This window comes from Gastrolobium bilobum, unplaced genomic scaffold (genome assembly GCF_033153095.1).
Source record: "Gastrolobium bilobum isolate Gb01-03AN ecotype WA unplaced genomic scaffold, APGP_CSIRO_Gbil_v1 utg6330, whole genome shotgun sequence".
In the NCBI taxonomy this organism is placed as follows: Eukaryota; Viridiplantae; Streptophyta; class Magnoliopsida; order Fabales; family Fabaceae; genus Gastrolobium; species Gastrolobium bilobum.
The window spans coordinates 5001-61503 of NW_026896517.1; the positions used below are offsets into that span (position 1 = coordinate 5001).

The 56503-nt window shown below is 36.5% G+C and overlaps 2 protein-coding genes across 5 annotated transcripts; one reads left to right on the forward strand and one right to left on the reverse strand.

Moving 5' to 3' along the window:
• Nucleotides 1-6211: 6211 nt before the first annotated feature.
• Nucleotides 6212-26847, forward strand: LOC133300213 (histone deacetylase 19-like). Of its 3 annotated transcripts, none has more exons than XM_061499726.1 (9): nucleotides 6212-6382; nucleotides 6780-7019; nucleotides 7116-7367; nucleotides 9291-9731; nucleotides 10251-10481; nucleotides 11707-11777; nucleotides 11860-11917; nucleotides 26193-26261; nucleotides 26384-26847. In XM_061499726.1, exons 2-9 carry the CDS (start codon nucleotides 6840-6842, stop codon nucleotides 26480-26482), a joined length of 1401 nt encoding a protein of 466 aa, XP_061355710.1. In that variant the 5' UTR covers nucleotides 6212-6382; nucleotides 6780-6839; the 3' UTR covers nucleotides 26483-26847. The 3 variants fall into 3 exon arrangements, with proteins under 3 accessions (XP_061355710.1, XP_061355711.1, XP_061355709.1); XM_061499727.1 differs by having other exon boundaries at nucleotides 7119-7367; XM_061499725.1 differs by having other exon boundaries at nucleotides 6780-7367.
• Nucleotides 26848-30926: 4079 nt separating this feature from the next.
• Nucleotides 30927-39827, reverse strand: LOC133300221 (calcium-dependent protein kinase 4). Of its 2 annotated transcripts, XM_061499737.1 has the most exons (8): nucleotides 39438-39824; nucleotides 38556-39267; nucleotides 37994-38137; nucleotides 37760-37912; nucleotides 37115-37230; nucleotides 36555-36722; nucleotides 35569-35793; nucleotides 30927-31287 (listed from the first exon to the last, which is right to left on the reverse strand). In XM_061499737.1, the coding sequence occupies exons 2-8, from the start codon at nucleotides 39088-39090 to the stop codon at nucleotides 31165-31167; spliced, it is 1464 nt and encodes a 487-aa protein (XP_061355721.1). In that variant the 5' UTR covers nucleotides 39091-39267; nucleotides 39438-39824; the 3' UTR covers nucleotides 30927-31164. The 2 variants fall into 2 exon arrangements, with proteins under 2 accessions (XP_061355721.1, XP_061355722.1); XM_061499738.1 differs by lacking the exons at nucleotides 30927-31287; nucleotides 35569-35793 and adding an exon at nucleotides 36220-36290 and having other exon boundaries at nucleotides 39438-39827.
• Between the last annotated feature and the right edge of the window lie 16676 nt (nucleotides 39828-56503).

The window sequence follows — 56503 nt, forward strand, 5'->3', positions numbered from 1 at the left end:
CCCTAAACCCTAAACCCTAAACCCTGGAACCCTGGAACCCTAAACCCTGGAACCCTAAACCCTGGAACCCTGGAACCCTGGAACCCTAAACCCTAAACCCTAAACCCTAAACCCTAAACCCTAAACCCTGGAACCCCTAAACCCTGGAACCCTGGAACCCTGGAACCCTAAACCCTGGAACCCTGGAACCCTGGAACCCTGGAACCCTGGAACCCTGGAACCCTGGAACCCTGGAAACCCTGGAACCCTGGAACCCTGGACCCTAAACCCTGGAAACCCTAAACCCTGGAACCCTGAACCCTGGAACCCTGGAAACCCTGGAACCCTGGAAACCCTAAACCTGGAATCCTGGAATCCCCTGGAACCCTGGAAACCCTGGAACCCTGGAACCCTAAACCCTAAACCCTAAACCCTAAACCCTAAACCCTAAACCCTAAACCATAAACCCTAAACCCTAAACCCTAAACCCTAAACCCTAAACCCTAAACCCTAAACCCTAAACCCTAAACCCTAAACCCTAAACCCTAAACCCTAAACCCTAAACCCTGAACCCTAAACCCTAAACCCTAAACCCTAAACCCTAAACCCTAAACCCTAAACCCTAAACCCTAAACCCTAAACCCTAAACCCTAAACCCTAAACCCTAAACCCTAAACCCTAAACCCTAAACCCTAAACCCTAAACCCTAAACCCTAAACCCTAAACCCTAAACCCTAAACCCTAAACCCTAAACCCTAAACCCTAAACCCTAAACCCTAAACCCTAAACCCTAAACCCTAAACCCTAAACCCTAAACCCTAAACCCTAAACCCTAAACCCTAAACCCTAAACCCTAAACCCTAAACCCTAAACCCTAAACCCTAAACCCTAAACCCTAAACCCTAAACCCTAAACCCTAAACCCTAAACCCTAAACCCTAAACCCTAAACCCTAAACCCTAAACCCTAAACCCTAAACCCTAAACCCTAAACCCTAAACCCTAAACCCTAAACCCTAAACCCTAAACCATAAACCCTAAACCCTAAACCCTAAACCCTAAACCCTAAACCCTAAACCCTAAACCCTAAACCCGAAACCCTAAACCCGAAACCCGAAACCCTAAACCCTAAACCCGAAACCCCAAACCCGAAACCCCAAACCCCAAACCCTAAACTCAGAAAAGGTGCTCCTTTCACACTCACAATGACCACTTACACAAGGCTCAAGTGTTTGGAGGTGAAGAAACCAAGCAAAATTGGCACTTGATCTCCAAAATGGTGAAGAAAGCTCAATAGAACAGTAGCAACTGACCAGCCTTTCCAGCATTCATGTAGCAACAGAAAACCTAGGGCTTTGTGCCCTTAACAAGGGTATTTATAGCCACTTACCCAATTAACACACAGTATTAACTTTAATTGCTACGCTTAGCATTTTAATCCCAAACTTTGGATTATGAAACTACATAATTTTCTAAGATTTATCATATTTTTCTTATAATTTTCTGAGCACTTTTCCGGTACGCGCTTTTCCAAGCCAGTACCGGTTTCCAGCACCAGTTCTCATTATCTTGACTTGAAACTCGTTTTACAAGTCCTACATATCATTCTAGTAATTATCATGCACTTACATTAATTTTACGGGATACTTTTTTGGCACGCATTTATACCGACTAGCAGAACCGGTATCTGCACTTTTCTTCCGAAAAGTGACTTTCAGCATTCTTAATCACTTATTACGATTTCTAAGCCTCATAAACCCTAAACCCGAAACCCTAAACCTAAACCCCTAAACCCTAACCCATAACCCCTAAGCAATAAACTTCTAACCCTAAGCCTTAAATCCTACTCCCTGAACCAATAACGCTTAACCCATAAACCCTGAACCCTTAAACCATGAATCCTAAATCCTAAAACCCTAAAATTATAACCCTGAAACTTGATCCATAAACCCTAAAACCACTTGTTCACTAACCACTAAATCCCTAACCCAAAACCCCTAACCCCTAAGCCCTAACCCCTAACCCCTAACCCCTAAGCCATAAGCCCTAACCCCTAACCCCGAACCCCTAACCCTTAACCCCTAACCCCGAACCCTGAACCCCGAACCCGTAACCCCGAACCCGTAACCCCGAAACACTAACCCCGAAACCCTAAACCCGAACACTAAACCCCGAACCCCAAACCCGAAACCCTAAACCCTAAACCTAACTCCCTACCCCTAAACGTGAACCCCTAAACGCGAACCCCTAAACCCTAAACCCTAACCCCGAACCCCTAACCCCTAAACCCTAACCCTAAACCCCTTACCCCAAACCCCTGCAATATAAAAAAGAGAGAGAAAAAAAAATAGTATGATAATAGAAAGAAGGTAAACATTGTCCAAAATCAAATAATTTCATTTAAAATAACATATTTAAAATAACAAATATTTTTTCATTAAATTATTTACAAATTAAGGTAAAAAACGAGAGTATTTGCCAACGATTACAAACAAACACCGAAAATAGTTCTGAAGTATCATCGAATAAGCAGCGACGAGTTTTAGCCGGAGGAGTTTCTTCTCTCATCCTCTGTTATTTTGTTGTCGTCGCTTTGGTCGACTGTGTGCGTATGCAGGATACTCTGCAAAACAGTACTAGAGAAGAGATGAGTCTGAAATCACAAGGTACATAACCTCTTCTCTGTCCCTTTTTATAATGGAATTATGGAATCAATTCCTATTATTTTTTTCGTTCGTTCTCTCGTCCATTCAGTAGTGTAGCAATCTATGATTTTGGTTGATCTTGTCCGTCGGTTGCCCTAACCCCTAAACCCTAACCCCTAAACCCGAAACCCTAAACCTAAACCCCTAAACCCTAACCCATAACCCCTAAGCAATAAACTTCTAACCCTAAGCCTTAAATCCTACTCCCTGAACCAATAACGCTTAACCCATAAACCCTGAACCCTTAAACCATGAATCCTAAATCCTAAAACCCTAAACATATAACCCTGAAACTTGATCCATAAACCCTAAAACCACTTGTCCATTAACCACTAAATCCCTAACCCAAAACCCCTAACCCCTAAGCCCTAACCCCTAAGCCCTAACCCCTAACCCCTAACCCCTAAGCCATAAGCCCTAACCCCTAACCCTTAACCCCTAACCCCGAACCCTGAACCCCGAACCCGTAACCCCGAACCCGTAACCCCGAAACCCTAACCCCGAAACTCTAAACCCGAACCCTAAACCCCAAACCCCAAACCCGAACCCCAAACCCCAAACCCTAAACCCTAAACCTAACTCCCTACCCCTAAACGCGAACCCCTAAACGCGAACCCCTAAACCCTAAACCCTAACCCCGAACCCCTAAACCCTAAACCCTAACCCTAAACCCCTTACCCCAAACCCCTGCAATATAAAAGAGAGAGAGAAAAAAAAATAGTATGATAATAGAAAGAAGGTAAACATTGTCCAAAATCAAATAATTTCATTTAAAATAACATATTTAAAATAACAAATATTTTTTCATTAAATTATTTACAAATTAAGGTAAAAAAACGAGAGTATTTGCCAACGATTACAAACAAACACCGAAAATAGTTCTGAAGTATCATCGAATAAGCAGCGACGAGTTTTAGCCGGAGGAGTTTCTTCTCTCATCCTCTGTTATTTTGTTGTCGTCGCTTTGGTCGACTGTGTGCGTATGCAGGATACTCTGCAAAACAGTACTAGAGAAGAGATGAGTCTGAAATCGCAAGGTACATAAGCTCTTCTCTGTCCCTTTTTATAATGGAATTATGCAATCAATCCCTATTATGTTTTACGTTCGTTCTCTCGTCCATTCAGTAGTGTAGCAATCTATGATTTTGGTTGATCTTGTCCGTCGGTTGCCCTAACCCCTAAACCCTAACCCCTAACCCCTAAACCTGAAACCCTAAACCTAAACCCCTAAACCCTAACCCATAACCCCTAAGCAATAAACTTCTAACCCTAAGCCTTAAATCCTACACCCTGAACCAATAACGCTTAACCCATAAACCCTGAACCCTTAAACCATGAATCCTAAATCCTAAAACCCTAAACATATAACCCTGAAAATTGATCCATAAACCCTAAAACCCCTTGTCCACTAACCACTAAATCCCTAACCCTAAACCCCTAGCCCTAAGCCCTAAGCCCCTAGCCTTTAAACCCCTAGCCCCTAAAGCCTAAACCCTAAACTCTAAACTCTAAATTCTAAATTCTAAACTCTAAATCCTAAACCCTAAGTCCTAAGCCTAAGCTTTAAGCCCTAAAACCTAGACCTACAACGCTGAACCCTTAAGCCCTGAATCCTAAATCCTGAAACCCTAAGGGTCTGTTTGGAGCACCTGATAAAGAAGATAGGATATAATAACTTAACATATCCTACTTTTATCTCTTGTTTGGTGGGTCAAAAGGATATGATTAGCTTATCCTATTGTCTCATTTTATCCTATCCAATACATGATTTCTTATCCTATGGGGGAGCTGGGTTAGGATTCAACAGGATAGGATACCAATATTGGATACCCAATATTTCCCCCCGTTACCTCCCTTCCAAACCCACTCCTCCCTCTCGACCATCTCCCTCCTCCTCGTCCTTATCGAACTCCCTCTCTCTGTTCTTCTCATGCGAGTGAGGCTCAACGCAGTTTGGTGTGGTTGGAGCATTCAGTTTCATGTGTCTCTTCATTTATCTATATAGCATGTTGATGAACTCGTACTCTTAATTTTTTCTCTCTCCATCATCCAAGGATTTTCCATCTTTTTCTTTTGTTAAAATTTCCTTCGGAGTCGTGAGCTAAGAATTATTCCTTGCCTTTCCGCAAAAAGATCCCTGAGTTTCCTCACCTTGTTTCTCCACAAGAACCCCAATTCCAGGATTTATTGTTCCTAATCAGAACAAATTTCTCCACAAGAACCCTAAACCCCAATTTTTGAATTAGGTTATCTTAAACAGAACAAAATTTCATAATCTTATCAGATTGCTAATCAGGTGCTTATCAAACACAGGACATGATATAAGCTTATCAACCCCATATCATATCATACCCTTATCCAACTCTCTTATCATATCCGTTCTTATCCTATCATGTGCACCAAACGAAACCTAAACATATAACCCTGAAAACTGATCCTAAAACCCTGAATCCTGAATCCTGATCCCTAGACCCTAACCCTAGCACTGGACCCTAGACCCAAAACCAAGATCCTAAACATAGCCTTAGCCCCTAAACCCTAGAATTATAATTTAAATTTTTTTAATAATAAAATAATGTTATTTCAATATATATTTTTGATTTCAATAAGTAATAAATTAATAAGTCGGTTAAGATTTTTTATTTTTAAAAAATATATCACAATCAAAATATTTTATAAAATAAATATTTAACCATTTATATCAAATAATTTCAATTAAATTTGATTTTGTCATAAAATAAATATTACAATAAATAATATAAAAGACGATGGATTTTGATTCCACTGTAAATCTAAGAAGTCTTACTTTCTATTTAGTTATTAATTTTTGTCTATCTAATGGTCGTAATTTATATGAAATTAATAATTATTTAATTAGTATAATTCAATAAATTATAATCATTACATCGTTAAAAATCAATAGTTAAGATGCGAAATAAGATTTTTTAATCTTACACTAGAATGAGAAGATCCCTCTTAATATATAATCGTATTACATTTTTTTTTTGTAAGCTAATCATATTATATTTAAGTAATGAGAAAAATAGGGAATAACATCTGTCATTTTAAAGGATATAAGCTTATATCATTTTATATCCTAACCGTTGATTTCCGTCCATCAACGGTTATAATTTATTGGATCAAAATTATTAATTAATTAATAATAAATTTGGCCCATTAAGTTTGACCCAATAAATTATAACCGTTGATGAATGGAAATCAACGGTTAGGATCTAAAATGATATAAGTTTATATCCTTTAAAAGGATAGATGTTTTTCCCGTAAAGTATATAACTTTATGTAATTTTAAATGAGAAGACTCTATTTTGTGATTTTTTTTATCTTCTCTCGTCCACAATATAAAAGAGAGATAGAAAAAAAATAGTATGATAAGAGAAAGAAGGTAAACATTTTCCAAAATCAAATAATTTCATTTAAAATAACATATTTAAAATAACAAATATTTTTTCATTAAATTATTTATAAATTAGGGTAAAAAACAAGAGTATTTGCCAACGATTACAAACAAACACCGAAAATAGTTCTGAAGTATCATCGAATAAGCAGCGACGAGTTTTAGCCGGAGAAGTTGCTTCTCTCATCCTCTGTTATTTTGTTGTCGTTGCTTTGGTCGACTGTGTGCGTATGCAGGATACTCTGCAAAACAGTACTAGAGAAGAGATGAGTCTGAAATCGCAAGGTACATAAGCTCTTCTCTGTCCCTTTTTATAATGGAATTATGGAATCAATTCCTATTATGTTTTACGTTCGTTCTCTCGTCCATTCAGTAGTGTAGCAATCTATGATTTTGGTTGATCTTGTCCGTCGGTTGCCCATACATTGACTGATAGGTTTTGTATACAGTTTATTAGGGTTTGTCTTCAGTATGTGGATATGGTGCCAGGTATAGGGATCTTCATAAACCCAGTCTATAGTAACTACTCCTATTTTTATTTTGAATTTAATTTTCTGATAACCCATCACCGTCATTTATATATCTTTCGTTTCTCTCTCTCTCTCTCTCTCTCTCTCCTTTCTTCAATACTTGGTTGTCTCACTCCTTTTATAATCGTTCTTTTGGCTTCTTTTCTTTCAAGGAAGTTTTGTTAGAATGATTGAATATTGACTAGCAGAAAGATTACGGGGAAACATCAGACATGGATGTTGGGGGCAATTCTCTACCGTCTGCACCTGATGGGGTGAAGAGAAAGGTGTGCTATTTCTATGATCCAGAGGTTGGGAATTACTATTATGGGCAAGGTCACCCTATGAAGCCACATCGTATACGGATGACACATGCTCTTCTTGCCCACTATGGATTGCTTCAGCATTTGCAGGTCCTCAAGCCCTTTCCTGCCAGAGACAGGGATCTTTGTCGTTTTCATGCTGATGATTATGTTGCATTCCTTCGAAGTATAACCCCTGAAACACAGCAGGATCATCTGAGGCAACTCAAACGCTTTAATGTTGGCGAAGACTGCCCTGTCTTTGATGGCCTCTACTCCTTCTGTCAAACTTATGCCGGGGGTTCAGTTGGTGGTGCTGTCAAGTTGAATCATGACCAATGTGATATCGCTGTCAACTGGGCTGGGGGCTTGCATCATGCCAAGAAGTGTGAGGCTTCTGGATTTTGCTATGTTAATGATATAGTCCTCGGAATCTTAGAACTTCTTAAACAGCATGAGGTTTGTCTAACAGTGAATTTCCATTTCGTTTCCTTTTTTGTTATGCTTTAGTGGTATATTAATTTTGTCGAAATGTTTGAATTTTTTATAATTCAACATCTTTAGGATTTAGTGGCGAATAAGTACTTAAGTGAATAATGAGGGATCATGTTAGAGAATAATATAAACCATTAAAAAGGCCATCACCCAACACCTTAAGGTTTTGGGTTGAAGTGGTTCTTTATATGGTATCAGAGCTTCAGTGACCATAAGGTCACGAGTTCGATCTTCATCACCCCCCCCCCCCCCCCCACTTATGGAATTAAATAAGCATAAGGTAAAACCAAAAAGAAAAAAAAAATGGGCCTGTGCAATATTCACATTTCAAGCCCAAAGGGCTCTTACGTAAGGGGTTATGTTAGAGAATAATATAAACCAGTAAGAAAGCCATCACCGAACACCTTAAAGTTTTGGGTTGAAGTAGTTCTTTGTAGATCATAGCTCAAATATGCAGTATATTATTAAGAATAAAAGAGTATTCCTCTATCTGAGATTCTTTTATTTTCGATCCTTCTGGTCACACAGAAACGATGCTAAATTTATTGGAACACAAGCCCTTTTAAAAGAGTTACTTTCCACCTTGTGAAGCATTTATTGTTAACTCTCAACATCACATACTCCATGCCTACTATGACCGGCAGATGAAGTCATCAGTCATTAGTCAGTATCCTTTGCCACATTAACAGTATTAAAGAATGCATTCACAGATTTCACTTCTCAATCTCTAGGAGTATTATTATTGGTTACATTTCAGGAGGAAGCTTCCTGAGATATACATATCAACAGCCAAGCTTGTCATCCTTAATGCATCTACAAAAAAGTAAGTTTGAGCAATACCAATTTTACCCCCAACAGAAAACATTCCTCCAATTTATAATTTTAAAAGACATCATTACAAAAAACTTGCATATTGTAATGGATTATTTTCCTCTTCAGAATCTTCATCCTTTTATAATTTCACATTCACCAACCTTGGGAAGCTGAGCTAAAAACCTGAAAATTTCTGTATAAAAATATTCAGGACAAGTCAATCCAGAGAAGTAGCTTGGCAGCTCTCGTGGTAGTCATTGTAGAAAGAAGTTTAATGTTCACTGGAGATCTTTGATTATAGCCTTTTTTGTGCGCATTGGCTAATTATTTTGTGTTAATTTAAAGGAAAAATGCTGTCGTAGAAATCTCCGAGGTCATTTACATTGTAATCTTTTTAAACCAATAGAATGTATTTTTTATGGCATTACTTGAACAATAGGGCCTGATTAGTTGGCAACATGGCATGCCTGAGGATTTGGCTGAGTCAAGTTTTTCATATTTTCATCATGCACTTTGAGTTAACTAAGAATTCTTGGTATATAAGTTTGACGGATTTGTTCTTTATATCACCTATCAGATAAGTAATCTTTTGGCTCCTCTACTGGCTGTTCATAACAGGAGTTTTTGTTACTATTGATACTTTGTACAATATTAGAATACTGTTTAGTAGGTTTGATATGTGATAATTTAAAGTGAGAGGGAATCTATCATTATTTCTTCATTTGCTTCTTAATTGTTCAAACTCTGATAGTGGTGGTAATTTTCTTTAGTTTCCTTCAGTTGTTTCTTATATGCTATATGCTTTTCCAAGGATAGTCTATAATAATATTTCTGTTTCTGCTTCAATTATATATTATTTTAGTTCTAAGTTGAGGTTCCTTGTACATGCATATAAGTGTCTTCAACTCTTAACAAAAATGAGGGGATAAAATGTAAGATTTTAAACTTGGTGTTTTCAATTTGACTTGGACGGAAACTTTAGGGAGGTGAAGTGTTGCTATCCTGAGCTTCCCAAGTTTCTCTTGTAAACTTGTGTCTTCCTATTTTAAAATGCTAATTTTACATTTGTTGCAGCGTGTTCTATATGTCGACATTGATATTCACCATGGAGATGGTGTGGAGGAAGCTTTCTACACTACTGACAGAGTCATGACTGTTTCTTTCCACAAATTTGGTGATTATTTTCCTGGTACAGGGGACTTACGTGATATTGGGTATGGAAAGGGAAAATACTACTCTCTTAATGTTCCGCTTGATGATGGCATTGATGATGAGAGTTATCATTTCTTGTTCAAACCAATAATTGGCAAAGTGATGGAAGTGTTTCGGCCTGGTGCAGTAGTTCTCCAGTGCGGTGCAGATTCTTTATCTGGGGACAGATTGGGATGCTTTAATCTTTCAATTAGGGGTCATGCAGAGTGTGTAAAATACATGAGATCATTCAATGTGCCCCTCTTACTACTGGGTGGTGGTGGCTACACCATTCGGAATGTTGCTCGTTGCTGGTGTTATGAGGTAGAATGTCGTTTTAATTGGTAAAATTACTGTCATTTATTTAATGTAACACCATTAAATATAAGGTAGCATGGTCTATAGGGCTACCATGTTTGAGTTGGGGTAATTGCAAGTGCCACAGCCCGCAAGTAGAGTTATTATATTGCAATTCTAATATTTTCTCCATCTTTTAATATTAATTAAAAAAAAGCTATACATGAAGTCACTCTAAAATTTCATTATAAGTAATGATGTTAGAGGGTCAAAGTAGTTAAGTTATTGTTTCCTTTCACTAGTCTTGTATTCAATGTTAACTATTAAATATAAATTGAGATATCCTAAAGCCTCTCAATATTCAATATGACTTGCCATGTAGTTGCTGTTTCTCACTTCTTAGCTTGTTCATCATGTTTTAATATTTATGTATGATTTGAGTCATTCTTCTGTATAGCTTTTCATCCAAACACATAAAATTGTATGTGTTATATTTTTTAATTTTATTTTTTTTGTGGTAATCATATGTGTTATTTGTTAAGGCAGACAGGAGTTGCTCTTGGAATAGAAGTTGATGACAAAATGCCACAGCATGAGTATTATGAATACTTTGGTCCAGATTATACCCTTCACGTTGCCCCAAGTAACATGGAAAACAAAAATTCCCGTTATTTACTTGATGAAATTCGATCTAAGCTACTTGAGAATCTTTCAAAGCTGCAACATTCTCCTAGTGTCCAATTTCAGGAAAGGCCTCCTGATTCTGAACTTGGAGAGGTAATTTCTGTTGCCCCCGGTGCTGTTTATCATTTTACAAATGCTAACCATGATATTATCGCCTTTTTGAACTTAGCAAGAAAGGAGAGGGAAAAAAAAGATTGATGTCCACTTTTCCTAGTTACTCTAAGACTATTTGCTCAGGTGGACTTTTTCGTTTTTGGGGTTGGGTGGATATAATATCTTCAAATACACAAGTCCAGTGAGTGTTAACCAAGGTGTAGAAATGGATTGAAAATGTTTTCCCTACACTAAGAGGATCTTATGATTAAGGAATTTGCTTATTCTCTCTTCCCATTTCTCAAACTGCAGATATTATTGTTGGAAATGCAAGTGTGTGATAAGTAATTCTCACATTGGTTAGGAATGAACTAAGTAAGGAACATATAAAACTCATAAACCTAACGCCTTAAGTTTTTGTGTTGAAATGTGGTGTCGAGCTTGCTTATCGTTGTTTGTTCTTGAGCCTATTGATGCGTGGAGGTCTCTCTTGCTTTGGGCTGCATAATAGCGGTATCAAATTTCAATGGTTCAACTGGGCTAGCCATGTGTTTAGTTTTGGTGAGTATTTGGACATGGTGGTTGGTGTTGTTCGGGTTTGTTGTCTCCCCAAGCCCATATCACGGAGCCAAGTGTTGATTTTTTGTTGGTAATCCCAAATACTAAAAGAAGTATCCGTTTGAGGGGGAGAAAATGTTGGGACTAGGACTCACACTTGAGGGGAGAAAATATTAGGATTATTATTAGGATTCTAATAATAATCCTAATATATTCTACCAATCACATTAAAGGCTTCACAGTCCATGCCCACTCAAGGTGATTTTTACTGTTCAAGTCATGAACAGTTTGTTGAATGTTATTTGGTCCTGCTGAAGGAAGGAATAGTGGAAAACACTGCCCATTACCTATCCTGAGGACATTGGGCAACACTTGGTGCATGTCATGGCTGTTTTAACCATGGCTCCGGTTAGTCCCGGTTCTCTGATACCATAAGAATAGTAATTTTTTATTATCGTATCATTAGGGAAAATACATCAATGAATAAGACTAGGAAAAAAAGGATGTTTCCACAAATATCTCAACCCTCCAAAAATTAGGAAAAAGAAATGCAAATTAGCAAAAGAAAACATCCTAACTTATCTTACACCTTATCCTAATTATGTTTTGACTTTTCTCATCTTGTTCAAACTCATTCCCAAAAATATACATATTCACATTCTTCCAGGCAGATGAAGATCATGATGATGGTGATGGGCGATGGGATCCCGATTCTGACATGGACATTGGTGATGACCGGTATCCACTTTATCCTTAAATTACTTCGCATCATTTAAATCATATGATCTACATTTCCTCAGTTTGTTGCCTCATTTATCAGTGAGCTTCTCCCGAGAAAAGTAAAGAGAGAAATTGTTGAACCTCAGCTTAATGATCTGGTATGTGTTTCTAAGTTTTTGAAGTATTTAATTAAAATTTAATAATTTGATACTTGTTGAAAGTCTAATATTGGTAGAACATATGATATATGTAGTTAGAAATTGTATATAAATATACTCACTTTGTTACATATTAACAAGTCGGCAGTACCTCCATGTGCTTAATGCACTGTTCAACTAAGAAATTTACCATTATTTCTCAAGGAAAATCATATAATCTCACTATATCAGAACCCTATAAGCTTTAAAAAAAGCACTAGCCCATTTAATTTTGTTCGTTTTCTTAAGTTGTCCCATTTCTTGAGCAACCTACTGTGAGAGAAAGGGCCAGGGGAAAACCTAGCCAATAGATAGGAAAAACTTCAATCCTTGATCCCGAGGCAACTATGCATAAAGTGTTAATTTCATCAGTACGGTTTAAAGCCACCACAACCACAAAGTTTATAACAATTAAGTAGATTCAGGTTCTAAAATATTAGAATTTAACCATGGAGGGAAAGTGAGGGAAATTGAGAGAAACTCGAGTGTGAGAGATCTGAGAAACCATCTTTCTTATTGAATAAACTTCTGGATGAATCAATACAAGAGAGAGAGGAATGAGCACTATATATAGTGCTAGAGCTAACTCAATGCTGAGTCAGCAGATCTAACAAATTAATAACTAACCTATAACAAACTAATAGAGTATGACAGCTGGTGATACAGCTGGTACAAGAGAAAGAAATCAGCTAAGACTGATACAAGAAAGATAAACTACAACAAGAGAGTTAATATCTAAAAGCTACGCTAATACTCCCCCTCAAGCTCAACAGTGTTGGAGAGGTAGAACAAAATCCAAAACTCTGAGCTTGGTTCTGAAATCAGCAAAGGAGGCTGAAGATAATGGTTTGGTAAATGTATATGTATCTGCCAACTGATCCACTACAGGAATATGAGACACCCGTATGTCCTTAGCTACAACCTTTTCACGAAGGAAATGTAAATCCAACTCAAGATGCTTGGTGCGAGCATGTAAGATTGGATTGTGTGCTATAGCCATAGCACTAAGGTTGTCACATAGGATACGAGGGGTAGAGAGGGACAACTGCAACTCCTGAAAAAGTGACTTAATCCACAATATTTCTCTACATATTAGAGCCATGCTCTTGTATTCAGCTTCAGCAATGGATCTGGCTACAAGGGACTACTTTTTAGACCACCAAGATATCATATCGGAGCCCAAAAAGATACGGGCACCAGAGGTTGATCTTCTATCATTTGGATCACTCCCACAATCAGCATCACATAATGTTGTAAGAGGAAATGAGCCAGACACTGATTGGACTGGCTGGAAGTGAAGTCCAAAAGTAGTAATGCCTTGAAGATATCTCAAAATACGTTTTATTGCTTTCCAATGCTCTATCAAAGGCTGACTCATAAATTGGCAAGCCTTGTTGACAGAAAATGAGATCTCTGGCCTTGTGATTGTAGCACACTGCAAAGCACCAACAACTAATCTATATAGATGAGGATCTTCGAAAGTATTGGAGCCAAACCTTGTTAGCTTGCTCCTAGAAGTCATAGGAGTGGAAATAGGCTTTGCTTCAAGCATGTTAACTCGAGAGAGAAGATCTTTGATATACTTGGATTGAGTAAATAGGTGGCCAGAAGAAGGTCTTTTGACCTCAATTCCAAGAAAGTAATTTAAGTCACCAAGATCCTTTAAGGCAAAGGAAGAATTAAGTTGTGAAATAAACTTCTGAATAAAAGGAACATTGTTTCCTGTCAGAATAATATCATCCACATAGACCAGCATATCGATTATCAAGTTTCCAGCCTTATATATGAACAAGGAGGGTCACATGTGCTTACTTGGAACCCAAATGACAGAACAAAAGCTTTTAGCTTATCAAACCAAGCCCTTGGTTCTTGCTTAAGCCTATAAAGAGACTTGTGAAGTTTACAAACCAGTGATTTATCCTTAGATTCAAAACCAGCAAGCTGATCCATAGACCTCTTTCTCTAGGTCTCCATTGAGGAAGGCATTGTTAATGTCTAGTTGCCTCAATGGCCAAGCAAATGTGAGTGCAATAGCTAGAATTGCTCGGACAGTAACAAGTTTAATGACAGGAGAGAAGGTTTCGATATAGTCAAAACCTGGTCGTTTTGTATTTGTTAATTGTTCCATTTAAACACCCACTTGCATCCTATAGCTTTCCTGCCATAAGGTAAAGGAACAAGAGACCAAGTGTTGTTATTTTGCAAGGCTTCATACTCAGATTGCATTGCCTTGAGCCAGTGGGGGCTGGTCAAGGCCTGCTTAACAGATGAGGACTTAGTGTGAATCAGTAGCACAAGGTTTCTGGCAACGGTTTTTGATCTTGTGTTAATTGAATGTACAAGAGATGATAAACTTAATGAATTTGAGGGTGCATATTCAAAGTTTGAAGACTCTGGACTAGAGTCAGAACTGGAAATGGGAGTAGATGATGATGAAGGTAAGAGTCAGAGGATTGACTAGAAGAGTGACTAGACTGTTGAACACTGTCAAAGGTTGACAAATCTGTGTGAGGAGATACATCAACATGTGAATCAATGGTCACACTGGTATGAGTAGTAGGTAGCACATCAGTATGTGGGACTCTTGAAGGGTTGTTGAGAGCAAGTGGTGAGGCTGCACTGGTTTGAGTTTCTGAAGATAGGATGGACAAAAGAACTATTGTGTTTGTAGGCATCTGTGGGGTAGGATGAGACTTGTGGGCATGGTTGTCAAACTCGCGAGTAAACTCGTAAACTCGGCTTCTTGTCACCCTCAACGTTCCCGTTTCCATGCGAACTCGCTTTTGGCACTCAAGTGGTAGAAACGCCGTGTTTTTTGTCAAACTCATAAGCTCGTATGAGTTCAAGGAAATGGAGAGTGGCCCATGAACCCAAAAATTTGACCCAAAATCCATCGTATAAATGGGTTTTATAAACACAAAAACCCTAATACCTGGTTTCAGTCGCCACGTACGGCTCAGTGAGGTCGCGCGACTCTGTCTGCTTCCTCCGATGTGCTATGTCGTGCTGGATTGTCTTATCCGACGTGCTTTGTCATCGTTTGCAGCTTCTCCGACCATCTTCTCTCTTCGTCGCCGTCACGGTTGGTGTTCTCTGCCTCAGCCTCTTCTCCGCTTCGTTTCTTTCTTCTTTTTTGTTTGCCTCTATTTCGTGTATTTTTTTTTGCTGCCTCTGTTTCTCATTTGTTTATAATTTTTTTTTCTATTTTTAATTTTCACCAATCCCTATTTGCCTCTATTTTTTTTCTCGTTTCTTTTTTTTTGCTTCCTCTGTTTCTCTATTTCTCTGCCTCGATACCTTTTTTTTACATTTTTTTCTTTTTAATTTTTTGCCTCTGCTTCGTATATTTGCTGCCACACGCCCACACCACACCACATGTATATTTGATAAACCAAATTATCGCTTTTTTATAAATCAAATTAGATTTATTTGATAAACCAAATTGCCATTTTTTTTCCTCGTGTTTGCCTCTGTTTTGTTTTATATTTACTGGGAAAAATAAAATTAGTGCAGTAACAATTATTTTGCTTGTTGGTTGAATTAAATTTGCTTATTATATTACTTTATATGCATATAAATATAAATAAATATAATTTATATCCTGTGTTACGATTTTGGTGCACCCTTCCGAGTTTGTGTAGACTCTTGAGTTTGACAACCTTGCTTGTGGGTAAGCCATTCCTTATAGGGAAATCTATACTCATTAAATAGGACTCTTTGGATATGTAGATTTTATCTTCTGGACTTAAACAGATGTACCCCTTATGATTGGATGAATAACCAATAAAAATACATTCCCTTGATTTGAACTCAAGTTTATGTCTATTATATGGTCTAAGGAAAGGAAAACAAGCACAACCAAACGTCCTAAGGAAACTGTAGTCAGGTTGTTAATTGTAGAGTTTGGTGTGAGGAATTTCAAAATTTATGGCAGACAAAGGAAGTTTGTTGATAAGATACACAGAGGTGGTGAATGCATAGTCCCAATACTTAATGGGTAGAGATGAGTGAGATAGAAGGGCAAGACCAGTTTCCACAATGTGTCTATGTTTTCTTTCAACAATACCATTTTGTTGATGTGTACGAGGACAAGTGACTCTGTGCTATTCCATGTGAGTTGAGGTATTGAGTGAAAACTCTAAACTCACCACCCCAATTTGTTTGGAGAGCTTTTAGGGGTAGTTGGAATTGATTTATCATCATGGCATGAAATTGTTTGAACACATTAAAAGCATCTGACATCTGTTTTAATGGATAAAGCCATGTGTATCTAGTATGAGCATCAACAAATGAGATGTAATACAAGTTACCAAGGGTTGATTTTAGGGGTGAGGGTCCCCATAAGTCACTGTGAATGAGTGAAAAGGGTTCCTTATATTTCAGTGTTAGATGATAGAGTGTGTTGTCTGTGAGACTTTGCACAACAACAACAATAATAGAATTCTGCCATTTTATTGCTAATGTGTATATTACAAGCTTTAAGTACACTTTTGAGGGAATCTAAATGTGGATGCCCCAAACGGCAGTGCTACATAGAATACAAGGAACTAGAAGGAGTACATTCACTAGCTCCATTTCCAATAACAGTTCTAGGATATTGACTACTGGTATTATTGCTAGAATTTACAACATTGACAAATTTGTTTGTAGGAGAAGGCAGAGATGAACTGGAAGTGAGATTACTTGACAGTGTAACAAGATTTTTTGAGAGCTTCAAGTCTGAGTAGTGATGTAGACCATCAGTACCAACAGCACCTTGAAGGAGAATTTTATGTAATCATAATGGAATTCAAAAACATAGAATTATTCTTAGCAAACTGTTAGGACTCATTTGTAAGGTATGGAACTTGGAGACCCACAGTGGTTGTATGGGCAACTAATGTGGGGTTTATAAGGCCTTGGGCACTCTCACGCTTTGAGCTAGCTTTTCGGGTGGTGCATCCCAAGGTTCTTATCATAAACTTATTGACACTGATAAGATTTTTTGTAATTGAAGGAACTAGGAGTAAGTTCTTAAGTTGTAGAACAAAATTAGAATGAAGGGGAGATATGAAAGAGGAAGATCTGACAACTTTTATGGGCAAACCTTGGCCATTTGCAATTAATATGTGATCTGTACCACTGAGTTGTTGCCCTTGCATAACATTCTGAGATTCACCAGTGATATGACTCGATGCTCCAGAATCAGGTAACCACTTAACTAGAGGAGCAGAGTTAGATACTGATGGAAGAGCATATTGTGTTGCCACGTAAGCCTGAGCTTGGTTCTGAGGTCTGTTTTACTGATAAGACCTCAGGTTGAGGTTGCTGTCGAACGAAGAACTGATGATAGGATGTGTTTTGTAGTGGTGGTAGGTTAGGAGTGAAGTTCTCGTCGAACCTATGCCAACAATCTTTGACATCATGGCCAAACTTGTAGCAGAGTTGACAATGGACATTTGTTCTATTTGCACGTCCTCTTCCTCTGTTAAACTTCATACCATATCGTGTTCTTCCTCTGTTTTGGCCATTTGATGTGTTAAATTGCCTGAAATTTAACTCCTTTGTTCTGCTCTGTTTTCTCGATTCATGAACAGTGTGATCTTCTTCATCAAAAACAATCTTTTGTGGCACCTGAACACGCTAGGTCAGGTTTATTGAAGATCCATTAGCCAGCAATTGCTTGTTCTGCTTGACTAGAAGCTGTATGAAGGCCATGAGTTCCACTTCTAGATCTGCAACGGAGTAAGCCTTTTCTCGACCATAAATCATCATTATGAATGAGTTGTAATCAGAAGGCAGTCCTTCAAGTATCGTTTCTGTATGTTGTTCAACAGATATTGGATTACCTATTGATTTGAGTGAATCGCAGATTGTTTTGATCCTTGCGAGGTATTCCTTTGCTGTCTTCGTTCCTTTCTTCATCGTCTTCAGCTCTGACCTCAATTGTCTGGCACGCGACTTCATTACTCCATGAAACAATTTGTGTATGTTCTCCCATGCCTCGAACGAGGGTTTCACTGGAAGAATGTCATTCACCATTGATTCTGAGATGGTAGAAAGCAGCCAATCTTGCATTAACCATTAAGTATAAGCTGAGCTGAAGGTGTTACTCTCTCGATCTTCATCTGATTCAAACTTTAGAGGAATTTTTGGATTCTCTAGGAAATGCTGTAATTGGTGAGATGTGATGATTGGCTCCACTATTTGATTCCAGAAGAGATAATTACCTTCTGTTAATCTTGCGGAAACTTGAAAATTGAAGAGTGTAGAAGGATTTTTCTGCTTCATAGTTGTAGATCTCCAAGCTGATTTGTTTGTAGGTGTTGCACTAGCGCCTGAACTGGATGCAGAAGAAATGATTGAAGGCTGTTATATGGATCAGGGCTCTGATACGATATGAGAATTGTAAAGAACCAATTCAACCCAAAAGCTTAAGCTGTTGGGTGAGGCTACATTAATGGTTTTATATATCTCAACACGCCCCCTCACGAGAGCCCATTGGGCTTGAAGGGTGGATAATGCACAGGCCCACCTACCTATGCGAACAAAGAAATTCCATTTGAAAGAAAGTGGAGGGCGGCGAGGATCGAACCCGGGACATGAGACTCTGATACCATGTAAAGAACTAATTCAACCCAAAAGCTTAAGCTGTTGGGTGAGGCTACATTAATGGTTTTATATATCTCAAGTGAGGCTACATTAATGGTTTTATATATCTCAACAAGAATTTAACCATGGAGGGAAAGTGAGGGAGATCTGAGAAACCATCTTTCTTATTGAATAAACTTTGGGATGAATCAATACAAGAGAGAGAGAGAGAGAGAGAGAGAGAGAGGAATGAGCACTATATATAGTGTTAGAGCTAACTCAAAGCTGAGTCAGCAAATCTAACAAATTAATAACTAACCTATAACAAACTAACAGTATGACAGCTGGTACAAGAGAAAGAAACCAGCTAAGACTGATACAAGAAAGATAAAGTACAAGAAGAGAGTTAATATCTAAAAGCTACGCTAATATAAAACCACTATTTTCTGTCAGGTCACATGGTGGGCTAAAAGTCCATAATTAAGTACAGCCCACTTGATAACAATTAAGTAGGCTGGGAGTATATAAAACAACCCTGCTGACTTGTTGGACATGGCTTATGGCTCAAGCATGTAAAGGATTTGGTAGAAGAAAATAGGTACAATGATACCACGTTTTTCGCAATTATTTACCCAACTGCCCCACAAACTGTAAATTTTACCAAAGTGCCCCACAAACACTTTTATATATATATATATATATATATATATATATATATATAGGGAAAAACATCTGTCTTTTTAAATGACATAAGCTTATATCATTTTAGATCCTAATTGTTAATTTTCGTCCATCAACGGTTATAATCTATTGGGTCAAACTTAATGGGCCAAATTTATTATTAATCAATTAATAATTTTGATCCAATAAATTATAACCGTTGATGGAGGAAAATCAACGGTTAGAATCTAAAATGATATAAGCTTATATCCTTTAAAATGACAGATGTTATTCCCGTATATATATATAAGAACTTAAATGCATGTTATATTAATATTATTAGTATAAATAGAATTAAAATATATTCAGTGAAACATTGAAAATTAAATTAAGTAAATAGTTGCTTACCAAAAAAATTAAATAAATAGTATTAAAATATTTTTCATTAAAATGTATAAAAATAAGATTAAAAGATAGTATTATCTATAAATAAGTAGAAAATAGTACTTGATGGGTGTTATATTAATGAACTTCTTATTTACTCAGAAAAGTTATTTTTACCAAACAACTTATTTATCTAGAAATCTTTACTAATTTTTTTTTATCTAGAAATAAGTTATTTTCATAATAATTCGTTATTAGCTTTTCTATGTACTTTAGATTATATTTTTTAAAAAACTTAAACAAGTATCAGCAGAATCCATATTCCATTGGGGCCAGTGGCAGTGGGTGCATTGATGTTCTCAAAGTGGTTTTGTTTTCTAAATTGCAAAGTAGCTTTAGAGTGTAGATAGAGAAGATAGGACATGTGTCAGGGTGTTTCGGTTTTTTCAATTTCTCTCATAGTTCGCTGCGTCCCAAAGCAAAAACTGACCAATGGTTGACACGTGTCCTGTTTTGCTCAGAGCAGACTGACATTTTGACCACCTAGCTCGCTACTACCAGAAACGAACTAGGTGGCCACCAGAAACGTGCCACGTCAGCAAATGAAGTTCGCTACATGCTGTAGCGAACTTGTATATGTGGCACTTTGATAAAATTTATTGTTTGTGTGGCAGTTGAGTAAATAATTGCGAAAAACGTGGTACATTGGTCACTGTTCCAAGAAAAGAGGTCAATATTTCGTGGAATTGTGTTGTATTTGGTAGACTGACAGTAGCGAACTAGGTGGCCACCAGAAACGTGCCACGTCAGCAAATGAAGTTCGCTACATGCTGTAGCGAACTTGTATACGTGGCAATTTGATCAAATTTATTGTTTGCGTGGCAGTTGAGTAAATAATTGCGAAAAACGTGGTACATTGGTCACTGTTCCAAGAAAAGAGGTCAATATTTCGTGGAACTGTGTTGTATTTGGTATTCTATGGTGGTTGTGGATGAATGTTCAGATTTTTTAATGTCTGGAAATGTTGTCGAAAAGAATTAAAGAACTAAGTTTTTGGCTTCTCTTTGGTACTCAGCTCATGGTCTTTTTATAGGGGTTCAGGTTTGCATATAGATTGGGCTGCCATTGTTTACTGTTATTCTTGAGTTTTGGTTTTCTGGTTCGTTGTTGTTTTCTCTTTTGGTAGTTTTCTTGTGGAGGATATCTTATCCTCCTATCTTTGTATATCTCTTCTCTCTTCATGATTTACATTTTTTTATCAAAAGGAAAAATATATTCCAAGTATCTTGTGGACTAAAAGACTTCATATTCTACTCTGGAAACTTGAGGATGACATTTATTTTGAAGTTGAGGGGTGAAAGAATTGGATAGCCATGGTAGAAAGTGTGAGAAAGTGAGTATGAGAGAAGAGAAGAACAGAGAGTAATGGTTCATGGAGTTTGAGAGAATTATTCTTTTGTAGGATTTCAAAAATGATCTAATAACTGTACTCAGTCAGGATTCTTTTTTGGTTCTTTGTAGAGAACTAATTTGAAGGGTAGAGATATGCCAACCTATATTTCTAGATCTGGAAAAGGTCCTAAGGTAGCTTCTAAGATCATTAAATAGGCCACCTTATGTAAGCTAAATAGTGTACGGGGTGCATGAATGCTACAGATGATGGACATCATGCAGCAACAATGCTTGATTTGAGGTTCAAACTTAGTCTACATATTTCCATATATTTCATTCGTATGAGCCCAAAACATGGGTAGTAAAGAAGATAACCTGAAACAAAAAGTAATCATTCTATTGATGGAATGGAGGCCTGCTCATAAATCATGATTCTGTTATATAGATTTGTTTAGAGCTGTTCAAAATATATGGATTTAGGTAGGGATGGAAGAAAAGAGGGAATAAAGACTGAAAAATGTAAAATTGATATTGATTTGATATGAAGGATGTGTGAGAGAAAACAAAAGAATAATCCTTATTGTTCTAAATAGTTGTCTTAGGTGTAAGATACTTGTACCATTCCGATATATATATATATATATATATATATATATATATATATATATATATATATATATATATATAACTATGTCAGTTAGTCCCACATCATGTAAAGAGGGCCTAAGCCCATGTATCTTATAATTATTAATATAACCCTTGTGTGGCCACACTAGACACACAATTCCTAACCTTCAAATCTGTACCTGAGCTTACGTTCTAGGAAACCCTGCTTTCGTAAAACATTAATTCCTGTTATAAAACATTATTTCCTTGTCAAGCGTCTTGGTGACAAGTCATCACTGTCAAGTATCTTGTTGACAAGTCGTCATTGTCAACACATCCTTCTAGCATATCTCTATCAGCCTGTGACTCGTTCCACCAGCATCAATGATCGTCCAATCACATGCTGCTGTCATCTGCCAGCGACTTTTCTGGCAACCATGCGATGGAATTCCTTTCTCGCCAGCGATCACGTATGTCTAGGACCCACCGGCATTCATCCAATCACACGCTCCCAAGCATAGCTTCAAGTTTTTGAATCAATGCCTTTGCACACAAGCGTGATAACGTGTCCAAGCGTCGTTTCTTCCTAGCAACCACACGATCAAAATTGCCTCCCTTCGACGGCCAACTATCTCCAAGTTGCTTCTTGATTAAAGTCTCCATGCCCCACCAGCGTTGGATGGCCAATTTTCCTTCCATCAATACGTGAGCCGCCATTTGGTGGCCTTTCTCGACCAATCCACAACAAACTTCTCGATTTTCCCTTTCTACTCAAATCTGGGCTCAGTTTTCCGTGGGTCTAAGTCGTTTGAAATTTTGTGGCAAACCATCATTGTTTGGCCACTGTTCATGGCTATTCCTGATTGACTTGTTGCTTTTTGATCGCTTTTGAGTGTTATGCAGGTTTCAACACTTTTCCTTTTATTTTAGACTTTAGGAACTTTTCAGCATTCTTCTTATCATCGTGTAAGTCCCAATAAGCGACCACAATCTTGTCTCACGCAATAATGACCATAGTCATGGTGACAACATACCTTTATATTCTTTATGTCATAACTTGGGACATTTGACGGAATACTATAGGGCAAAATATGGCAAGCTTACCTTTATTGATCTTACTCACAAGGAGCTAGCATCTTCTACCTTTATTATGATCATTCCAAATGCAACTAATGAGGCCTTTCTTCAACTTAAGGCCCCTTCACGAACTAGAAATCCTATTACTTGCATCTCTCAATCATCTCTTGGATCATGAATAGTTGACTATGGTGCTTCCAATCATCTGTGTGGTAATAAGGATCTACTTGCATCTTTTACCTATTAAGACAATTTTACTTCAGTTACCCTTGTTGATGATTCCAAGTTTGTTGTTTGCGGCATTGGACAAGCACAATCGCTTCCCTCTTTACCTTTGACCTTGGAATTTTATGTCCTTGGTTGCACCTTTAATTTAATACATGTTAGTCAACTCATTTGTTCTCTTCATTGTTTCGTTATCTATAATGCAAAATCTATTCTTGTGCATAGGATTCGGGTACAGGAAGGACGATTGGAATTGTACTAAGTCACACAACCTTTATCATTTTGTTATGCTTACCCTCCCAGTGGCATGTAGTATGATAGATTATCTTGACCTTATTCACAATCATCTTAGGCATCCAAGTCTATTCAAACTTCAAAAGATGGTTCCTCATTTGTCTCGTTTACAATATTTGGATTGTGAGTTTTGTCAACAAGGAAAACATGTATGTACTTCCTTTGCTAATCGTGACAGCTAACAACTAAAGGGCAGAGACTCCTTTCTCTCTTGTTCATTAAGATATTTGGGATCTAAGTCGAGTCAAGTCCAGTTTGGGATTCATATATTTTGTGATTTTTATTGATGATTACTATTGTTTTACCTAAATTTTCTTGATGAAGAATCGTTTTGAACTATTCTCCATTTATCAAAAAATTTGTGTTTACGCTCGTACCCAATTTGGAACCACTATTTGTGTTTTGCGTAGTAACAATGTGCGAGAATATCCTCTGTTGACAGGTGTCTCTGGTTCTATGACTGCCCTTCCACACAGGTGTTCGATCACTCATCAGCAACACCCACAACTGCCCATTGTGCTAGCCCTATCTTAAAAGATGCTTCTTATGACTTATTGCCTTCATAAGTCGTTCCCTCTACCCTAGCTCTTGCATCAGATAGTCTTCCCACTGCTCTCCGTAAAAGAATCCGCTCTCGCAATTTTTATCCTCTTTATGCCTTTTTTGAGTTATGATCAACTTTATTCACCGCATTTTACCTTTGTTACGATGCTTTCTTTTGTTTTCATTCCTAAGACCACAAGTGAAGCACTTTCACATTCGGGTTGGTGCCAAGCAATGATTTATGAAATGATTGCTCTGCATATAAAATGGCACATGGGATCTTTTTTCTGCTCCAAGAAAGTCGGTTGTTGGATGTCACTTGGTGTTTACTATAAACAATGTTAATTGCCTCAAAGCCACTTAGTGGCCAAGGGATATACTCAAATTTTCGGACTTGGTTATGGAGTTACCTTCTCTCCTGTAGTCAAGATGACCTTAGTCCGCCTGTTTGTTTCCCTTGATGTCGTTCGTCATTATCCCCTTTTCCAACTTGATATTAGAAATGTTCTTACATGGTGACTTGCAGGAAGAAGTTTTCAATGAGCAACCACCCGGATTTGTTGCTCAGGGGGACCATGGGTTAGTGTGCAAACTCCGCAAATCCTTATATGGCATGGAGCAGTCACCTCGTGCTTGGTTTAGTTGTATTAGTTCAACTATTTAGGCTTTTGGCTTGGCTCATAGCGAAGCTGATCACTCTTTTCTATCGGCATATTTCTCCTTATCGGTGCATCTATCTCTTGGTCTATGTAGAGGATATTATTATCACTAGCAGCGATCAAGTTGGGATTGAATAGCTGAAAACAATACTTGTTTAGTCAATTTGAGACCAAAGATCTTGGCAAGCTTTGATATTTCTTAGGCATTGAGGTGGCACAATCTAGACACAACATCTCCATCTCTCAGGAAGTATTCCTTGGACATCCTGGAGGAAACTGGCATGTTGGGGTGCAAACCTATTGATACACCTATGGATCCTAATATCAAACTCCTACTTGGATAGGCCACTTAAAAATCGTGGCCTTTATCAAAGACTGGTTGGAAAGTTGAATCATCTAACCGAATATTTCTTTTATGGTTAGTATGGCTATCCAATTCCTTGACTCCTTGTGATTCCCATTCGAATACAATTGTTAGAATTCTCCGATACATCAAAGGGGCATCAGGAAAAGGTTTATTATATAAGGATAAGGGGCATGATGATGTTTGTGGCTACTCAGATGCTAATTGGGCAAACTATCCTTCAAATAGACGCTCCACCTCAGGCTATTGTGTCTGGGGGGAAATCTAATTTTTTGAAAAAGTAAGAAGCAAATTGTGGTAGCTAGATCAAGTGCCGAAGTTGAGTATCGAGCAAGGCTACTGCAACCTATGAGCTTATCTGGTTAATGCAATTTATCAAAGAAATAAGTCTTTGTGAACAACGACCAATGAAACTGATTTGTAACAATCAGACAACGTTGCACATATTGTCCAATCCGGTATTTCATGAAAGGACCAAGCATATTGATTACCATTTTATTTGAGAGAAGATTCAGTTTGAAAAGATAAAGACAACATTCTCCAACTCCATGATTAGCTTACAAATATTTTCACTAAGGCTCTTAGAGGACCCGGTGATGACTATATTTCTAACAAGTTTGGTGCCTGCAATATATATGCACCAGCTTGAACGGGAATGTTGGAATATTTAAATAGCTATGTTAGTTAGTCCCACATCATGTAAATAGGGCTCAAGCCCATGTATCTCATTATTATTAATATAACCCTTGTGTGTTCATGCGGGAGACTCGATTCCTAACCTTCAAGTCATTCTAAGATATGATCATGATGGAAATCAATTCCAAGATATTATCTAAGATATAATCATGATGTGGGATACAATACCAAATTGCCCCTCCTCCTCCCCCTCCCCCCATTCCACAAAAATTATATTTTAAAAATATGTTCTTTGGAATTATGTACCTAATAATATACATGACTGATCTTTATTGAACTTAAAATTAAATCATTTTATTTTGTACCTCAATCGTTCCAATAAAGCTCGACCTTTGATCTGTGGTCGATGTTAACAAGCATCCCGTGCATAGTTAGGGATGTAGTTCAAAAGATAAAATTGTGTAGTATGTTCTGTCTTCCTATCAACGACGGCAATGAAAATGGAGGAAGATTTCAACTAACGGCTGCGATTCCCATGTATTCCTTGTTACCAGAGGTTTTATTTAATATCAATAGACAACCTGTTGACAATAGAGTGTGGAGACACCCAGTTATAGGCTCTGGTGGCAGCTTTTTTATTGTATTATACTACGCATGGCCATATATCATCCGTTCTTCAATGCATTGGATTTTCTTGTGCAATCCTTGGCAGCTTTTTTATTGTATTATACTTTCTGCCTCTGTTAAAAACCATTATATGAATTTACACACATGAATTCATGATATGGAACTTTTTACAATTTGTAATGCCGGCTTGCCATTCCAGGACCACCAGGGAAGAAGTGGAGAGCATTTGGGAGACTCCCATGCCGCAGTAGCTGAAACATGCATGAAGGTGAATTTCATAACATTAAAACCACCAACGCATAAACACAAGCATGTTTCAGACTGTAGCATTTTATTGAAAGTATGTCATTACTACAATAGCTTTTGTCTCACTGAATTTGCTTCTTGCAGGCTTTAGATATTTGTGCTCAGCAAGTTGATGAAGAAAGTGTGAAAGTTGAACGGGATAATGTGAATGATTTGGCTGGAGAGACGGATCTGAAGTGTTAAGCGAGATAGGTTTTAACTGATTGGTGAATTGCTAATTGAATGATCCATTCGTGCTGTCGCGTTTCAGAAATAATTGAGTGGCTGCTGCTTGGTTCCATTGTTGTCATCATTGTATACATGCAGTAGCATCTTCCTGATGAAGTGCAAGTTGGCAAGTTTAATTCTTTTAATTACATGACAACTGGTTTCTTTACCTGATATTTTGATATTACTTCTTGTTGGAGAATAGTTATTAGGTTATTACGTGCTATTGGACAGGGTTTATTTTTCCTGCGCTGATCTTCATTTCTCAGTGTATATACAGACAGACATGGAGAGAGAGAGAGAGAGAGAGACACGAACTCAGTTTGATTTCTATTTTGAAAAACAACTTTTTAGTGTTTTAGAACAAAACAATAAAAAAGCTTGTTTGATAAGTGTTTTGTGAAAATGACTCTCAAACAATATTTGATTTAAAAAAAAATTAAAATTAGATATCAGCTTAGAAATATTCTAAAAAATTATTTTTTGATTTTATTGTTTTTGTAATGACAGTAATTATTTGATTCATTAATGTTATTTTTGTAAATCAATTTAATTTTTTCATTTTAAATTGTTTTGTGGTGATAATGTTGTAATTATGTAGGTTTATTAAATAAATTTAATTTACTTTCAATTTTAGATTCAATTATATTTTAAAAAAAATTCTTATATTTTTAGAAATCAGTTTTCAAGATTGATATTACAAAAGAGTTTTGAAGAAAAAGAAAAAGAAAATCAGATTCAAACAGACGCTAACATATTGTGTTGTTTTATTTTCATTGATTTTACCTCTCCATTTTTGTGTTACTAATCTAGACCACTTGCTATGAGATAAATTATATTGATAATTACCTATTAACCAATTTATCCATTGATCGAATCTCGAATACCAAATACCAAAGAAAGAAAGGGGTAGTAATAAGTCATATAAAACAAGTGGATTCATGATAGATACGCTTCACACTTAGCAGTGCATTCAAGAAAAAATATTAAAACAAAATCCAAACATAAGAACACTTCAGAAAAGCAGCCCAGTCTGTTTCTGCAATTGAAACAAGTAAAGAATTAAGGGGAAATTCTTTATGTGGTGTTGTTTCTCACTAAAATTGTAATATGTATCAGTTTTTGCCACTTCATTGTCTTTTTTTAAGTTCTCATAATAAATTGTAAAAAACAATTTGGGGAAATGATTTTTCTTTTTAAAATATGTAACTTATGATTTATTATGTACTAAGAGTGTTTTAAAATCCCACCATGCCCCCCGAGTCAACCCTGACCCCTCCCCTCTGAGGGTTGGGGTCACAAGTTGGACCCTATATGCATATCGACTCCTCCGACCTTCATATCCGGTCGGGTTTCAGTGACAACCAAGGACCCCTCCCCTCTGAGGGTTGGGGTCACAAGTTGGACCCTATATGCACATCGACCCTTCCGTCCCCCCAAACCTGGCCAGGTTTCAGTGACTCCCAGGTCAGAGGGGTCAAATGGAGTCACTGCATGTTTTTTTTTTTAAAGAAAATCTCATGAAACAAACTCGTTTCATTAAAAAAAAAATGCTTGCAAACCTAAATCTAATCGTTCTCTTATCTCCCAGCGACCTAGACTTATGGTATCTTGATACTTTGGTATCATTAGAATATGAGCTTTGTACTTTGGTATCTTGATATTTTAATTAGGTTGTGTAATATTGACTTGTGGTTGTAATTGGTGAATTATGTTAAGTATATTTTGAATCTTTGATGATTGGTGATTTGTTTTTTAATATTTTCATATAGGATATATATTTCTATTTTTTTAATCAGAAAAATATTTCTGCAGTTAATGCAGATAAATTATCTGCATTTACTTCTGTTTTGGAATTGAAAGATTAGAAAATTATAATTATAAAGACTATAATAACCTTAAAATAAATTAAATGTACAAAAACACCATGATTTTCATTCCAAAACGACGTCGTATTGGGCTTACTGCAGATAACTTATCTGCAGTAACTGCAGAAAAAATGAACCCTTTTTTATTAAATAAAACCGGGTCAGCATAGTGATCCCGTGACCTCCCGGTTGAATCCGTGACCCCATGACCCCTGACCTCGGCCGGGTCGATGGTCGGGCCGGGTTTTTAACACTGGTACTAAGGGTGGTACATAGTTATAATATTAAAGTTTTATTTTTTTATTTTTATTTTTGTAAACTAAAGTTGAATTTTTTTTTCTTTCTCTTCAGGTTGATGTGAAAAGTAAAAAAAAATACAACTTTAATATTATAACTATGTACTACTGTTAGTACATAATTATGAATTGTTAAAAAGACATAAGTTACATCCTTCAAAAAGTCAAACTTTTAACCCATCATTTAATTGAAAAATAACACCACAAATGCTAAAAATTCTTCATTTAGTTTTTTTCTTCTTTTTTGGTGCAAATAGTCAGTTACGAAGCACGGACTCTTCTTTTTTCTTTAATTATGCGTGTCGGACACGTGTCCGACACGGACACGCTCCGACACATTTTTCTGACACGAAGTCAACTTTTTCGGACACGTGGTCAACGGTCGAACACGCTCGGACACGTTTTTTTTTAGTCTTAATTTTATTTTATTAACTAAAAATAAAAAAATTATTTATAAATTAATTTTTTTCTGTTATGAAATTTGACATGAAAAATTAACAAGGTATGAAAAATTATTTTTATTTATATTTATACTATGAAATTTCAATATATATGACTTATTATGGACTGTTATATCTATTAAATATAAATTATATTATATATATTAAAAATATTATTTAATATCAAAATGTGTCCCAACGTGTCGAAATATGCCATTTTTTAGAATTAACGTGTCGGCGTGTCGTGTCGTGTCCCGTGTCAATGTCCGTGTATCTCGTTTCATGGGGGATCGGCAAATTATTGGGCCGAACTGGATTTGAACCAGCGTAGACATAGTGCCAACGAATTTACATAGTAGTGAGATGCTTCCATTAGCTTGTAAACAGATTTAGTAGTGCTGAAGGTACTTGTCGATAATTTTTCATCTCTAGCTTCACTGGGAAGATAGTAAGTTCTGTCTTCTTCCTCCTCCCTTGCTATTACCCTTAGTAGGAAAAGAAATTATTTGTTCCTGCCATCTAAATTGATAACGGCATTAATCTCTCACTCTTTACCAATATGTCTAAATACATCAGTCAAGGAAGGAACTGTTAATGGCAGCCAGAGTACCGGACAAAGATTTACTAAAAGGAGATAAAGCATCAAGTGCAAATTTGATTTGAAGAAATCAAAGCAGTGCGATCAAACGAGTAAAGATAGAGAAATTATATTATCCCTTATGTCTCAGGGTATTGACTAATAAAGAAAAGGAAAAAGACTTCTCATGTTGCATGAGAAGTCTACTCTCCTACCACTCTCACTTCGATGTTCGTGTCAATCACTTTTCTATTTTTTCTTTTTTCTTTAAGGTGGACCCCATCTCTTTCTCTCTCTGTAGGAAAACTTGCATTTCTCATGCAACATGAGAAATTGCAAGCCCATAAAAAAATAGCAACAACGAAAATGTACTAGACGGGTAAGATAACCATGCCCCGGTCTAGTATCGTGCATATATTTTACTACCATTGTTTCACATTTATCTCGTGATTTTTCAATTTCTTTGAGTTATTATTTATCTGCAAGTAAGCTATTGATAACATTTTATCTTATGTGAAACCACTTTAGCGGTGTTCATTGGTGATCAAACACCATTATAAACCAATTATTTCTGTAAAGGACCGCTGTTGTTACGTGAGCCAGTCTTCTGATTTTAAAATGTATTTCACATCGTCATTAGTCTCTTTATTGCTTTTCTCCACTTCCCCCTCAGTCTCGCATATGTTTTGAATAGAATTATCAGGCCTTCATCAGAAGAATAAAACCATTAACCTCGTCGTACCAGCAAATAATTAAGCAGATACAAGAAATTTGGGGCCACTTCTTAAACATTAAAGTTTCAATTTAAAATCCATATGGACGGGACGTTTTTCAAGGATTGATGCTAAAATTGAGCACATAGCAATAAAATCCCAGGTACATAAGCAAATGAGATCCATATAATCCGGGACTTAAGGCTCCAAATGTCACGAAGCACTGACTGAGCTTCACTCAAATCATTTCTGGTTCTTAGTTTGATGATGACAATTTGAGCACTTGAAGTAAGATGTTTATTTAACGTCTGAATGACTCACATCTATTGGATATATGTCTATTCCAACCATTTAGAGATCGTGCATAATATTAATAAGTCCGTTGATGATTACATGATGTGGCATTCACGATGCCTTTTTAATATCAAAATTCAGATAAAGTGGAAACAGAATATTTTATACTGGGGAGTGGACTAAGAAATGATACTTGATAGTTGATAGCAAGCATAAGAAGAAAATAAAACCAAAGCGAGACAAAATCAGTAATATTGGCCTTATGTGCCTCAAACAAATGACAATGTAATATCTTATTAAATATGAGCCCTTAATAACAGAGATGGAGTCATTTAAACCATCTTGAAAATTCAAGGCGTTGATTCGTCCAATCAAATGTTGAGGAACATTGACACAACCAAATTTGAGGGAATAAAGTTCAATTTTACCTGAAGCCAAAAGTAACTGTACAGAATGAGCACAATCGAAAGCTAATGAGCACTTGGTGCATCTCTCATACTCAAATTGAGACTATTGCGCATAGTCCTCCTTCCGATTCCAGCATTGCCTTTCTGCATCATGGCAACAAATTCACCGTAGTCTATCCTTCCATCCTAAAACAAAGATATAAACAAAACTGTGAAGTATAATCAAACTAGAAGAGGATGCAAGAACTTAATTTAATTAAAGATCAATAAAGGGAAGTCCGGTGCTATGAAGATCCTGCTACGCACAGGGTCCAAGGATTTGATGTTTATTGAAGATTACTTAAGGCTTGATATAGATTTGATGATTTAGTTTTTTCCCCCATATATATCACATCTCTGATCACAAAAAGTTATATGGACAGATCAAGCATAGGTTATAACTGCATAGTCTAACCTTACACCCACATCTAGTCATACATATAAAAATAAAGTAAAAACAAAGGCCTGAAGACCAGGTGCAATCACAAAGTGCTTTCTAATAATAAAATTACATAGCTTTCATGAAACTATGACAATCAAATAACATAACTACAAAGTTCTTGTAACAAACAGTACAACAAATTAGAAGAACAGCATAGTTTGGAAAAAAATACAGATGTTGCCGAATGTAATATAACCACATTCAAGAATGTAATATAACAAGAATAGCATATTTTATTTTTTGGTGAATAAAAATTTAGGGGAGGAGATGCTACCCATTCCAAGGCCAGGGTATGTGTTAGGAAACCACCTGTAACTAAGGCGTACATTAGAAAGGGTTGTAGGGGATCGGGGACGCTAATGAATAACAGGGAGGGCATAATTAACGTACGTATGTAACAAACTGCAAGATTGGCAGTCATTGAAATTGGGAGGGAAAGTAAGGAAAAGTGTGTAGAAAGGAGAGGGAGAGTGCAAGGTCTCTCAAATACACCTTTTCTGTTTCAGCTCTTCATCTTCCATATTAATTTCACCATGAAGATACTGATATCACAATGATATCAGTATCCACAGGAAGAATACAGTGAATTTACCTTAATTTAGTGTGTTCTGATCCAGTCTATCAGTATTACCAGAAACCTCAATGAGGACTTATAGTGGTACTTACAGATTGCCTTATGAGCGAAGCGCTTTCATTAGTATACCTATGTACATAGTATCGCAAGGCTCTAGACAATGTAACAACTGTGTGATTTTGGCAGTAATTACTATAATAAGTTATCAAAACTATTTAAGGTCACAGTATATTGCCACGTCCTTGATTATCACAACATAGTCCTAATAAGTATACTAGTAAACAATCAACGTATCCATAATGTTATGAACATAAATTAGTGTAAAACCTTATTTATGTCGTTCAAAGATACACTCTATCAATTTAATCCCTCAAAATAAATTTTATCATTTTGATCTTTAAAACTTGAAATCCCCAATTTTTCTGTCCTCCATCCATTTGAGCATAATAGTTTTAACTTTACATGCTGATTTGTACTATCAAAAGATGATATGACAGGCCAACTCAAGAAATTGATCCTATTTTCCTTCCCACAGCCATCATCCTCCCCCCACAAGCGTCTCGAGCAAAACCCCATGCAGTAGTTCCTTGCAAAACATTCACAAGGGCATGCACTCAGAGCAGGACTTTTTCTTATCATCCTCCCCTCACAGGCATCTTGAGCAAAACCCCATGCAATCATTCCTTGCACGAGACTCACAAGGTTATGCGGTTAAAAGAATGTATCTGCTGTTATTGAGAAAAGATTGAACAATTCACAAGGGTTTCTGACACAGCTCTGGTATTGCAGATCGAATTACGAGGAAGAAAAACAGAGAAAGTAGAAATGGGAAAGGAAACAAATAAGTTTTATTGAAGAGAAAAAAGAATTACCAATCAAATAGATGTACACAAAGAGGGAGCACTCTCCTTATTCCGAGAAAACACAGCCTAATTTTCCAATCAAATAACAACCTACCCTGGGAAACGATACTCCCTTATATTTATTAAAATAATAAAACTGGATAACTAGCAATCAGCACTAAAATTCACTAAAATAGCTAATAAATATTTAAACTTATCTGAACTACTAAACAAATTCAACAGTAGACTGAACATTAGCTGACAAACATCCGTTTCCTTGGTTGACTTCACTTCTCTGGTATAAACCTTGAGTAGTTGTGGACCTCCTGAATCTTTACCCGTAGTAGTTTCCCCTTCAACAGAGTCTCTAGACCAGTTGACAAAATGAATGAAAGCTGCCTCCCCCTTCTGTCCTCTTCTTATTCATTTAACAATATTTCCCACTCAAACCCCACTCCCTTCCAACAACCATACTATCTTAATTAATTAACTAATCTAACTGTTCTAACTAACTAATATTCTCTGACCCTAGCAATACGATCCCCTAAAGTTCATCCTTGTCGGCAAGGTTGCATTCTAAAACTACACCATTTTATGAAGCATATTTATCCTTTTGAATGTCACGATTGCTGTTCATTCTATAGTTGGTAAGCTGGTCTGGTGGCATCTCAATATTCTGTGACCCTAACACATGCACTCATGGCAGACTATTTCTTTGTTTCAATGTTGTATTTTCTTTCTTACCCAGGGTCAGTGGTATTATAGAGATCGTAATAGTACAAATTTCTCAGGCAATGAAAGTATATTATTATTGTACCCCAAAGGTGGCAATATGATTGGGGAATGAAAGTTTTAGAATAATACCCAACTTTCATTGCTAGATTATTATATTCTATCAGATAAATATAATATAAAAATCAATAATATAACCTCACCTAACAACTTAAGCTTTTGGATTGAAATGATTCTTTACATGTTTTAGAGACTCCATAACCAAGTGATCACGAGTTCGATCTTCACAGCCCATATTTTATTAATAAATAATTAAATATTATGGAGTTTCTTAACATAGTTAGGCGAGGGTTGTGCATTGTCCACCCTTCAAGCTTAATGGGTTCTTGTGTAAGGGACGTGTTAGAAAAATATAATATAAAAATCATTAATATAACCTCATCTAACCGCTTAAGCTTTTGGGTTGAAATGATTTTTTACATATTCTTTTAAGGGGTAGGTTATATTTACAAACTTTTTGTTTACAAACTACACTATGTATTCTCGGGAATACATAATTGAGTTTATAAGAGTTTGTAAACAAAAAGTTTGTAAATATAACATTTTCCTTATTTTGAATTTCAGATCAGCGTAATTTGTCTACTATTTGCTGAAACCTTCCTGATCTAAATTTGCGGCACTAATAATTTATTCTGGCATGATTTGTAAGATAGCCAAGATTGCAAGAAATACTTATTTACGACAAAACATAAACTTTCCCGTGATAGACTTCTCTCCACTGCTAAAAACTATTATGGGGATTAATGATTTATAAGGATCAGGATGATGAAGGGACCAAAAAATTGGGGATTTCAAGTTCTAGGGATCAAATTGATAAAATTTACTTTTGGAGTGCTAAATTTATGAAGTGTATCTTTTAGGGACCAAAATAGAGTTTTACTTTATAAATTAATTACTTCTGGAAAGCATCTCCGATTTATGAATAATATCTCCGATTTAGGGACTCTATATTGTAAATAATTAGATTTTATTTTATTATTTTCCTTAATTTTCCAGATTCCTAGTTTTCTAATATTAGAGATTGTAGGTCAGGTATAAATATAATGTTCTGCTGAGGATTCCATCAAACAATTCACAAATCCCTCTTCTACAATTACTATCACTCTTCCATAGCCTTTATGAAGGTTTAATGAAACCATATAATTTCTACTATAATTACTGCAATTTCTCTAGGACACCCCATATGCATTTCAGAAAGAGAGATACAAGCTTCTATTAGAATGAATTAAAAAAAAAAAACTCCTCATGAAACCTCAACTTGCGACTTGTAAGGGTATGGATGAGAGAAAAATATTTGTACACAACATTACCCTTACATTTATGCAAAGAGACTTTTTGGATTCGAAACTCTGACCTTTAGTCACAAAAGAAAAAAAAAATTTATTTTTTTTTGTAAACCAAAAGAACATATTTACCACTGCTCTAAACTCGTTCTCTTAAAAAAAAATTATTAACCAAACAATTTTAGATGTAATATTTATACAAGTTCATACATTGATTAATCAAAAGTAGTTTTAAGGATCTAAATTTCAATCTATGTTAAGATGATAGAGAAAGTAGTTTTTATAATCTACAAGTTTTGAAATGAAACTCCCCAGCATATGCATGGGTTAGACGATAGTATAATGCAGAATAAGTCTTAACAGAATATCCAACATTGTAAGAAAATGTGAAATCTAAATACTTAGTCAGTCCCTAAAGGAAGATATATAAATAATACCCAGCCTACGCATTTCCTATTTGAATGTATAGCATAAGCATAGATTCAAATGACTTACATTATCTTGATCCACTTCCCTAATAATATCTTCAAGAAAAACATCAGTCATTTTATGTTCTGCACAGGCGTGTTGAAGTTCATCAACCGTAATATAACCACTCCCATCCTTGTCAAAATATCGGAATGCTGCAATAAGATGTTCCTCACGCTCTAGTTTGTTAAGATGAACTGTTGCGGCAATAAACTCCCCATAATCTATAGTTCCACTGTTGTCCACATCAGCCTGAAACAACTAGGGAATTTCAGCTAGCTAAATGGAACACAATCAACGCTCATTTAACGCGAATAAAAGCTGAAATTTAGACATTGTTAAAGAATAATATAAATCATTAACAAGGCTCTCACCCAACACCTTAAAGTTTTGGGTTGAAGTAGTTCTTTACATGGTATCAGAGCTTCAGTAACCACAAGGTCACGAGTTCGATCCTCACCGCCCCCCACTTTTGAGTGGAATTAAAAAAAAAAAAAAAAAAAACACAAGTAAAACCAAAAACATTGGGCCTGTGTAATATCCACACTTCAAGCCCAAAGGGCTCTTGTGTGAAGGGGTCATTAACAAGGCCCTCACCCAACACCTTAAGATTTTGGGTTGAAGTGGTTCTTTACAGACATAAATAATAGAGTAATGTATTTAAAGGATGATCATCTAGTCCCATGGTCTTCAGCTCTATCAGGTTTAAACATGCAACACTAATCTCCAACGTCAGGCCGTCACCCTTGCTGTCAGAAAAACAATATCCCAGCTAAGAAAGAGCCCTCATATTTATATACATTCCAAAATCTCAAACATTCTTTCTTTGGGTTTATCTATCTTGATCTTTAAAATATGAATTCAACAAGTAATGTAGAAAAATCATTCAACAGAGGGGATGACAGAGGATACAACACAAACAAAGAGCATATGTATAAGAATTGAAAATTCATAAAAATAGAAAAATAAAGAACTGAGTGGAAGTACATAAACAAAAGAAAAGAAAAACTTACCGCTTCCATAAGATTACGTATTTCTGTATCCTTAAGGGTAGACCCATATCTTCTTAAACCAGCTTTGAGTTCGTCGAAAGTGATTGCACCACTGTTATCAGTATCCATCGCCTTAAACATTTCTCTCAAACCAGCAATCTCCTCTTCAGACAGACTTTCAGCAATTACCTGAGAAAATAGGATAACATGCAGTAATAACTGTTTATCAGATTGAATGATTGATCATTAGTGACATAGTAAGTTGATCAAAGACAGCATTATACATCATTTATAGAAACTGTACAGAGGAGAAACATTTATAATAACTGCAGGAGAGGAGGAACATTTATAAAAAGAAGTTACCAACATTCAATCAAACAAAAAGCCAATAGATGACAAAGCAGTGGCAACATGGGGAGATTCATTGGCATCCAAGAAGTGCACAACAATGTGATGACTCCACAAGCTAACAACAGCCCTTCGTTTATCATGTATAAGAGTGCATTTCCTATCTTTTTCATAAGAATGTATGAGAGTACATTCATACATAAACAAAAATTCATGCAATTAGATTAACTTACCCGCAAAGCCATCTTCTTTAGCTTATTCATCGCAGAGAACTGTTTGAGACGAGAGAGAACAGCACGATCCAGTGCTCGGTCTGGGGCAACTCCATTTTCACATATCCAAGGATGACCTAATCAGGCACAACAATAAAGAACATGTGATCATTATATTAGATTAAATTATGAGCAATGATGCAGAAAAGAACATTGAAAAGTAAAACGGTAAAGTTCTCAACATTTGCATAATTTAATCCATCCCTCTGTTTTATAAAATAGACCAAAAAAATTAAGCTTATAACATTGAAGTTTGTTTTTAAAGGAAATAACAATTTTTTATCCATTTATTAGTCTAGAAAGGAGAATCTTCCTAGGCGAGTCTGCCGTGGACGAGGCAATAACAATGAGATTTTGATCACTTTTTGCATCACTGACCAATCCAAGGTCTAGTTGGAAAGTTTCAATAACAAAGGGTAATGTCAATTTCTAATGCTCATCTTCTCTACTACCCCTGCTCTGTAAAGAAATCAATGTATCTACATCCAATATGCAATTATAGTGCCAATTCAAAAAGAAAAAATCATCTATCTTATTCATATCAGGACAGCACTTGTTTTGTAGTGAGATGGGATCAGCAAGAAAATTATAGAGGGATGAACATACATAACACTTCATGAGCAGTCAACCGTTCTGAAGGCCAAGAACATAGCATCTTTCTAATCAGATCTTTTGCACTCTCAGATATTAGCGGCCATGGATCTGATTCAAAATCTATATGTCCCTTCAATACTGCATCAAATATACCCTGCTGGGTTTCTGAATTCCAAAAGGGTGAAACTTTCAGTGATGTCACAGGGGAAAGAGAGGAGACCAAAGAGTATCAGCCATGACATATACCTGCCCAAAATGGTGGCACACCACTAAGCAATATGTACAGTATGACCCCCGCTGTCCATACATCTGCTTCAGGCCCATAATGCTTGAGGAGAACCTCAGGAGCTACATAGTACGGGCTGCCAACCACATCAGTGAAAACTTGCCCTGTGGCAGTAATATTGAATGAAACATTGAACAAACTCTCATTAAAACATGGCATGGCGTCCTCTAATAGCAATGACGTATCCTCAACAAGAATACCATAAAGTTCAAGAAAAGTGTTATAAAATTGAAATTTAAAAGACAGGAGCACCAACTTCAGAATTGGGATTTGCAAATTCAGAAGCATAAAATGAAGATAACAAGCATGCATTATGGAATATAACTGTGCCGAAGATACAAAATATGCAATAAAATAAACAAAAAAAAAAATGTAATTTTGTTCTTAAGAGGTAAGCAGAAGCACAAGGGGAATAATTATGGAGAAAAAAGATGTACGATGTAAGGGTGCGCTGTTGTGAAAGTGATGGTTACTAGTTAGTTCTTGTGCTGACCATGATACTAAGAGAAAGCAATTTGTTACCTGGTTTGAAGAAAACAGAAAGGCCAAAGTCAATTGCTTTAAGAGAGAAATCATAATCTTTATTGACCAACAAAAAGTTTTCGGGTTTGAGATCTCTATGCATAACCCCAAGGGAATGGCATGCCTCAACAACACCAACAATAATTTTGGTCAATTCTGCAGCCTTCCTCTCGGTGTAGTGGCCCCTCTGGATGATGCGATCAAACAACTCACCTCCAGAACAAAGTTCCATGACAATATGGACATAGAGTGGATCCTCATAAGCACCCTTGATGGTGACGATGTTCTTGTAACCTGCTAAATGGTGCATTATCTGAATTTCCCTCCGAACGTCCTCTACATCCTCATTGGAAATCAACTTCCTCTTGGAGATGGATTTGCATGCATATTCAATGGAGGTGGAATTGTCGGTGCATAAATAAGTGGTGCCAAATTGTCCCTGTCCTAATATGCGGCCAAGAGTGTATAGATCACCAATGTTGGGAGTCTTATGACCCAATACATAATATGCTTGGTTATCGACGCCTCGGCGCATGACGGCGTCTTTTTTCAAGGGTTATAGTTGTTAACGTTTTCGGTACAATTTGGATTTTCTTTTAGCTGCTTGCTGGTCTGAGTTGGAGCGATCAACGGTAGAAGGAGTGTTTGTGTTGCGCTTGGAATGTTCTTCGGCTGGCTGTAGGCTGTAGGCTGTAGCCCTCAATATATTTTCCTTTCAAAGATCCACGGCATATGTTATGTTGCCCATGAAACAAAATAATCCACGGCATGTGTTGCGCAATAGTAATAATCATAATATCAAACAACTAAATTTTCATTTATATCACCTAATATAATTTATTTTACTTTTTCAGCAAGAGGGAAAGAGAAGTAGAAAAATACCAGAAGGTGAGAATGAAAGAGGATGGATGAACTCAAATCTCGACCACTCACACTTCGTTTCCTTTCAAATCATGATTCTTTCTCACAACTCATGCAACTCTGCCAAAAAGTTTACATTTTCTCTTGCACTTGTTAATTTTACGATGGTTGCTACCGAGAAACATCGGAGATAATATGAGTGCGCCAGCTACCCTATATCTCTATTGTGTTTTACTAAATTTTTTGTCTCTCTGTTTTTTTTTTTTTTTTTTTTTTTAACAAGCCCCTGCAATCAGTAGGTAAATACAAATGAACAGGCAGAAAATCAAATGGACATGAAAATATCTTTTCTTTATTATGCGGGAATTCGTGAATTACGGAGTTCGTCCAAGTCATAAATCGAATTTGAAAATACTGTGTTTGTTTTTCTGTTTATTATATGTGAATTGGTTAAATTCGAACAAAGGGGCCAATGCAAGCTCTGCTCGTCCAATTCCGGCGGTTGTCAACCTTCTCCCAGTATACCAATTTATAAATAAAAAATTCTTTTTGGCTATTTTTCTGTTTTCTTTTGGCTATATGTGAATTGGTTAAATTCGAACAGAGACCAACGCAAGCCCCTCGACTCAGGTGGTTGCTTCCAATGGACCGGTTCTATTTTAACTATTCACATATTCCAGAAAAAAAAAAATTGTAAAAAAAATTTAAATCAATGTTTTATGAAGCCGCTCATAATCTAATTGCTTCCACAATAAGCTGTAGGACAATAGTTTGACCAATCATTTAATCTTATCAATCCTTCAAAACAAATATGAGAATAAACTGCAGTACATCATGAACCCGCATTTGTTTATGCTCTAAATGTTTCAACGTCATGATCCAATTTTTATTTTCACTTCAAAAGTAAAACTTTGGAGAATCAATCAAAGTTATCAACCAAAACCTTTGAGGGTACAAAAAAATAAAACCACAAAAAGTTAGTACTTTTTTATCCCAAATAAATATTATAGCTCGAGTTGCAAATATATATGTTTTACCATTTATTTAGTATTGTCAAATAAAGAGCTTCAATTAATGAACTCCTTCTTCTTAAATATTGAGTGTGACCAGGCTCGTGATGAGACCCCGTTTACTCACAAACTCCGAATGAAAGCATTATACACCATTAAAAAAATGCTCAGTTGATACAAATGAAATTTTTGTCTGAACTGAAATTGAAACTGCACCATTAAAAGTTGATACACCCTATGTAGCATCGATACGACACGCGACACGTGACACGACACGACACGACACTCCGACACGTCAATCTTAAAAAATTATGGATTTCGACACGTTGGGACACGTTTTAATATTAAATAATATTTTTAATTTATATGGTGTATATTTCATTTAATATTTAATAATTTAACAAAAAAATAAAACTAAATTAATAATACCCATCAACACGTTATAAAGATGGAAGCTTTAATAAAAAAAAATAAGAACTGGGATGAGAGAGAGATATAATATCAGATAGAGAGATCAAATCATATTAGAGAGAGATCAGAGAGAAGAAGATACAACAAGAGCGTGATAGGAATTGACAACAATGATGCTGAGATGATCTCTTATCTACTTAAGGGGAAAAAAGACAAAAGATAAAATTGATATGATCAGGTGGAAGCTTTATTAATATATTTTAACTTTAAAAAATAATTAAAAATTAAAAAAAAATACGAAAATGCCATTTGACCGTGTCGGACACGGTCAAATTCGCGTGTCGGAATGGTCAAAGTGTCGAAAAAAGTCAACCGCGTGTCCGACACCATGTCGGAGCGTGTCGCCGTGTCGGAGCGTGTCGGACCCGACTCTTCCTGTTTTTACAAGTGTCCGTGCTTCCTTGGATACACCATTAAAAATTGAAATTGAAACTGCATTAAAAAGCATTAACAAATTTTGTCAAATAAAGAAACTGAAATTGAAACTACACAAGCATTATACACCATTAAAAATTGATACACCAGTAAAAATTGAAACTGAAATCCACCACCCAAAAGAAAAAATTGAAGAAACCTCTTCTAGGCAGAACTGAAAAAAATTTGTTTTTTGATTTTTTGTTTTTTTTTTTTCAGATTTTTTGTTTTTTTCAGAATTCAGATTTTTGCTTCAATTAACCTCTTCCATTCGGATCTCCGACGAGTCTATCCCTAGTTTATTCACACACGCACAGAAGAAAAATCCGAAAACAAAAAACTGCACAAAAAATCTCTGAGTTACCTTTGTGAGAAGTGGTTAGGTTTTGGTTTATCAGAGGCGGTGATGACGCAGATTTAGGTGCAGCACCAGAGTCCCGTGTCGGCTCCTCAAAACAGCGTCGCTCCTGCTCCGAACGCGAACCAGTTCCTGACGACATCGTTGTACGTCGGCGATCTTGATCAGAACGTGAACGAGTCGCAGTTCTACGATTTGTTCGACCAGAATGCTCAAGATGCGGCAAGAGCACTGGATATGCTAAATTTCACTCCACTAAACAACAAACCTATTAGGATCATGTATTGAATCGAGAGGAAAGGAGGAAAAAAATGAGTGAGAGAGTGTAGGTGAGAGAGACTGATGTGCCTCTGGCAGATGTGGTTTTTCAAGTTGAAATTGATAAGAATTGAGTCATTAAAGAGCAATTTAAATACATATTTGCTAATTATATTGATTCTTTTTATGTCAAACTATTTCTCACCTATTGTTGTGTTTATATAGGTAAAAGAAGAAAAAAATATGGAAATTATGGAAGCCTTATGATCTACACCACTCTGCTAGAATTTCAATGATGCATAAAAATCGTGAGCCAAATGGCACAGAATTGGCGCATACTAGCGCCAAAATGGCGCAAAGCGGCGCCGGAATTTCACGCACGAGGCAGTGGCACGGCACCTAGTCGCGCCAAAATAGCGCCAACTAGAGCCAAACTCATGGCCAAACCATGGCGCCTAGTGGCGCCCAAGATGAAAGGAAGAATGGCGCCAAGTGGAGCCCAAAAAGTAGAAGGATGGCGCCAATTGGCGCCAGTTTACGTATAACTGGTTCCGACTTTTCAATTCTAACAGAAGCGTGGCGCGAAGTGGCGCCACATCGGCGCCAACTGGCGCCGGTTTGCGGGAAGGAGTACCGTGTTTTCTCAAGGGTATTTTTGGAAGAAAAAAGCGAGATTATAAATAGGATCCTTATGACAGAATTAGGGATCCAGACCTATTCTATTGAAGTGAGACGACGGTGGAGCTCCGAGAGGATTCTGAAGAGCAAGTTCTTCTTCTTCATCTTCTCTTTTACTTTATGTTTTTATGAATATTGGATTTTTAGCATGATTATGCTTGGCTAGTTTACTTTTTATTGTAGTTAGGGTCACAAACCCTATGTGAACCCTTGTTACGACGGATTGGTTTATTTTACTCGTTTATATAAATTGTCTTTATCTCTATCTTGTGCGTATTTATATTATCTTTATTAGAATTGATCAATCTGATAGTTGAGGATAGTTTGAGGGTTAGAACCCTATATAGGAATATTGGGGTTTTCATCTTGAAAGGGGGTAGGATAACAGTTCGTATGCATGCTAGGAATAGATGTGTATTGAATTGCATATGCTTGAATTATCGTGTTCATTGCTTAATTCTCATGAGGGGTTACTAAGGGATTAGGATTCCAATTAAGATTAAAGGGTTAAATTGCCAAGGGATTGGAATTTAACTAATTAATTCTAGAAGATAATTATCTAAGTATTTATATAAATAAGTATTTTTTAAATCAATCCAAAGTAAAAAGTGGGGATCATAAGGTGAGTGCACTCTAGCTACAATGTTTTTCTCACATTTACAAAAATCAATTTTCAGTTTATTGTTCTATTTCTTATAAACAAAATTACAAAAACAAGTCTTTATTTTAGTTCTCACTTTTACACAAATCGACAATATTTGTCACAAACCTTTTGAACTCTTCCATTCTTAAAAGGAACAATTAATTGATATACGATCACAATCCCTGTGGAGACGATACTCTACTTACTTTCTATATTACTTGTGCGATCGGTATACTTGCCGGAGAGCATCAAAGACTGAGCTAATGGAGAGAAAGTAAAGAGAGAAAAAAATCTAAAATTAAAATTTCTGTGTCCGCACGTGCGGTCATTTGACCCCACGTGGGTCCGCCACTGCACATATTAATGTGATACCCAACCAACAATAACAAACCCACGAGAACCTTGTTCACATAGACCACCAAGTTACTCGTCTGATTATGTGCATGGCCAGAGGCGGACGTAAGTCAAAGAGAAGGGGGGCACGTACCCCCCTTTAAATTTTAATGTGAAAATACTAAAATACCCCTCAATTAAAATTCAAATTTCCTCCTATTTTATTTTTCGCTTTTTCTCCTCCATACGTGACCAGACCTGGCCATCTTCATTAACTAAATTCAAACTTAAGTATGATACAGCAGAAGCAGTCATCGCCTCATCGGAGACGGAGAGGAGAGAGCTGTATACGATTTTCTTCTCCACCCTTCAATTTTGTTCTCTTATTGTATTTTCATTCCTATCTGTGTAAGTGTAATGGGTTGGATCTTATTTTATTTGGCTTTTTTGTGATTCTTTCAAAGGTGCAGCACATAAAAGATGAAGGTGGCAGGGGGTCAAGCATATGGGAAATCTTCACTTCACCCATAACCACCCAGACCCAGGTTTATTTATTTATTTATTTTATTTTTTTGGTACATACAGGTTTATTTATTTTATCTCTTTCTTTTCACATTCTGTGTAAGTTTTTTAGCTCATCAGTCACCTTCCTTTCTGCGTCCGCCTCTGGTCTGGTACCGTCCATCTTTTCTTTTCTTTTTTAGTAATAGGTACCGTCCATCTTTGAGTGTCGATTTTTTTTTTATATAAAGCTAGATTTACTATAATACTAAATTTGTATTTTGCTTGCATTATTGAGTGTCAGTTTCTTTTTTTATTGATTTATTATAATACTTTACTAGATTTACTATAATTTAGATTGTGCTAAAAAAATATGTAGGTTTCTTTATGCATATTGAGTGTCAGTTTCTTTTTTTTATTGATTTATTTTTGTCATTTGTCTTTTTTATGATGGAAAGATATGTGGGTTCTTTTTTTACAAAGTCAAGTAGTGGTAGTACTAAACGTGCTCGATCTGAATTTGCATCTATTGATTTATTTCAAGATAAACAAAATGAGTGTGCTACTCCCTCAAGTCAGAACAAACCAACAGTAGAAGGTCCACCGGATTTGTATGTTCCTGATCCGGGTAAAAGACTTCCTATTATGAGATTTGCGAAGAGTGCTCAAGAAAGAGAAATGATTCGAAGAATTTATCTAACGAATGGTCCTTGTCAACCAAAACTTGACAACTCTCCTCAATCCTTAATTGGGGTAAAATGCGTAGATTTAATCCTCAATGGTACAATGAGTTTGACACTTGGTTGGAGTATAGTGAATCAAAAGATGTTGTATTTTGCTTGCATTGTTATCTATTTAAATGTGAGCACGGTGATGGAAGGGGTGGTCATGATTCATTTGCAGGAGAAGGATTTAGCAATTGGAAGGACAAACAACGGCTTTTTAAACATATTGGGAAAGTTAGAAGCATTCGTAAGTTGTGCTTCAATGCTGCCAAAGATTTGATGAATCAAAATCAACATATTGACATTGTTGTGTCTAGCATTTCTGACAAAGCCAAATAGGATTATCGTATTCGTCTGAATGGTTCTATTCGATTTATTCGATATCTCATACGACAAGGTTTGGCTTTTCGGAGACATAATGAGACAGATGCTTCAATGAATCAGGGAAATTTTGTGGAGCTTGTAAAATTCCTTTGCGAAAGCAATGAGGAGGTAAATAATGTATCTTTGAATAATGCCCCAGAGAATCTCAAAATGATAGCTTCCTCAATTCAGAAAGATATTACTAGTGTTGCTGCTAGTTTAGTTACTAGAGCTATTATTTCATATATTGGGGATAATTTCTTCTCTATACTAGTTGCCGGAATGCATGGCATGTTTAAATCCATGCAACTCTTTCTCGGCATTTGACAAAAATAAGTTGTGTGAATTTGCTGGCTGTTATACTTCGAATTTTGATTTGAATGATTTTGTCATGCTTGAATATCAGCTCGACACGTATATTTTTTATATGCAAAGTGATCCTAATTTTTTGAATTTGCAAGGAATAAATGATCTTGCCATGAGGATGGTTGAAAAGAAAAAAAAATATTGTGTATCATTTGGTTTATTTACTTGTAAAGTTAGCATTAACTTTTCCCTTAGCAACTGCATCTGTGGAAAGAGCATTTTCAGCTATGAAATACATCAAGACTGCACTTCGTAATCGGATTGGGGATGAATGGTTGAATTATTGTTTAGCGCCATATATTGAAAAAGATGTATTTGATAGCATTGGTAATGAGGCAATTATGATGGAATTCCAAAAAATAAGGCTTAGAAGAATGACATTGTAATTATTTTTATTGTAATATACTTTTATTATTAAAATATATGTACTTGAACTTGAGTGCCCACCCTTCTTCAAATTCTTGGATCCGCCACTGTGCATGGCTATAATGGTTGATGGCTTAAGCTCCGTATTGTTCATAAGTAGGCACGTATGAGCCTTCTACGTCCCATGACCGAAGACCAGTTGGATCGTGATGGCTTCCACTCTATATGAGAGGATCTGTATAGCAAATTCGACCATCGGGAATGATCCTCCATTCATGATAATGTATCGATGTTTGCTCAAAGATTTTGGTGTTTGAATAACCTTTACTTTGATGGAGAGACAAATGTTAAGGGAATTTTTGGTTTCCCTCTCACAACTCCATCTTTTTCCTTAGAATGTCCCAAGTTGTGTGTGTGACTTGGGATTGTTATGTTAGTTCTAAGCTTTTTTTGCATTGAAAAAGAAAGGTTGGATTTCTCTGAAGTCTGCCATTATCCCTCTATCTCAGGCTCTTGTTCTCACTCTTTAGCATTTTAAAATGGGTTTAAAAATGTATTTAGATAAATATTAAAATAACTTTATAAACTTTAAATTCTATAATATAGGCCGAATACAAACTTTCTACTAGCTAGCAAGACTGTTTCAAATGTCTCAAAGGATTGTAGCATAAAGAAGCGTTTGGTAAAGGAAAAAAATTACCCGAAAATCACGATCCATGAAAATATGGTGAAAAAGTGAGTTTTTCGGGAATGTTACCAAAAAATTATTTGATAGGTCAAGATATTCATGGGAATGTTGTAACATCCCCGTCTCGAGCCGGTTCAATTAACATACATATGATACAAACAGAAACAGCGGAAGACTTAACTTACGAAAATACGAGCTAACTTTTTCTTTTTCTTTTATCCTTTTGCATATGATATATCACATAGCATACATCTCTTAATTCAATTCTCTTTGACGAAGACGAAAATCGGACAGAGCAACCTCTGTAAATCGGACAATTGGGGATTTGCAAATCCCACTCTCAAGGGTTCCTGATAAACAGTTCATACCATATATGATTTAAGAAATACCAAATGTCCATCTAAGACTATATACTCATCAATGGGCGCATGCATGACCTGGCTCCGCGCCACTATGTCTAACAACATGCAAATCCAACATGTAAACATATAACTGAATACTGCATCATAATGTAAACATGCCTGAATACATAATTGTACATGCATTAAAGCAGAAAACATGTACAAATCATATACAGGTTATATAAAAAATAAAGGATCAGACATCATGATCCACAAAATGATGGAATACGAAACAACATAAATACACTCCAAAATGGCAGTAGCCTACATCTACTCAAAATCTGGTTCGTCGTAGCACCTCTACCCATGGGTCGTGTCCCTGCCTCGTGAGGGCTCACCGGGAATCTGAGAACCTGAAATGATGTCCGCAAAAAGGGGTGAGATAACAAATCTAAATAAGCTCCAGGTTTATAGAGAATTCTCCATACCTTTGGGCCCACTTCTGCATGAGATTCAGATACAGAGTATACAAAATATCATATAACAGATATCATAACAGAACAAAGCATATATACATATCTTATCAGAGGCATACACAGTCATTCCCAAGGGAGGACCCCAAGCGGAACCAGAATATAACAGAGGCATACACAGTCAGTCCCGAGGGAGGACCCCAAGCAAACATCAGTGCACAAATAAATCAATGGCCAAAGATCAATACATAAATCACATCAGAACAAATCATATCATGTTATCAAATAGCTCTATATGAATGCATCTATACAAAGCATCAAAAATAATCATACAATCCACCCATCGTTCAATAACCATGGTGGAGCACTCAAGCAGTAAAAGACTCCTTAAACATAGAGCTTACCTTTTGAATCTTTACCGATTTCTTCATTTGTAACACAAGTTACCTATTTAGCTCCAAAAGAAATCCAAAGACGCTCAGTCCCTAGGCACATCTAGAGCAGAAATTCAAAACAAATCTCAATAAAATGCTTCAATGCCATGTAATTACAGACATGCACTTTATTGTTTTTTCTTTTATTTCTTTACATTCATGCCCATCTTATGTCAATCCACAAGTCAAGACCATAATTTCCCAATTTCTTTTAGTAAACCCTTTTAAGGATGATTACATGAACCACAAGCACCCTCATGGTTTCATACCCACGTAGGGTTCTAAAATAACCCAACCAAGCTTCTAAAATACCATTTATAATTGTTAACAATTTCTAGCCCCACAAAGCCAATATGGCCGAAACTACAACAAGGAAAAGCTAGGGATTTGCATCAAATAATTGACACAACCAATAGTTCCTAGAATTCACACTTAGTCCCTAATTATTCATATATTTTCATAACAATTTTAAGCCTAACTTTGCCTATTTTTGTTCACAAGGTCGTTGCAACACATACAAAGGAGCTAAGGTGCTTCTAATTATGTCTTAAATTATTTAACTTCAAAATCATACTAAAGTCATGCATTAGGACCTAACCACATCATCAAAATAATTTTTAACATAATCATCCCTAATTAGACCCTAATGGCCGAAATTCATAAGGAGGGTTTCCAATAGATTTTCCATTTAATATTCTCACTTTAATTCCTAACTCTCAACATACACATACATATAAACCTCCACAATTATTTAATTTAATTATTTTGGCACATTAACCCCTAAATGCCCAATATGGCCGAACCTAGTGCGGTGGTCCAAGGGAATTTTTTTATACTTTCAATTTTCTTACCCTTCACTCACACTTTCAATTACATATAATCATTCATAAATTATGCAATTATATTTTTTGCACTCTAAACCCCCAAAAACCCATCATGGCCGAAATCTAAGTAGTGGCCTAGGGAAAAAAAATTTCAATTTTTTCAACTCATCATCATGCTTGTTTGACCCTTTATCATCATTAAACACACTAATACTTCATAAATTTCAAGTTTTCACTTCATAATTCTACACAAAATTATGCTCATAATATTCAAAACTTAAACCATGAAAATCAAACCATTAGAATGAGGATTTCTTACTTCAAATCGCTTATCCAAGGCCCAAGAAACAAAGCCCAAGCTTGGCTCCACTCAAAAATCAACTTCTCTCACTAGGATGAATAGTGACCGAACTTTTAGGAGGAGAGAGCTTCTCACACAAGCATTTTCAGCCGAAACAAAGTAGTGGAATGGATTCACCATGATCTCTACTTAAACTTTCATGTATGGTACTTTGTGTTTTGGTGGCTAAATGAGTGAGAAAGAGAGGAGAGAGAGAGAACCCTAACCTCCCCCTAACACCATGAAAGCCACGGGTGAAGCACAAAGAACAGGAAAGAAAAGACGCGCAGGAAGAAGAAAATAAAAGGAGTTACGGTTTGTAAATATTAAGTTACTTTAACTAGGTAACAACTTATCTATCTACACACCTTCATTCATTACCAAACTTACCCAATAGACTAGAATATTTTTCTAGTCATATTTCTAACTTTACTTTCACTTTTCAGGTAACTTTGTTCATCCGTATTTTTACCCCTTAACTGTCATTTTAACTCATTTTTCACCAAAGGTGACTGCATTTCTTTTACTTCTAATTATTTTTCAATATTAAATCCACAATTACTAGTGAAGGTTATTATAAAAGTTGAGTTAATTTTATTAATATTATATTTGATTGATTGTAGAATATTGTTAGAAATGTATATGGAAATTAATCATGTCCAAAAAAATTATCAAATATTATCATCACATGGAATTTTCAAAATACCACTCATTTGATGGTATTTTAAGATAGAATTGAATCCAAGAACTTGACTTTCTCGGAATTTTTTTGTACAATCATCATATCATATCAAACATGAATAAATCGAATTCTTAATCTCATTTTTCCATGATTTAAAAAAAAATCTTCTACCATTGTCAAATGGGGAAGAGTACGGTTGATTAGAGAGAGAGAGAGTACGCTTCTAGAGTCAAAGAAGCAGATCATCCTTCCAATTAGTCCCAAAGTAAGGTTGAGTCTATGCAGGATAGCAAGGAGCTCAAAATAACATTCATCTTATACATTGTATGCAAGTGGGGTGTTTCTTTATTTTCAATTTCACGGGCATTTAAAGGTAGAGATAATGAAGGTACTACATGGTGATGGACGACCAAGAGCGTCATTTCACGCGAGCTTGTATGATGTTTAATGGATAATGAAAAACAAAGCATGCTTTGGTGATAATTGAGGAATAATTTTTGCAAAAAGTATTCAAGGATGAACATCCATGGTAGACTTTAAAGAAGACTTCAAGTATGTTACGAATTTTTTAGTTTTTATTTTATTATTTTGTTATTGTTGCTAATTAGTTACTAGTATTTGAATTTGTTTGAATAAGTCTTGGCAGTTTCCACAAGCCTAGCAAAGTGGGTATAGGTAATTTTAGGTGGTTCCTATTTTCATGCATTATGGTTTTGATGTGTAATTGTCTATTTATTTAGAATTTTGATTAATAAAACACAATAATTCCTCTTTCATGTGTGCAAGCAAGAGGTCAGGCTTCCAGTAAAGCCACCATTTTTCTTTCTTTTTGCTTTGCCATCTCTTTGGTCTGTCATCCTTGTGTTACAAAAATAGCCAAAATAGGGAAGAAAACCCAAAACAAAACCTTGTACTTACCAGCTTGGTATCAAAGCACAGGCATGGATGAGTGTGAAAATGCAGTCCAGTCCTTGTCAGAACAATTTAAGGAGATGTTCGTTCAACTTTCCGATAGGTTGGATGTTATGGCCACCACACCAACACGTCAAAAAAGGGATCATTCTGGAAGCAGCTCCCGCACGCAACATACGCTCCCAAGGTGGTCAAGTTGGATTTTCCGCGATTCAATGACAATGAAGACCCAACTAGTTGGCTATGTTGAGCTGAACAATTTTTCCAATATCATCACACCTTAGAAAAAAAAGAGTTTCACTTGCATCTTTCTATCTCACAGTAGATGCTCAATTGTGGTACCAATTACTCATCCAAGATCATCCCCAAATCACTTGGTTGGAGTTTCGGGAAGAAATATTGCAACGCTACGGTGCCAATCAATTTGTTGACTTCTTTGGGGAATTGATCAAGTTGGAGCAACATGATACGGTGCAAGAATACCAAAGCCAATTTGAGAAGTTACTATCTGTAAAGAACCTTGGGATACACCACCCCAACAGCTAGCTCAAAGGGTGGGAGTGCCCAATACCTTATAAACTCCACATTAATTGCACATACAACCAATGTGAGACTATATATCTCAACACGCCCCCTCACACGAGAGCCCATTGAGCTTGAAGAGTGGACAATGCAACAGGCCCAACCTACATGTGCTAAGAAATGCCACAAGAGAAAGTGAGGGGCAGCGAGGCTCTGATACCTGACACGAGCTGTCGAACTCGCGCAAATTAAAAATTAATTTTATTTAGGGTTCAGAAAATTTGCAGTAAAGTGGAAAACCCTAAGTCGTCTCTCAAGGAGTTTGCAAGGATCTTAATCGCTCAGTTATGAAAATAAAAATAAAAATAAAATGGAAACCAAATGAAAACGGAAACTAAATGAAACAAGAACTAAATAAAAATGGAAATCAAATAAAATGAAAACCAAATAAAAATGGGAACTAAATAAAAGAGAAACTAAGGAGAAACAGAAACTAAAAAGGGGTGGACTTAATATGATTGTCAATTTAAACGGAAATAAAAAAAATAAAATAACAAAAGAGAATAATCAAATTAAAAGCAACCAACCCAAGAATTAGGATTCCAAGGATATCCATCATTGGACAAATAATTACCAAATCGTGATTGATCTCAATTGAATCAGAATCCTTATTTCCAATTGAGAACCCTCTCTAAGCGATCGCTTAGCGTTTGGTCGAATACGGCGCGTCTACTCGAGCAATCGCGGAGTATCAACCCGTTCGACTTGAGTTCATTAGGTTAATCAACCTAACCATTAAATCTAATAGTTAATCTCTTTCCTAAGAACGCAATCGTGTATCTCAGATTGAACACCCACAATCGCGCGATGCCAAACCGAGTTGGAAAGAGAAACATGTTTAGTTCAAAATGAGGCGCAGGTCCTCAAGATTCAACCATGGAATCCTCAACCCTTGGGTTTATTAAATAAAAGAGGAGAAAAAAGAGACGAAAATTATATTAATTTCAAAACTGTATAATTCAAACTCAAACGAAAGATTCTCCACAAGGTCCCTACTCTCGCCCTTTTAACCCCTAATCAAGCTGGGCTTTGGGCTCTACAAATCCAACCCAAAATAAAAGAAAACAAAACATAAATAATGACTCCGTTCTTGTTGAGTTTTGTAGCCCTATCTATTAGCTGCAAAACTCAACAAGAACGGAGTCAATCAGACATCTGTAGAGTGAGATATGGTCACAATACGAAAGTAGTGTAAATCTGAAAAATTATGACGAAAATCAATTAAACCCAATTAAAATCTAGAATTCTGATTTGACCCAAAAAATCTTTACTTAATTCAAATAAATCACAAAAATACCACCCAAGAGCAATAAATAAGTGTAACAAAATATGTGTTATCAATACCATGTAAAGAACCTTGGGATACAAAGGGTGGGAGTGCCTAAGACCTTATAAAGGCCACATTAGTTGCCCACACAATCAATGTGGGACTATATATCTCAACACGCCCCCTCACACGAGAGCCCATTGGGCTTGAAGAGTGGACAATGCAACAGGCTCAGCCTACCTGTGCTAAGAAACGCCACAAGAGAAAGTGAGGGGGGGGGGGCGGCGAGGCTCTGATACCACATTAATTTTCAGGCACGCAGCCTACCGCCGTGATCGTCTTGACAACGCGGTCACACCGGCACCGACCTCTCCCTCAGAAGACCACCCACGCGCGCGTGCAAGTTTAAGCACCCTCCTCCAACCGGCGGCGCGTGGAGCCTCTGTTCCGGCCGCGACTGGTTGCGATTTTTTCGTCTTGCTGAGACGATTCTGGATCCGGTCTTGTTTTTCTGTGATCTGTTCTTTCTAATTTCTTTTTTATTATGGACCCTCATGTCTCCAATGTTCCTGGTTCTGGGACTCCGTCTGGACAAAAGTTGGAGTCTACTATTTTTTCCATTTATATCCTTGCTCCATTGAGTGTAGATAAATTGGATGGGTCCAACTATGACACTTGGTCTTCCGATCTGCGACTTTGGTTGGATGGGCATAATTATACATCCCATCTCACCACTAAGGCTGAATCTGTGGCGGAAAAGGAGCGCACACGGTGGAAGATGATTGATGCTCAGTTGTGTAGTCTCATTAAAGCTACTATTCATCCGTCTATCAAGCAGATTTTTTGACCTGCTATTACTTGTGAAGCTATTTGGAGTCAGGCAAAACCACTGTACATCAATGATACCCAGAGACTCTATGGTGTGTGTCAGAAATTGATGACTACCTTTGCTCCTCGGGACTTCAATTGTCCTATGACTGAATATTTGGGGAAAGCTCAGAGTCTACTTCATGATCTTAATGAACTTCTGCCTCTCACTGGTGATGTTACTAAGGAACAGGAACAACGTAATACACTGTTTATGCTGTTCATTTTATATGGTTTGCCTGACCATTTGTCTGCCAATCGGGATCAAATTTTGGGATCTGCTACAGTTCCTACACTGGATTCCGTGATGTCTACCTTGCTTAGAATTCCCTCTAAGCCCTCTACGTCATCAACACCTCCTATGATGCCTATAACCCCAGTGGATTCTGTTGACTCTTCCGCTCTTGCTGCTCAAGGGTATAGTCGTGGACGTAGAGAAGATTCTGTTGACTCTTTCGCTCTTGCTGCCTAAGGGTATGGACGTGGACGTCGATTCTCTAAAGGAGAGCTGTTATGCACTCATTGTCATCAGACCAATCATACTGTTGACCGTTATTGGAAGCCTCATGGAAGGCCACCTCCACCTTCTCGGAATGCTCATGTTGCTCAGGCTTTCTCTAGTACCTCTACTCCAGAGTTACCTTCCAGTGCACAACCTCCAACTGCTCTTCTGAACGAATTTGTGACTTGGTGGTCTGAGAAGCAAACATCAGGTCCTACTGCATCCATTGCTCCCACTGGTAATTCTGGTAATTCTTTTGCTGGCATATCTCAGTTGCACTCTATTGGCCCTTGGACTCTAGATTCTGGGGCTTCTGATCACATTTCTAGTAATAAGTCCTTATTCACTTCCCTTTGTACTACTGGTTCTTTTCCCACTATTACTATGGCCAATGGGTCTTTGGTCCAATCAAGGGGGATTGACACGGTTCTTCTTTTACCTAATTTATCTCTGGATCATGTTCTATATGTTCCCGATTCTTCTTTTAACTTACTTTCTGTTAGTCGGTTGACCAAATCCATTGACTGTATTGTTTCTTTTACTAAAACCTCTGTCATTTTTCAAGATCGGAGTTTGGGGAAGGAGATTACCAAAGGATGTGAGTCTCAGGGCCTCTATCAACTAGTTCCCTCTTCTTCAGCCTGCTCCACTGTGGATTCTCCTCTTACTATCCATGCTCGTCTGGGCCATCCTACTCTTGCAAAGCTTCAGAAGATGGTTTCCCATTTATCGTCTCTTTCTATTTTAAATTGTGAGTCTTATCAGTTTGGGAAACATACTCGTAGTACGTTTCCGAGTCGTCTTAGTCGTCAAGGTGTTTCTCATTTTTCTGTGGTCCACTCTAATGTTTGGGGACCAAGTCGTCATTCTTCCTACTCTCTTGTAAACTTCTACTCTCTTCCTACTCCAAAGTCCAAACCAAGATTCCACATACCCCTATCCAGCCCCTCACCTTCCTCACTTAACCACCCCAGCCTCACCTCTCATGCCATCTATTCGGTTACTGCAGCTGATTAACTGAATCAACGGTTGACGCCCAACTTCTCCTTTTATTTCTCTTGTAAACTTTAAAGTTATGTTATAGGAAAAAACTATTTTCCATCTATTCGGTTCGAGGGTAGTTGAGATAAAAAATTTCTCCTACACATCCTTCGATAACTGTGTCACCTTTTTATTTTTTCAAGTGGTGAAGCCTACAAATTTATCTCTACAATATGAGATAACTTATCTCCTTTAATATGAAATTAATAAAACCTTATATTATATGATGTAACATAATTTTTCTTATACGATGTAACATAATTTTTCTGCACATACAATTGAAAAGATAGAGGAGAGAGAATTAAAAAATGAGATCCACATAAAATTATGTGTGTAGGAAAGTTATCTTACAAACATAATTTTTGATTTACCCTTTTCTTAACTCAAAAGTTTTTTTTAACCTAAAATAAAAAAAAAAACTTATGAAATAAGGATAAATAATTAAGGTAAAGCAGAAATAAAATAAGGATAATTAAAAAATAAAATAAGAAAATTAAAAAGTTAATATACATCTTAAAAAAAATTCTTCGGAAATTTTTTAACTTTTCTTTTTTTTTAAGGGTTTATAACTCGTGTGAAGAAGTTACATGAGAATACAATCGAAGAAGTCTTTTTCCCTTCCCTTTTAATTATAAATACTTATTTTTATAATAAAATTAAATTATATTGAACTAGATTTCTTCGTACAAAGAGAATAGAAATTAAATATAAAACCTGTGCACTAAAGCATGCAAAGCAAATTGCAGCGACTCCGTTATAGTCAGAGGAGACAAAGAGCCCGTTTGGATGAACTTTTTTTTTTCTTCAAAAGCTGTTTTTTTTTAAGAAAAAAAAGCACTTGTCGAAAAAAGTCTGTTTGGATGTCTATTTTTAAAAAAAGTATAAGTCATAAAAAAAGCCAAAAACTTACTTTTTTCGAAAGCTACAAATTTTAGCTTATCAAAAAAGCAGAAGTCAAAAGTCAAATATTTTTTTTCAAAAATCAAATATTTTTTTAAAAATCTAAATAGCTGTAACTTTTATAAAAAGTACTTTTAAAATAAGGAAGTGATAAAAAGAACTTTTTTTAAAAGTAAATACAAACGGCCCTTAAGTCATTTGTTTTTTAAGTACGAAATCATATATATATATATATATATATATATATATATATATGTTGAGATATATAGTCCCACATTGGTTGTACGTCCAACTAATGTGGCCTTTATAAGACCTTAGGCACTCCCACCCTTTGAGCTAGCTTTTGGGTGGTGTATCCTAAGGTTCTTTACATGGTATCAGAGCCTCGCCGCCCCGCACTTTCTCTTGTGGCGTTTCTTAGCACAGGTAGGCTGAGCCTGTTGCATTGTCCACTCTCCAAGTCCAATGAGGTCTCGTGTGAGGGGGCGTGTTGAGATATATAGTCCCACATTAGTTGTACGTGCAACTAATGTGGCCTTTATAAGACCTTAGGCACTCCCACCCTTTGAGCTAGCTTTTGGGGTGGTGTATCCCAAGGTTCTTTACAATATATAGGCTTTAATGTTTCTAAAGTGAATGTAGATAAGTTATCTACATTCGCTCCAAAAACGACGTTGTTTTAAGTTGAAAAATTAAAAAATTATAATGAAAAAGACTTATTATAATCCTGAAATAAATTATAATTACA

Coding starts and splice junctions, on each gene's coding strand:
- LOC133300213 (XM_061499725.1), top strand. CDS start 6,840: ATGGATGTTGGGGGCAATTCTCTACCGTCTGCACCTGATGGGGTGAAG. Junction 9,732..10,250: donor CTCGTTGCTGGTGTTATGAG/GTAGAATGTCGT, acceptor TTGTTAAGGCAG/ACAGGAGTTGCTCTTGGAAT. Junction 10,482..11,706: donor CTGATTCTGAACTTGGAGAG/GTAATTTCTGTT, acceptor ACATTCTTCCAG/GCAGATGAAGATCATGATGA.
- LOC133300221 (XM_061499737.1), bottom strand. CDS start 39,090: ATGCGCCGAGGCGTCGATAACCAAGCATATTATGTATTGGGTCATAAG. Junction 37,913..37,993: donor TGTGCCACCATTTTGGGCAG/GTATATGTCATG, acceptor TTTGGAATTCAG/AAACCCAGCAGGGTATATTT. Junction 31,288..35,568: donor GGGAAGTGGATCAAGATAAT/GTAAGTCATTTG, acceptor TCTTTGTTTTAG/GATGGAAGGATAGACTACGG.